Here is a 72,089-nt window from a genome sequence, read left to right as displayed (position 1 = left end):
ATCTTTGCTTCTTCCAAGATATTATTTTCAAATCTACATCAGGGTTCTATTTAACTATCACCAAGGAAATATTACACAGTCCACTAGATCATCCTGTACTAGAGCTGAATGATGAATGGAAAAGAAAACAGAACTAGTCCATGAAATGATGACTTCATTACAGTGATTATTTTTAACCACTTTAAGTTTATTTTTATTCATGTGTTAGGTATTGTGCTATGCTTTCACAGCCATTTTCACATTTAATCTTCTTAATAACCCTCTGAGGAAGATATTATTATCTTTTATCAAATGAGAGAGTCAAGAACTTATGCCAGGTCATGTTATGAATAACTGGTAAAGTTAGAAATCAAGTCAAAATTTTAGGATTCCAAGGACTATCAGTGTTTTAATAAAATAACTGCAATTGAAAAAAAAAGAGTTTCTCTTTTGGCAGTAACTGTGGGAAATGGCATGTCCGTATATCTGTGTCATGTTTTTATTGAGATCACTATTTGTGTGCCTACAATTTCATTTAAGTGTCTATCCCTTAGTGACCATTTCTTCAGAAACAATGGTCTCCTCAAAGGTTTGTCCACTGCTAGTTCAAAGACATTATTTCAGCTCAGCTGAGTCTTTCAATAGAAAGAGTTTTTATACTTTGACTAATACATACCTTTTATTCCCTCAAATTAAAAAAAATTATTTATCTTTTCTAACTAAAAAAATGTCTATTTAAGTTAACTCATATAACTGCTCTAAACTGACTGTAATCTGAACTGTGGAGAACTCTCAAAATCAGACGAGTGTACTCTGGTTGAACTTTGGTTTTTCAGTTAATTTTGCTTAGCATGCAGCTCAGGCTGATAATCTTGTTTGTGTTGACACTAAAGTATCTACTTAGTGATACTATGCTGCCAATTATAACTGTTTTTGTAAGTAATAAACCAAACTTAGCTCCTGATAGTTTAAAAATATTTAACTCTTATCACGAACACTTCTCAAAAAATGATATTATTAACATCTTTTTGTTTTTCATTTCCTAGCATTTTTAGAATGGGAAAACTTTTGTTCAAGTTTAACAGTTAAAGGTGTTATTAGCTATTCACAAATTAAATAAAAACCTGCAAGATCAGTTTACATTAAAAAAATATATATAAAGTATGACCTCTTATACCCTACACTCATACTGAGTCAGGCTAGATTAATGATAATAATCATAAATACCATTTCTGGCTACCCGGTTGTTCCTTAAATTAATATAGTAGGTGGTATCATAATTGGGACAACCAATACATTTAAAATTGATTACTTTCCACAAGTCAGATTGTAGATGTTGTATACCTCAAACCAGAGTTAAAGGCATTACTCTTTTATTTTCGAAGAATTCTGATGAGATAAAAAAGACAATGTAAAAAAAGCATAATTCATCTTGAGAGTTTACAAGGTACAGAGATCAATAATTCATGAGATTTCTAATTTTTATTCCTGCGTATGGATATTGTTGATCTCTTTTATTGAGAAGCTGGACTTCAGGTATGAAATTTACTTGTGAAATTGTTTTATAATAGAAAATAACATGCTTTTACTTTCAGTATTCTATTCAGTGTTACTTTTGTAAGAAAAAATGTACTAAAACCAGAATTTTAAGTCCTCTTTTCTTTTTTTCCCTCAGGTCAGCAAGGAAATTACGATACAAAGCAAAATAAAAATAAGAAGAAAGCAGATTTGTGAAAGCATAAGTCAGATTCAGAAATCTCTCCTTGCCTGAAGCATTAGAACATACACAGCATGAAGGCGGAATCTTTAAGGGAGTCTCCTGTGTCATCAAGGGTCTAGATTACATCATCACTGATTTCATCTTTTCCATCCCCTAATTTTAATGTCTCTGTTTTCCCAAAGGCTGCTGTAATTTATCACATGGGTTCTCAAAATAAGTGACATTTAAAATAGAAACATGGCTTCTGTGTTTGCGTTATTGTCTTTGCCATTTGTTGATACCACACCTATTTGCAGAGATAAGTACCTTCTGTTCCAGTCCTAATGAAAATGCTTTTTACATATCCATGGTTTTGTCAAGAATTTTTGTGACTTATAAAACAAAACACTAACAATACATTTGTGTTGCTTTCGTGTAAAACTTAATTGAAATGAATTTTGTTGAATTTATGAGACAAGAGCTATAGTCAACATAAATTTGCCAGAAATGCAATACTTCAACTATAATTTTATTTTTCTTCTTAGATCAGACTGGAGCAATATTTCCCCAAACACATTTTAAAGACAAACAAAATTACAGTAGTTCTTACATTCTAATATGTTCACTCATTCAGGGCTTTACTGGGAAATAGTAAAAAATTTTGAAGGGGATGGTTAAGTCCCAGCTGTGAATCACGTGCCAAGATATTCAGTGACTTTTTTTTTTTCCTTTAAAGACACAGATAATAAGAATAAGAAACCAAGTGTTAGCTACTTGGGAGTATTTCTTTAAAATAAAAATCTAAGATTTCCCATTTTGAAAATAGGTGCATTATCATTTCAAATTATCTGAGAGAAGGAAGGGATTTAAGAAGTTTTTAGCAGTTCTCAAATATGTCTGCCATGTGGTGCCAATTCAGGTAGAAGCTGTTACTGGTCTCTGGAAAAGAAGTTAAATTTACTTCTTTTTAGGGACTGTTCTTATTGAATCCCATAACTCCTTGGTGTTAACATAGCAATTTTAGGATGAAATTATATGAAGCTAAATGGTAGTTATTACTTTTAATGTCCTCACTTAGCAAAATAAAAAGTTGGCAACTTATATTGGCTCCTTTACCTTTTTCCTTTTTCCTGGAAGTTTTACTGGGTCATAAAGCCCCAATTCAGTGAGCACTGATCTAATGGAGCTTCTGCCTTTCCACAAATAATTATTGAGTCTCTGGGGACTGATCATGAACATGACACACAGATGTTGGAGTCCAGTGATAGACACAAATGATGATATGTAATGATTATAAAACAGTGGGAAAAGTGCTTTTAGAGAGAAGGAATACTGGAGCATATGAGCAGGGCACCTAACACTGATTGCGGGAAGTCAGGCAAAGATCTCACTAGCAAAGAAATATAAAATATGAAGTATACGATGTTGGCTTTGTGAGGAAAGTACCTTTTTCAAGGTATCTAGGTTCTTGGTAAAGCAAACCAAAGAGTTACTTTATGATCATAGAATCAGAGCAAAGAGCTATTAACTACAGCCTGTTGATCTTTGATGAAATAATCACATCCCAGCCAATATAATGGCTCTTAGCAGGCAGACACTTATTTCTCTAGAGATGGGGCAATGGGATACATTTTTAGGTTAAGAAGTGATAATCTCTTTCTATGCCTGTCTAGAGTGAAACTTCCCTCCCCCTCCTCCAGACCCTGAATTACTGTCTCAGGGAGAGAGTGTGAGGGGAGAAAACTGTGAAGTCAGGAACCTCATCCCTCTGGCTTTGGTTTTCAAAACTCATCAGAGAGGATATATGTAGCTGCCTCTGAAAAAATCCCAAGACAATGCTTGGAGAATCAAGTACTGAAGTGCATGGGTACTTCTCTTGAGACTGAAATATTGCTTTCATGGGGTTGGGGAACGGAGGTGGGAGTGGTAAGGAAGATGAGCCTCAAGAGGAGCTATAAAATTCAAGTTTAGAGGCTCCCAGGGAGAGAAGCCTTATTGTCTAGTCAGGGTGTCACGGAGGTGAGAGCAGTCAGAACAAATAAAAGATTGGAAGGTATGCCGAAGGAGGGAACCTCAAATTCCCATGTGATCCAAAAGTAGTTAGGAGAGCCACAGGACCTGGAGGCGTTTGTGGAAAGAAGGGCCGTAGTGCTAACTAGAGGACCAGGTGGGCTTCCCAGCGCCTTGAGACTATGTAAGTATGAGTGATACAAACCTGGTATGGCTGTACTGGGTGATAAGTTATCAAAGTACTTTGCATTCACTGATAAATAGCCACTTATCCAGAATCACCTACCCTCCCCAAACTAAAGAATAATGTCTGGGATAGCAGAGAAGGGTTAGCCAGTGTCCGCATCCTTTCTGATTGGTGTATTAGTTATCTATTATTGTATAACACTTCATTCCAAAAACTGGCAGCTTAAAGCAATAATAAACATTTATTATCTCACATGGCTTCCGTGGGGCAGGAATTTAGCAACAGCTTAGCTGAGCTGTTCTGGCTAAACATATATCACGGGTCTGAAGTCACAATGTCAGCTGGGTCTCAAGTCTTGACTGGGGATGGAGGACCAATCTAAGATGTGCCACTCACGTGGCTTGCAAGTTGCAGGGGACCTCAGTTCCTCACTATGTGGATCTCTGCAAAACTGCATGATTGTCTTCCTGACATGGGAGCTTTCTTCCTCAGAATTTGTGATCTAAGAGAGAGCAAGGCAGAAGACACATTATCTCTCATGACAGCCTCAAAAGTTGCACTTCATCATTTCTGAAATATCTTGTTGATAACACAGGTCACCCCTATTCAACGTGGGAGAGATGATAGAGGGCGTGCTATCTAGAAGGTTCTAAATATCACTTTCACACAAGTCAGAGTAGCCTTGAAAAAGGAGAAGGCAGCAAGGCAAGGGCAAATTCCAACCTGAGATTAAGATGTCTTCCTCCAAGATAACTCAATTAGAAATTGAGTTTTCTAAAAATGCAAATTTTGTTCTTGCACTCCTGAATTTAGGCATTGAGATTCACAGCTTCTGTGTCCTATGGAACTAGTTGTTCCCTGAAAATTACTGCCAAAGTTTTGTTCACCAATACTCTTCTGTTGCTTTAATTCTTTCTTTAAAAGAATCCTTCAATAACTTTGCTATTCATTGGAGTCTGGGAAGCACTCTGTCATCTCCCATTAGGTACTGCTTTCATTACATCATTCATTCTGGCAGCCCAGGATATGGAGCACCTGTAATATCCTTTCTAGAAGGGCATCTATGTAGCACAGCAAATGCTAATTAGGACTGCCTTGGTAGTAGGGAGAAGTACAGGTTGACAATGAAGGCCTTTGGATTTATGCACCATTCATACTTCAGACTTGTAATCATTTTGCTGTTTTTTGAGGAAAGTATTAACAAAATTTGGCCTTGAATAAGTTTATTAACAAGCAGTCATCAATGATAGTATGGCAGCTATCCAGTGAATTGTCAAGGGGCATTTTGAGCACAGTATCTTTGGAATTTTCTAGTACTTCATGGAAATCTTGAGTTACAGAATTTTAGAAATGCTGCTGTTTTTCAGAGTTAACTGTTATTCTTGGAAAGATGTTTAAAAATTCTAAATTACTTCTATATACTTGGAATCTGACTGCAAAAAGAAAGAAATATGAAATCCTAGGTAATTTATCAATGGCAGTAGCATTAATTCCCTTCCCAAGAAAAGAATAATTCCTGATTAGTGTCTCATAAAAAAAATAAGCAAATTTTCAAGTCTCTATGGGTTATCTATAATCTACCATGTCTTTTCTTCAGTGTAAAGCAACCACTGCTGAGCTATTAATCATATACTAGAAGAAGACATTCTGGGAAGCTGAAATAAAATTTCCATATGCCTAATAGCTATGTTAAATAGCTTCGCAGTCTAGCTAGTATTTCAGGAGACCTACTTCTCAACAAAAATGGAAGATCACACCCAGAATGGAATAATAATAACAATGCTGCTGTGGCAGCTAGGGAGGTGCATCGTTAGAATCTCCTTTCAAGAACAAACTTGCTATTCAACAGCAAGGAGTAAAAGGTGGCTGTCAGCTTCCAGCTCTTAAAGGCTTCAAAATTCATCTCAGCTTCTGAGCTGGGGCCATACTCTTCCAGGAAGCCCCCACAGAATGACTGAACATGTGGGGATCCTAGCGCCTGGCCATTTCTACCGAGTGTAGGACTCCTCTAAAAGGAGGAGAAGGGAGTTGAGGGAAATTGGAAGGGGAGGTGAACCATGAGAGACTATGGACTCTGAAAAACAACCTGAGGGTTTTGAAGGGGTGGGGGGTGGGAGGTTGGGGGAACCAGGTGGTGGGTATTAGGGAGGGCACAGATTGCATGGATCACTGGGTGTGGTGAAAAAACAATGAATACTGTTATGCTGAAAATAAATAAAAAATTAAAAAAAAAAAGGTAATCTTTGCTCAGTAGCTTTTCTCATTAAATTGGCTAATACTTTCTCAGATCTAAATCATAGCATGAGGCGCTTTCTGTCCAATCCAGCTTTATACTCTTTTCTTTCAAAGGCATCAAATATGCATCATGGTCTGAAAGCTTTCCCCATTCAAGCTTTCCCTTCCCAGGGTACCAAAATAACAAAGCTATTTTTTTTTTCACTAATAGCCTACTCTGTGAAGGAGTATATCATAGTGTGTTTGGGGAAGTTATTCAACCTCTCTGAACTGTTCTTTCATCTGTAAAGTGGGGTTGTTGTTTGAAGTAATCTACAAAGTGCAATTTGTAAAGTGCCAGGTACACAGTAAGTACTCAATAACTGTATTTAATATTGAATATTATTATACCACATGCCAGACTCTATGTGAGAAATTCTGTGTTTCTTACTTGTAATCCCTGTTATAATCAGCAAGTATTAATATGCTCATTTGACATATAAGGAAACTAGGATTCAATGAAGTTAAAATAACTTGCTCACATTGGTTAATTACATAGCTAGATTGAGCAACCTCAGGTTAAAACACAGCAAGTTCCTCAGAAGGGAGCAATGTACATGTATGTTGGCAAATACTCCATTGTTGTTATCTTGGAATGCAATGAAACTCCATACCTACATACGTGGTATGTACAGTTTGTAATTAATACAAATGACTTTAGGGACTATTTCATAATCGTTAAGTCTGTACACTTAATTCCACTACATATATGACACTACAATCTGTCCATGGGCATCTAAGACTAAGCATTTGTCTAAAAACCTAGAAGAGCAATATACAACGTCACCATCACTCTCTGATAAGTACCGGTCAGTTATTCTCATAGAATGGCTCTCAGTCTGGGTTTGTCTGACTTTTCTCAAGATTAGATTGAGGTTATTTTTAATATTCCATAATTTTGCTATTGCTAGAAAAACTGCATCAATTGAAATCATTCCCCCTGACTGTTTTGGTTCCCATCCCACCCACAGAAATGCTCAAGCTCATTACTAAAAGATGCAAAAGAGGTAAGAGCCTCCATTTTTTATTGCACCTCATTAATAGCTTTTTTGATTTCAACTTGGTTAGATTTTAGTTCTTTTATTTCTCCAGAAAGGGCTTTTAGCTCTCCAGAGAGGGTTTCTCTAATATCTTCCATGGCTTTTTTGAGTCCGGCTAGAACCTTGAGAATCGTCATTCTGAACTCTAGATCTGACATATTACCAATGTCTGTATTGATTAGGTCCCTAGCCTTCGGTACTGCCTCTTGTTCTTTTTTTTGTGGTGAGTTTTTCCGCCTTGTCATTTTGTCCAGATAAGAGTATATGAAGGAGCAAATAAAATACTGAAAGGGTGGCAAAGACCCCAGGAAAATGCACTTTAACCAAATCAGAAGAGACCCCAAATCGTGGGGGGGGGGGGGAGAAAAGGGGATAAAAAGAAGTTCAGAAAAAGAAAAAAAGTAAAAAAGAAAACAAATAAAGAAAAAATATAAAAAAGAAAAAATATACATATATTAGATAAACTAGTTAAAAAACGTTAAAAAAGAAAAGGGTAAAAGTTAAAAAAAATTAGCAGAAGAAAAAAATAATAAAATTTAAAAAAATTTAAATTAACCACAAGACTAAAGAATCATGTGGAGAAAGCCATGAGTTCCGTGCTTTGCTTTCTCTTACTCTGGAATTCTGCTGCTGTCCTTGGTAGGTGAACTTGGTCTTGGCTGGATTTCTTGTTGATCTTCTGGGGGAGGGGACTGCTGATTCTGAGTGATTCTCAGGTGTCTTTGCCTGAGGCAGAATTGCACTGCCCTTACCAGGGGCTGGGCTAAGTAATCTGCTCGGGTTTGCTTTTGGGAGCTTTTGTACCCTGAACGCTTTCCGTAGAGTTCTGGAGGACAGGAATGAAAATGGCGACCTCCCAGTCTCCGGCCCGGAGGAGCCGGGAACTCGGGGCCCCACTCCTCAGTGTGCCCTCAGAGAAAAGAGCCCAATCACTCTCATCATCCTGGCCTCTGGCCGCGCTCCAAGCCCACCCAGGCTGCGAGCCGTTCAAGGTAACCCCGAGCTGAGAGCTCACTCCTCGGCTCTGTCTCTGTAGCCAGCTTCCCCTGTCTAATACCTGCGAGCTCTGTGACATTCAGACACCCCCGATCCTTCAGTGACCCTGCGGGACCTAGGGCCACGCTGGCCCCACGTGGGCTTCACCCCAGTTTAGCCTCTGGAGCGATGTCCCTCCGTGGAGCAGACTTTTAAAAGTCCTGATTTAGTGCTCCGTTGCTCCGCCGCTTGCTGGGAGCCGGCCGCTCCCCCCATGGACTATTTTCCCGTCGCTTTGGATTCACTTCTCCACCAGTCCTACCTTTCAGAAAGTGGTAGATTTTCTGTTTCTAGAATTGCTGTTCTTCTTCGCTTTGATCTCCTTTCACCCGACTCGGCCTCCTCAACTGCCTGTTGGACAGAGGAGCTCGTTGTCCTGCTGGAAAAAGACGGCCCTACCCGGGTCGGCACCATCCCGCCCAGGGCCCCCTCACATCGCCATCACAGCAACCGCAACCACTGCAGCGAAGGAGCCGGTTCGTCATCGCCACTCTGCGACTGGGCTAGAATTAGTGATATAGAAGACCAAATGACAGAGAATAAAGAAGCCGAGCAAAAGAGGGACAAACAGCTACTGGACCATGAGGGGAGAATTCGAGAGATAAGTGACACCTAAGAAGAAACAACATTAGAATAATTGGGATTCCAGAAGAAGAAGAAAGAGAGAAGGGAGCAGAAGGTATATTGGAGAGAATTATTGGAGAGAATTTCCCTAATATGGCAAAGGGAACAAGCATCGAAATCCAGGAGGTGCAGAGAACCCCCCTCAAAATCAACAAGAATATGTCCACACCCCATCACCTAATAGTAAAATTTACAAGTCTTAGCAACAAAGAGAAAATCCTGAAAGCAGCCTGGGAAAAGAAGTCTGTAACAAACAATGGTAAAAATATTAGATTGGCAGCGGGCCTATCCACAGAGACCTGGCAGGCCAGAAAGAACTGGCACGATATATTCAGAGTTCTAAACAAGAAAAACATGCAGCCAAGAATACTATATCCAGCTAGGCTATCATTGAAAATAGAAGGAGCAATAAAAAGCTTCCAGGACAAACAAAAACTGAAAGAATTTGCAAACACCAAACCAGCTCTACAGGAAATATTGAAAGGGGTCCTCTAAGCAAAGAGAGACCCTAAAAGTTGTAGATCAGAAAGGAACAGAGACAATATGCAGTAACAGTCACCTTACAGGCAATACAATGGCACTAAATTCATATCTCTCAATAGTTACCCTGAATGTTAATGGGCTAAATGCCCCAATCAAAAGACACAGGGTATCAGAATGGATAAAAAAACAAAACCCATCAATATGTTGCCTATAAGAAACTCATTTTAGACCTGAAGACACCTCCAGATTTAAAGTGAGGGGGTGGAAAACAATTTACCATGCTAATGGATATCAGAAGAAAGCTGGGGTGGCAATCCTTAGATAAGATCAATTAGATTTTAAGCCAGAGACTATAATAAGAGATGACGAAGGACACTATATCATACTCAAAGGGTCTGTCCAACAAGAAGATCTAACAATTTTAAATATACAAACCAATTAATAACAAAATCAAAGAAACACATCAACAATAATTCAATAATAGTAGGGGACTTTAACACTCCCCTCACTGAAATGGACAGATCATCTAAGCAAAAGATCATCAAGGAAATAAAGGCCTTAAATGACATACTAGACCAGATGGACATCACAGATATATTCAGAACATTTCATTGCAAAGCAACAGAATACACATTCTTCTCTAGTGCACATGGAACATTCTCCAGAATAGATCACATCCTGGGTCATAAATCAGGTCTCAACCGGTATCAAAAGATTGGGATCATTCCCTGCATATTTTCAGACCACAATGCTCTGAAGCTAGAACTCAATCACAAGAGGAAATTTGGAAAGAACGCAAATACATGAAGACTAAACAGCATCCTTCTAAAGAATGAATGGGCAACCAGGAAATTAAAGAAGAATTGAAAAAATTCATGGGAACAAATAATGAAAACACAACGGTTCAAAATCTGTGGGACACAGCAAAGGCAGTCCTGAGAAGAAAATATATAGTGGTACAAGCCTTTCTCAAGAAACAAGAAAAGTCTCAAATACACAACCTAACCCTACATCTAAAGGAGCTGGAGAAAGAACAACAAAGAAAGCCTAAACCCAGCAGGAGAAGAGAAATCATAAAGATCAGAGCAGAAATCAATGAAATAGAAACCAAAAAAACAATAGAACAAATCAACGAAACTAGGAGCTGGTTCTTTGAAAGAATTAATAAGATTGGGCGCCTGGGTGGCTCAGTGGGTTAAAGCCTCTGCCTTCGGCTCAGGTCGTGATCCCAGGGTCCTGGGATCGAGCCCTGCATCAGGCTGTCTGCTCAGCAGAGAGCCTACTTCCTCCTCTCTCTCTCTCTCTCTGCCTGCCTCTCTGCCTACTTATAATCTCTGTCTGTCAAATAAATAAATAAAATCTTTAAAAAAAAAAAAGAATTAATAAGATTGATGAACCCCTGGCCCGACTTATCAAAAAGAAAAGAGAAAGGACCCAAATAAATAAAATCATGAATGAAAGAGGAGAGATCACAACTAACACCAAAGAAATACAAACAATTATAAGAACATACTATGAGCAACTCTACGCCAACAAATTTGACAATCTGGAAGAAACGGAGGCATTCCTGGAGACATATAAACTACCACAACTGAACCAGGAAGAAATAGGAAACCTGAACAGACCCATAACCAGTAAGGAGATTGAAACAGTCATCAAAAATCTCCAAACAAACAAAAGCCCAGGGCCAGACAGCTTCCCAGGGGAATTCTACCAAACATTTAAAGAAGAATTAATTCCTATTCTCCTGAAACGGTTCCAAAAAATAGAAATGGAAGGAAAACTTCCAAACTCATTTTATGAGGCCAGCATCACCTTGATCCCAAAACCAGACAAGGATCCCATCAAAAAAGAAAATTACAGACCAATATCCTTGATGAACACAGATGCGAAAATTCTCACCAAAATACTGGCCAATAGGATCCAACAGTACATTAAAAGGATTATTCACCACGACCAAGTGGGATTTATTCCAGGGCTGCATGGTTGGTTCAACATCTGCAAATCAATCAATGTGATACAACACATTAATAAAAGAAAGAACAAGAACCGTATGATACTCTCAATAGATGCTGAAAAAGCATTTGACAAAGTACAGCATCCCTTCCTGATCAAAACTCTTCAAAGTGTAGGAATAGACGGCACATACCTCAATATTATCAAAGCCATCTATGAAAAACCCACCGCAAATATCATTCTCAATGGAGAAAAACTGAAAGCTTTTCCGCTAAGGTCAGGAACACGGCAGGGATGTCCATTATCACCACTGCTATTCAACATAGTACTAGAAGTCCTAGCCTCAGCAATGAGACAACAAAAAGAAATTAACCGCATCCAAATCTGCAAAGAAGAAGTCAAACTATCACTCTTTGCAGATGATAAGATGTTATATGTGGAAAACCCAAAAGGCTCCACTCCAAAACTGCTAGAACTTGTACAGGAATTTAGTAAAGTGTCAGGATATAAAATCAATGCACAGAAATCAGTTGCATTTCTCTACACTAACAACAAGACAGAAGAAAGAGAAATTAAGGAGTCAATCCCATTACAATTGCACCAAAAACTATAAGATACCTAGGAATAAACCTAACCAAAGAGGCTAAGAATCTATACTCAGAAAACTATAAAGTACTCATGAAAGAAATTGAGAAAGACATAAAGAAATGGAAAAATGTTCCATGCTCCTGGATTGCAAGAATAAATATTGTCAAAATGTCTATGCTACCTAAAGCAATCTACACATTTAATGCAATCCCTATCAAAATCCCACCTATTTTTTCCAAAGAAATGGAACAAATAATCCTAAAATTTATATGGAACCAGAAAATACCTCAAATAGCCAAAGGAATATTGAAGAAGAAAGCCAAAGTTGGTGGCATCACAATTCCAGACTTCAAGCTCTATTACAAAGCTGTCATCATCAAGACAGCATGGTACTGGCACAAAATCAGACATATAGATCAATGGAACAGAACAGAGAGCCCAGAAATATACCCTCAACTCTATGGTCAACTAATCTTCGACAAAGCAGGAAAGAATGTCCAATGGAAAAAAGACAGCCTCTTCAATAAATGGTGTTGGGAAAATTGGTTGGCCACATGCAGAAAAATGAAATTGGACCATTTCCTTACACCACACACGAAAATAGACTCAAAATGGTTGAAGGACCTCAATGTGAGAAAGGAATCCATCAAAATCCTTGAGGAGAATGCAGGCAGCAACCTCTTCTACCTCAGCCGCAGCAACGTCTTCCTAGGAACATCGCCAAAGGCAACAGAAGCAAGGGCAAAAATGAACTATTGGGATTTCATCAAGATCAAAAGCTTTTGCACAGCAAAGGAAACAGTTACCAAAACCAAAAGATAACTGACGGAATGGGAGAAGATATTTGCAAACGACATATCAGATAAAGGGCTAGTGTACAAAATCTATAAAGAAGTTAGCAAACTCAACACCCAATGAACAAATAATCCAATCAAGAAATGGGCAGAAGACATGAACAGACATTTCTGCAAAGAAGACATACAGATGGCCAACAGACACATGAAAATGTGCTCCACATTACTCGGCATCAGAGAAATACAAATCAAAACCACAATGAGATATGACTTCACACCAGTCAGAATGGCTAAAATTAACAAGTCAGGAAATGACAGATGCTGGCGAGGATGCGGAGAGAGGGGGAACCCTCCTACCCTGTTGGTGGGAATGCAAGCTGGTGCAAAACAGCATGGGGGTTCCTCAAAAAGTTGAAAATAGAACTACCCTATGACCCAGCAATTGCACTACTGGGTATTTACCCTAAGGATACAAACGTAGTGATCCAAAGGGTCACGTGCACCTGAATGTTTATAGCAGCAATGTCTACAATAGCCAAAGTATGGAAAGAACCTAGATGTCCATCAACAGATGAATGGATAAAGAAGATGTGGTATATATACACAATGGAATACCATACAGCCATCAAAGAAATGAAATCTTGCCATTTGCGATGACATGGATGGAACTAGAGGGTATCATGCTTAGTGAAATAAGTCAGTCGGAGAAAGACAACTATCATATGATCTCCCTGGTATGAGGAAGTGGAGATGCAACATGGGGGGTTAGGGGGGTAGGAGAAGAATAAATGAAACAATATGGGATCGGGAGGGAGACAAACCATAAGTGACTCTGAATCTCACAAAACAAACTGAGGGTTGTTGGGGGGAGGGGGGTTGGGAGAGGGGGCTGGAGTTATGGACATTGGGGAGGGTATGTGCTATGGTGAGTGCTGTGAAGTGTGTAAACCTGGCAATTCACAGACCTGTACCCCTGGGGATAAAAATATATTATATGTTTATAAAAAAATAAAAAAAATTAAAAATTCGAAAAAAAAAGATGCAAAAGAGTCTGCAATGGCAGAAGGAAGCTAAAATACTATATCGCTCAGAAAACTTCTAGTGAGGTGGCAGTAATCTGAACTGAGTGGCAGCTTTGGTAGCACACTACTATTGTTCCTTAACTCACAGTTTTAAGATAAAGAACCATGATGAGACCTTACACCTGTCAGCATGGTTAAACCCAAAATGACAAGAAATAACAAAAGTTGGAAAAGATGTGAAGAAAAAGGAACTCTTGTACACTGCTGGTGGTAACGTAATTGGTGTAGCCACTGCAGAAAACAGTATGGAGATTCCTCAAAAATATTATATAATTACCATATAATGCAGTAATTCCACTACTGGGTATTTACCCCCAAGACAGAGAAGACACTAATTCAAAAATATAGATGCAGCCCTATGTTTGCTGCAGCATTATTTTACAATAGCTGAAGTATAGAAGAAACCCAAGTGTCCACCCATAGACAAATGGATAAAGAAGACGTGGTGTATATGGACAATGGAATATTACTAAGCCATAAAAATGAGATATTGACATTCACAACAACATAGATGGACCTATAGGATATAATGCTAAGTGAAGTAAGACAGAGAAAAACAAAGGCCATGTGACTCACTTATATGTGTAATCTAAGAAACAAAGGAAAAAGGAAACAAACAAAAAGACAGACTCTTAAATACAGGGAATAAACAAATCGGTGACTACCAAAGAGGAAGTGGGTAGGGGGATGGGTGAAATAGAGAAAGGGGATTAAGAATACACTGCTTATGAGGAGCACTGAATAATGTACAGAATTGGTGAAATTGTATTGTGCACCTGAATCTAATATAACAATATATTAATTATACTTTATTTTAAAAAATAATGTTAGAGCTGCCTGGGTGACTCAGTTGTTTAAGTGTCTGACTTTGGCTCAGGTCATGATCTCAGGGTCCAGGGATTGAACCCTGCATTGGGATCCCTGCTCAGTGGGGAGTCTGCTTCTCTCTCTGCCCCTTATCCTGCTTATGTCTTCTCTCTCAAATAAATTACATCTTAAAGTAAAAGAATTTTAACTACAATTTAAAAAAATTGTTACATACGCTAAAAAAAAAATTGAGATTGTGGTGTTTCTGCAGATCCATCCTAGAGATGGATGAGGTTGGTAAACTGGATTTAGGGGGTAGGCAGTTTTCTTAGTGGAATTCTGCTGGGAAACCAGTCTTTTTCCCAAACAAATCCATAAGGTTGACTAAGTAAGCCTTCCTATGTTCAAAAAAGCATGATTTATGACCTGAAAGATATGACCTGAAAAGACTTTGTGTCCAGTGTTGCTATCGGCATTTAAGTGAATTCTAGCCAAGAGTGGTCAGCAAGACCGTAGAAAGAAAAAGATGGCCAGTAAAGGAAATGAATTTGTGGCCTGATGGGAAGGGTAAGATACATCAGAACTGCAGGTCTGAGTGAACAACTTAAGCCACCTATGGCTAGAGTGATGCTAACAAACCATAGAAGAGAGACTAGGAAAATGAAAATTATTATTTGTAACAGAATAACATGTACTTAGAAAAAATGTGTAAGTTAATATTCAGTATATATATATATATATATATATATATATATGTATATGTATATATATATATATATAAAGATTCTATTCATTTTTTGAGAGAGTGAGAGAGAGAGTGCATGAGTGGGGTTGGGGGTTGGACAGAGGGAGAGGGAGAAACAAACTCCCTGCCAGGAAATTTTATGGAGCAGGGAGTCCTACTCAGGGCTCGTTGTAGGGCTCTATCCTAGGCCCCAGAGATCACAGTCTGAGGTGAAGGCAGATGCTTAACTGACTGAGCCACCCAAGTGCCCCAATATTCAGTGTATTTTTGTGTGAGCTTACCCATAATACAATTTATTTATTGTGAATACTTTTTTGAACATTTTTCAAGTAAAGAATTCAGTTATAGTTCCACTGCAGAAAATGGAGTCTATCTAGATAGGCTCCAGAAACCATCAGGTCACTATAATAGCTCACAGAGACTCCTGGGTGTTTGATACACAAAAAGGATTATTTACAAAAATACATTTTTGCACAAGGACTGCTACATATGCAAAGAGGTATGTGTGTATGAGAACGGAATATGCACTTTGGGGAAATTAAATATCATTTGAAAAAGTAGACTTTTAAGTATGGTTATACATCTTAAAAAGAAACAGCTCTAATTTATTGCTCATGTGGGAGAAATTCTGGGTGTACTCCTTCTGGATGTACTTTCCTTTTCACTGTTACAACTATGGCACAGAGGGGTAAGTATCAGTTTGTGAATTCTACTGTGAAAGGACCAAAGTGATCTCACTGGATATGTTTCCCAGAGACTCTCCTTTGCTTTCTAAAATAATATAATTGGATGTGAAATGAACTGCTGGCACGTTTTACAACATATATTGAAAATGATGGTAAAGCTGGAAAAACTAGAAGTGCCTAAATGCTACAGTTGTGCCAGCAAAGGGGGTATAGACTCTTGTGTTTGGAGGGTGGGGCATATTAAATTACAGAATCTTTTAGAAATGTAATAAAAAATGTTCAGGAAGGTTCCTAAAACAACTCCATGTTAATCTGGCTTTTGGTAAATAAAACTCTAAGGAAAACTTCCTTCCAAATGTGAATGTGTCACAGTGAAAATCTGTTGACATGGAATGAAGATGAAATAAGTAATATTTTCCCTTAAATACAAAGGCTATGATTCACTAATTAGAAACAATAACATGACTTAAAAGCTATAGTAAATTTTATATGAGACTTGTAGTGAGACCAGTTTACTCTCATGGATAATTGTCACAGTAAATAAGAGGTTATAAACTGTGCTACATAATGTGGAATATTTTAATTCAGTATGATTAAGACAGAACAAAGCAAACAGCAGGTTCTAAATAATGATGATGATGCTGGATATTGCAAAATCAATTCAAATGATATTATGCTGTCTTGTTAAATGATGTGTATTTTATAAATGTCATAAGGTTTATTACATCTAAAAAGTTGCTTTAGTCTTTCATAATGTCTGAAGATATTAACTGAAGTAAGTAAACTTTGACCATAAAAGAGAAGCACTTCAGAGGCCAATATGGCTTGATAAATAAAGCTTATCCCACCTCAAAGATAATGTAGGCTCATTCAAAGTTATTCCTTTCTGATGCCTGTTCATTCTGATGTATTATCATTCAAACTATTCAAACACAAGCAAAAAAATGAAAATCATAAGATAGTGTCACATTTTAAAAAAAGTATGTCATAGACCACATTCATATGCTTTTTTCATTGTTTTACTGAGTTCATTAAATGAGATAGTTATTTCCCATGACATCTAACATGGCATAATCTAATATTTGGCTACTTAGATATTTTCTTGATATTTGTCACCAATACTGGGCAGTGTTCAATCAGAGAAACTGGATTAATGTTTTTTATTAACATATAACGTATTATTTGCCCCAGGGGTACAAGTCTGTGAATCATCAGGCTTACACATTTCACAGCACTCCCCATGTCCCATACCCTCCCCAATGTGGATTAAATATTTTTAACACACATTAATGAAAACTTCTTTTTCAAAGTAGTAAGAGGGTGAGAGATAAAATTTTGAAAATATTCTATAAAAGAAGATTTATAGAAAGTATGATTGATGTTTATGTTCTCAAGTTATGGTTTTATCTATAGAAGACATTTCTTGCTTTATTTACATTTATAATTACATTATAAAATGTTAAATAAGAATAAGGAAGTTTTGCAAGTGACATACCAGTTTTTTCCTGGCCTGAGGAGGGCAAGTTTTATTAGACAACTGCAGTGTTACAATATGTAAATACACAGTCACTTTCCCCACTTCAGAGATTACTATTGGCAAAAAAAATTTTCCCTTAAATATATTTTTCTGTAAATATTTCATCTTTTATCTATGACTTAAACAGCTTATCTCCTGTGTATGTATTTCCCATCTTTGTTACCTACTAGTGGCAAGAACTTGAACAAACCATTTTACTTAAGGTCCTCAGATTGGGAAACATATACAAAGTCCATTAGTTTTTCAGAGTACGGGCATTACCCTATTAATGGATTGCAATTAGTGTTTTTATAAAAAAATGAAATTGAATCAATTTGAATAGAGAATATAGATGATAAACACATGATAAGGCTAGTTTTTCTTTTTCCAGTTTTTTACATATGTGCGCATACTGTGTGATGTAAAATCTATTCCTTCATATGGGTTGCAGACAAAATAAAAAGTTTGAAAAATATAGTTTTAATGACTCATAAATACCTTCTAAGTCAAAAATGAAATCATTCTAGTTTCCAGCTCAGAAATTCTGAAAATGACCTCCTTTAACATACTGTCTTATGGTTTACTGCCTGGGAGACACTAGCAGCTAGTTACAAGGATATTTAGTTTAAATGACTAGAGAATATTTACTCCCTTAATTAGTTATAACTGATAATATCCATTTTAAGTATTGAAAAGGCACTTTGTTGGGCTTCACCCCCTCAAAAAATTCAACAAAATGTTAGGCATAAACAGTTTAGTATAATTATTAATTTCTACATGTATGTCACAGATCATATGCCACATACTTTGTTAAGGGGCTGGGAAAGGTAAAATGAATTGGTATGGTCCCAAACTCATTATGTTTACAATTTTTAGGAAAATATTACCTATAAAAAGAGAATATCCTACCCACAACCAAGGAGTAGAGTTCAAATGTGCACTACTATGAAATATTATCCTAATAATCACTAACACAAGTTGTTATTTTTTGAATATCTAATTCTAATTCACTCATTTTTTGAATATCTAATTCTAATTCACACATTCAACATCTACTGTATGCCAGGTGTTTTTCTAGGTTGGATGTTCCAAGGTTAAGAGGACAAAGTCCATACTCTCAAGGAGTTTATATAACAATGAAAAATACAGAAAATAAGTAAACAAAAAAAATCAAACTGATAAGTGTAATAATGATGTAAAAGGCATTAACTAGGAGCCACTTGTTACTGGATAGTCAAGAAAGGCCTCCCTATAAGTAGATAATAGTTTTAAATAAAATTGAGATATAAAAGACAAAAAGAAGACAGCCACTTAAAGATATGGAAAGGAACATTTCAGGAAAGGGAGTAATGGGCAAATGCCACCCAAGGCAGATAGGAGTTTGGAATGTTTGAGGAATAGGAAGTAGGCCAGAATGGCTGGGGTCTAGTGAAGAAAGAATGGTCGATGAAGTGAGATGTAGGAGAGAGTCACACTGAGTAGAGCCCTGTTAACTGTGGTAAAGTGTTTAGAATATATATTTATTGCCTGGGGGAGTCATTTGAAAGCCACAGGCAAAGGACTTCTGTAGTCTGATTTTTTTTTTTTTAAGACAGTAGGCCTGCTGTACAGAAAATAGATTTTACACAGCAAGAATGAAACTAACACGGTTAAGAGGCTATTACAGTCAGGTGAGAGATGGTTGTGGCTTAGACTGAAGTAGTAGCAGTGGAGATACAAATAGATTTGGGGAATGTTTTGGAAGTGCAATACAGAATTTGCTGACAGACCACATACAGGAGGTGCACAATCAACAATACTTTCTAGAATTTTAGTTTGTGCAACTAGGTGGATAGTTTCATCAATTGCAGTGGGGAAGGTCAGGTTCGGGGGGAGAATCCAGAGTTCTGTTTGGGATATGTTAACTTAGAGATGCATATTAACTATCTAAGTGAATACGTCAAGAAACCAGAACTGGGCCTCAGGGGAGAATTTGGGAGTCATCGACATATAATTAGTATTTACAGCCAAAGGACTGGTACCTCCATGGGAGCATCATGCACTCTCTCTCTTAATCTTGATAACAACTCGGAGGAATTTTTCTTCTTACGAAAATATAACTAGTTTCTTTTTATATATGAGCAACTCTGATGCTCAGAGACAGACATTCTGAAAAGTCAACCAGCTACTAAATACTGGCGTCTGGATTCAAATTCGTCTGATAGAGTTCTTGTTCATTCCACTGTTTCACTGAAGCACTGGGATATGTGAATTTCTGAGTGAAGAGTTTTTAATTTTTTGAACGAAGAGATTCTACAAGGTCTGTTAAGTTTGGAAAGAAATGGAGCTCATTCAGAATCTACTCCAAGTTTGTAAGTTCAATAGTCTTTCCTATCCTTATGTAACTTCTCCTGGCAGATGCTATTGATAGTTCCTTTTTTTTTTCTTTCTTTTCTTTTTTTTTTAGTTCTACTCCCTTGGTTTGTGGGATACGACTCTCTTTTTTCCCTTCTCCTATTCTGGTGGCCTCTTCTTCACTGTCCTTTAACTATACAGGGTGTGATGTATAAGGATTTTTAGCCTTCTTTCCTCACTTTACATATTTTCCTTTTACAATTTTATGTTTCCCTGGTTTTAAATACCAAATATATAAGTATGAACTTAAATTTCTTTTCTTCTACTCCAGACATTCCTCCCTAAATCTAGTAGATTAAGTCTAATGGTTCCTGAAAGCAATTAGCTTGGTGGGAAAGGAGGCTCCCCCGTGAGGTTCCAGAGGAGGAGAGAAGTGCAGGGGCTGGAACGGTCTCATTCATACATTTATTCGTATTTCATTCATTCATTTATTTATAAGGAGTTACATACTGGCTGGTCTTAGGAGTTTTCAAATCCACAGTGGCAGACTCTAGATCTAGTGATCCAGGTGGCAAGAAGACATTCATGTGAACATTAAGACGACCTCGGCCACACAAACATAATGTGCAAAGGCAGAATCCCGCTTAGTCCCTCAAAGAGATTTTATACAAGTTTTTGGAGTGTTTCAGTTTAGTCGAACATCAAAAGAAAATGGAGAGCAAACCCCGTTAAGGAAGGAGGAAAGTTGGGGACAAATAAAGGACTGGAGCAGAACGTTACGTTGGGGCAGTGCACGAAGAAAACAAGGTGCTAATAAGAAAGTGGGAAGAGAACGAATACGCCTGTATACGAAAAGAAGAAAAACCGAGAGTGGCGCATATTAAAAAAAAAAAAAAGAAAAGAAAAGAAAAGAAAAAAGGAAACAGCATTTGCTAAAAAACCCCTGGTAAAACAGTTACCTCAAACCACGCCGGCTCCACCTCCCAGCGCTTAGCCACGGCGTCCTTAGAGTCCGAGAACGCCGCTCGTCACCCAGCTCGCCCCGCCCCTTTCTCCAACAGCCCCTTTCTCCAACAGCCCCACCGCAGAGCCCTGTGCACGTGCGCAGCGATTCCCACCCCCTCCGCTTTCTCGACCAATGAGAGATGGTGTCGTAATTCGCCACCACCCGGTCGTCAGTCACGTGACGGTGTCTCCACGCCCTCTCATTCCTTGCCTCCAGGTCCTGAGAAGATGGCGAAGGTCTCAGAGCTTTACGATGTCACTTGGGAAGGTAACTGCGGGCTGGGCGGGCGTGGAAAGACTAAAAGCCCTGGGAAGCGGTTCGGCAGTACCTGCGGCCGGTGGAGACGTGGATTCTCCGGTCTGTCTTAGGCGCTGGAGCTCTCTCTGGACGGGCCGCGCCGAGGTGGTGGCTAAGGTGGAGGTTTAGGTTGACCCCTTCCCTGGCCCGACCTCCGACTGGAGTCTGCGGTGTTCCCCACCGCCTGTGCTCATCGATAGACTGACTGACTTATGTACCTCTGCGCCCGTACGGTGGCCCAGGGCAGCTTCCATTGTAAGGCGGGGGGCTGTCGCACATTTCATGTGGCTGCTGGGCCACGAGGAGGAGGCGGGATAGTTGCCTTCTGAAGCTTCCCTGCAGCCAGGAAATACAGGGCCTGTAAGGCCTTTTATTAAGTGTTCTGTAAAGATTGCAACTCTGTGCAGTAAAGGTCTGTGAAAGATCCATGAACTGATCCGATTTTTCTACGTGCCGCTTTATATTTCGTTCTCTCTGCAAAACTGGGTCTCTGAATTCTCGTCTTCATTCGCTGCCCCACTCCCCCTCAAAGCACACTTGGACTCCTAACACAACTTTCTTCTCATTTCCTGACAGTAATTCCTTTTCCGAAAGGGAAAACAACTGGTTATCTCGGGCATATGCTTAAGTGTGATGGACTTCTTTTTCCATCCTACTTTAATCTAAGGTGGAGTGTGTTCTTTAAATCTGGAAGCAGCCAAACTTTGATCCAATTCTATAAGAGACTTTTCTCTTCTTAAAAACTTCAGTGGGAAGCATGGTTAAGAGACGAGCCTTGAGTTTCTCGAAGGCATGAAAGTTGTATAATTGAAATTTCTATTCCTATCATTTAACATTAGACTTTAATAGCTTATTTGTTTAGTGAATGCCTTCTTCAGATAAACAATGACATAATAACATGTGGACTGAAAGTTATATTGACCATTTAATGGTGAATGTATCTATCCAATATTACAAAATTGCAAACATATGGGAAAAGGTAAAATTCCTTTATACTTGAACGGAATTCAATAATTTATTATTGGTTTTGTGGCCTCTAGCTCACTGTGAACAATATTTCTACCTGTATTTGGTGAATTCATTATATTAAAAGTATTAAGTGCTTAGAGCTAGATGTTGGGTATATTAAATAAAGTAACACACAGTCCTTACTTTTAGGAGTTCACAGTCTAATGAAGAGGACAGACCTGTAAAAATACATAGTTTTAAAAGGCTTGTGTCAGGATATACGTTTAAGCCAGATGGTAGACATGTGGCTGTTACTTGTAATGCTTTTTAAAAAATGATTTAAATATTTCTTACTTTTTAAAAGTGTTACTTTGCAGGTATGTTCAGTATAGGTTTCTTGGATGATAGGAACAACTAGGAAATACTAACTACTTCACAGGTATTACTGAACAAAAGAGAAAGCATGTTAAAGGGCTTTTAAACTATTAAGTGCTTTATGAAAAAGATGATCCAGCTCCTGCCCAGGCCCCAGTTTTATCTTAACTATTTCCTCCCTTACTCTTAACTGGCTATGCTGGCTTTTGTTGAATTCCCTAAATGTGTTCTACCCTTCTTTGTTTTAGGGCTGGACAGATGCTATTTCTTCCACTAGAAGTGTTTTTCCTTTCTTGCCCTACTCTTGTGACCATTATATATTTATCAGAATTTCCTTCCAAGGTCCCATACTTGAGAGAGCCTTCCTTGAACACCCTACCCTATCCCTCAGCTAAAATTTTGTAAAAAGAAAAAAAAAAAAAAAAAAAGGCAACAAAATGTACCCTGGCCCTTTAATTCTGTGTCCTCATACTATTGAAGTACTTACCCAGTTTGTCAAGTTTTAAAATTTTCTCTCCTAGAATGAAGGGAGGGACCAGTTGTATCTTGTTCTTGCGCTGGACATTTTGGAGTTGCTCATTCATTTTTTGTTGACTAAGTGAATTGTTAATGGCATTAATAATAAACATTAACAAATTGTCACAAAAAGATTATAAGCCATTTTTCTCATATTGGAAAAATTTCTGTAGCATCTTAGGTAGATTTAGGCAGCTCACTTTATTAATTGGATATAGTTTGATTATTTGTAAAATGAAGATTTCAGACCTTTCCAGGATCAGAGATCTATTTTAGGGGACTTTTAAAAAGTGTTCTAGATTTTTCTTTCAGAGACTTAGAGTAAAAAATTTTTAGTATTTTAGAGGGTGGTAGAGGACTTTTAGAGATAGTTTTTTGTTTAGACTTTTTTGGGAGGGTATGTCAGTTGGACCTGTGTCCTTCAGAATTCCATTGAATAGCTTCATGAATTAAGGTTGTGGAAATGACCTGTTCAATAAGTACTATAATTCTTGTGATAGGAAAGTTTATCACGTTTTAAAAGACCCGTATGGAAAATCTAACATGCTTTTAATCTTTTGGGCTCTATCAAAAAAGAATATATGGTTTACTTATTCAACCAGTTGAAAATTAATGATGTTTGTTAAAGAAGTTACTACTTAGGAGTTGGAGGTGGGAAGGTGAGTTGTAAGAAAGGTATATAGCCAATTTCTCAGAAATAGGAAATTTGGCCAGGTTATGAATACGATGTCTAGCACAATGCCTGGCCTGTAATAGGTACTAAATGAATATTTATTGGAAAAATAATTATAAAAATACTTACTGTCTCTACTTTCTCTTTATTCAGTCCTTCAAACATAATTTGTTTTCCATGCCCTCTCATTCCAGTAAGGTTTCTAGGGAGACCTTATGTCAGGTATAATGGATGTGGGTTTTGTTTTGTTTTTATAAACCTACAGTATATTTGTTTTTGCAGATCACTCCATGAAACCTTCTTTCCTTGGTTTCATAATAACATTACGGGTCTTCTCTTATTTTTTAGACCTTTCCTTTGTGAGTTTTCTATATCCATTTGCTCCTTGATTTTTAGTGTCCCTAATGGTTCTTTTCTTAGCACTCTACTTAATGTGTTATTGGTGGTTATTAAACCTGAGATCAATAGAATTCTGACTGATGGAGGGACAAGTTTTGTGTGGTCTTTGAATTCCCTGAAAATGTATGTAAAATTGAGTATACATAAACATGTACATATTTCTGGGAAAAGAGGGTTCAAAGGTTTCATCAAATTCAAAGAGTCGTAAATTCAAAGGTTAAATGCCTTCTGTGGGTGATCTTATTCACACTTAGCTTTACCTATTGGGCTATATACTGAATAACATGTTAATTAAATACATATCTGAAGTACTTTGCAGCAGGCACTGTTCCAGTTCTTGAGGATACAGTGCTAAACAAAACAGTGCAGGATCTCAAATCTCATGGAACATACCCTGAGATTTCACTTCTAAGCTAAAGATTCATACTTAATGGATATGTATATGTTTTGTGAAGGTAATTTTTTTAAGGTAAGAGATAAGTTGGCACCTTGAATGCTAGCCTAATTTGGGTTCAGCATATGGGCAAAGGATGCAATGTAATGGATAAGATCTGTAAAACACTAAATAATTTATATTCCCAAGGCACTAATTCCTCTTTTAAAATAATCTGTGAGGTTAGGGCACCTGGGTGGCCCAGTTGATTAAGCGTCTCACTCCTGGTTTTGGCTCAGGTTGTGATCTCAGGGCTCTGCGGTCAAGCCTTGGGTCACCCTCTGTGCTCAGTGCAGAGTCCCTTTGGGTTTCTCTTTCCATCTCCCTCTTCCCCTCCCCTCTAAGATGCACTCTCTCTCTCTCTGTCAAATAAATAAATAAATCTTTAAAAGAAAATAATCTGCCAGGTTGAAAGTGAATGTGGATTTAAGACTGTAAGTGAACCATGGTTATAGGGGCTAGAGTTTGAGTTTTGAGAACCCATGCCGTGGATCTAAAGATAACATATGTTGTGATATGATAAGGGATGTGTATTTGGTTTGGTTTTTTTCCCCGATTTCCTGTCACAGAGCTCCAAAACACTTGAGATTTCCTGAATGATAGAGTTGATAGTAACAGCTTTTTTTTTTTTTTTAAAGATTTTTACTTATTTATTTGACAGAGAGAGAGAGATCACAAGTAGGCAGAGAAACAGGCAGAGAGAGGAGGAAGCAGGCTCCCTGCTGAGCAGAGAGCCCAATGCAGGGCTTGATCCCAGGACCCTGAGATCATGACCTGAGCCGAAGGCAGAGGCTTTAACCCACTGAGCCACCCAGGCGCCCCAGGAACAGCTTTTTTTACATGGAGTCTTTTTTCTCGGTTTCCGACACAAGAGCCTCTAAGACCTTTGGAGTTTCTAGAACAAGGGTATATTTTTGTCTCCTACTGAGACTATTGGTAGCTGGTTGCTTCAGGTTGGGGGCATCATCCAAAAGACCAAGGCAGGATTGAAACTTTAGTCTTATCCCTTGACTTCCTGGGAGGGGAGATCATCTGGAAATCAGTCATGCCAGTGGAATGAAACCCACATAAAGCCCCTTAAGCTATGGTGTTTGGAGAGCTTCCAGGTTGGTAAGCACATCAAGGTACTGGGATGGAGGACTTGCTTAGAGAGCATGAAAGTTCCTCTGCTTCCTTCCCTCCTGCCCCCTTCACTTTGCCCTATGTACCTCCTCCGTTTGGCTGTTCCTGAGTTGTATTTTTTATAATAAACCTATGATAATAAGTGAAGCACTTATCTGAGTTCCTTGAGGCATTCTTGGAAACCTAAGGAGGAGGGGTTGTGAGAACCCCAGACTTTTTTTTTTTTTTAAAGATTTTATGTATTTATTTGAGGGAGAGAGAGATCACAGAGGGAGAGGGGAAAGCAGACTTGCAGCTGAGCAGAGAGCCTGATGCAGGGCTTGATCAAGGACCCTGAGATCATGACCTGAGCCAAAGGCAGATGCTTAACCAACTCAGCCACCCAGGCGCCCTGAACCCCAGACTTTATAGCCAGTTGGTCAGAAATGTTGGTGGCCCTGACTTTTGATTGCTATCTAAAGTAGGGGCAGTTTTGTGGGACTGAGCCCTTAACCTGTGGGGTATGAATGACATACTTTTATTTATTTATTTATTTATTTTTATCTGTTCACTTTCTCTTCAGCCTGGTAAGAATCAGTTCAAGGTTATTTTCCTGTGCGGAGTGAAAGTCAAGCTGATTTCTAGTTGTCAGTAGAAGGAATTAACTGTTAATTTGATTTTGTAAGACCATTTAGGATCTATTTTTGGTGGTTTTTTATTTTTTGTTTGTTTGTTTTTTAGACTTTGAGTTATAGGGGCTCAGATAATGTCTATGAAAGTAACGAAAATCCTTTGTGGTGCTTTTATACTTAGTCTCTAGAGGCTTAGCATATTGTTTACTTAACTCCTGTTCAACAACAATTTAACTGTTTAAATCTGTTCTATATCTGTGTCTGTAGAAGGAAGAACTTGGTACTTCAGACAAGTAAATATGTTAGATTTTCAGAGGTAGGAGTAAGAAAGCATATATATGATTGGCGAATTGGACAGTTCATTCTATTGTAACTATATGAAAAAGATCTTTTGTTTACTGGATTAGGTACTCTTTCTTTTTCCTGCTGTTGTCAATATGCTGTGCATTAAAACTCCTCAATTTCCTCTTGCTTTATAATATTCAGAATTGTTCTTGTGACTCTTCTGTTTGCTAGTGCTTTTTAGCTTTACATTTTGCTTTTCATTTATTATTATATATAGAATTGAAAGATTTCCTTTGTTCTGAATCTTTTGCTGTTTATTTTCTTGCATGGTTGTATATCTTTATACATGACTTCTACTTCTGTAATGTTATTAAGGAAGTTTTGGAATGACTTTCCTTTCAGTGCCGATAGCTTAATATGATCCCCTGATTATGAAATTTTACATTCTGGAGTGAGTAGGAATTTCAGGAGTACTTCAGATTTTTGAGATTTCTGGGTATAATTGTGTGTGTGTGTGTGTGTGTGTGTGTGTGTGTGTGTGTCCGTCCCCTGGGAAAATTATCCCTAGCTTTTATCAAGTTCTAAGAGTTGTCTGTAACTTCCAAAAAGTTAAGATCCATAGCTGCTGAAAGGGTTAGAGGATCTTTGTAGGAGGCCATTCATCACTTTTATGTTTGTAGCATTAGTTTTAATGTCTTTTTAATCTTCTAAAGGATCTGTTGCTCCCATTAAATTGATTTTCTGCTCTATGAATTTTGACATACCATAGACCTATATTAGTGTGACTTTGTTTTCTTTACCTGATAAGTTGATTTCAACTTCATTATCAGTTTTTTGAGTTATCAAATATATATAATAACAGACTTTATTTTTTCAGAAATGCGAGATAAAATGAGAAAATGGAGAGAAGAAAACTCACGAAACAGTGAGCAAATTGTGGAAGTTGGAGAGGAATTAATTAATGAATATGCTTCTAAGCTTGGAGATGATAGTAAGTTCTTTTATTCATGCTTTGCTCATGTTCTGTTTTGGTCTTTAGTGTCTTTTTTTTTTTCAGATATTTTCTTATTATGTTTTTCCTGCTGTTTATATCAATCTATGATTTGTCCCTTCTTTTAAAAAAACTTCTCAGGATATCCAATGGTGCATTATTTTGAGAAGGACTTCTAATTGCTGGTTGTAGTGAAGCAGTCAAATAAGCATTTTTCTTTTAAAATTCACAGCAATAGTTCTGGTCTGGTCAAAATGTATTTCATAAAGAATTTTTTAGAAGAGCAATGGTGTTAAATAATAGTAATTTTTTTAACCTTATATTAAAATATTTTATATTACTGAAAGCATATAAAGATGCTTTCTTAATCCTAGATATGCAATAAATCAATTTTCAGTTGCAAGTAATGTTCTCTGAGATATCAGAAACAAGAAGAATATCTAATTTCTGTTGGGAGGTTTTACGTTAAATTCAGTTGTTTTTCTCTTTGTCTAGTTTGGATCATATATGAGCAAGTGATGATTGCAGCTCTAGACTATGGCCGAGATGACTTGGCATTGGTAGGTATTTAAATTAATCTTATTTTATTTTATTTTAAATTTGCTACATGAATTATAAGTAGCTAAGACTTAGTACATGGCTTGTATTTGAATGTTCTTATAGATCGTTTTCATTGCTACTCTTAAGAGTAGGGGAGACTAACCAGGTACTTTGAGAGAGGGAATGTTCTTAAATCTTTTCAATAATCTTGGGAAGTGAAGAATTTGAATTAGTTGGTGAAGGTTATTTAGTTAAGAGGTGAATTATGCTATTATAGTGTTTAAAATAAGAACCAGATAGTTTAAAACAAGTTTATCTTTTGGGTTGTTGACATAACAAAGAAAGTCACTGACTTATGATGATTTGACTTATTTTTCAACTTTATGATGGTGTGAAAGTAATACACATTCAAGTAGAAACTATACTTTGAATTTTGGTCTTTTCCCAGGCTAATGATATAGGTGGTATGATACTTTCTCATGATGCTGGGCAGTGACAGTGGGCTATACTTCCCAGTCAGCCATGCAATCACAAGGGTAAACAACTGATAAACTTACTACCATTCTATACCTGTACAGCCATTCTGTTTTTCACTTTCACTACAGTATTTAGTAAATTTATTATAAAATAGGCTTTGTGTTAGATGATTTTACCCAACTATAGGCTATAATAAGTGTTCTGATCATGTGTAAGGCAAGCAAGGCTAAGCTATGCTGTTTGGTAGATTAGGTGTATTAAATGCATTTTTGACTTTCAGTATTTTGAACTTACCATGGGTTTATTGGGATGTAACCGTGTCATAAGTGGAGGATCTATATATAATGTTAAATACTCTTTTGCAATGTTGTAAATATATCTCTTAAATTATTAGAAAATCCTAACATGTGCAGAACATGACTTAAAATACTAATACTACTTTTAAAATAAAAGAATGATAATAGCTATATTTTTGAACACTTGTGAAAGACACTGTACTAAAAGCTTTATATCATACTTTATTTAATCTTCACAGTTATTCCTTGATTTATGCTTGATGTTATCATACTCATTTCATAAACCAAGAACTGGAGGTGTTGGTTTTTTTGTTCTATTGTTTTATAATCCTGAATTCTTAAGTACTATTTCATGCTACTTCCTCATTTAAACCAAAAAGAAAGTACATGCAAACAGAAAGTAGAAATAGCAGGAGAACATATGCATATCCGAATTAGCATTGTTTTTTCCCAAGGTAATTATGTTATGTTGGCTATACATCTAATTTCGGTGGAGTTGCTAGTAATAAAAAAAAAATTCTGTAAAACCTTTTAGATTACTTTCAGAACCTATGAGACTGTTTGTTTGTTTATCTATTTATTTATTTATATAAGCTGGGAAGGTTAGAAGGAGAGGGAGAGAGAAAATCTCAAGCATGCTCTATATTCAGTGTAGAGCCCAGCCTGGGGCTCGATCCCATGACCCTGAGATCATGACCTGAGCTGAAATCAAGAGTCGGACGCTTAACCAACTTTGCCCTGGAATAGTCTTTTCCATATTCACAGAGGTGGCAGCTAACATCTTAAGGGAAATATTGAGTTATTTTTTAAGTAAGCAAATGCCATTTGATAAAGTAGGAGAATCAAATTATATAATACTGATAACCCAAGCAGGAGATCAAATTAAATGGTAACTTTTTTTGTAACACAGATTTTTTTTTTTTTAAATGTTCAGAATTTCTACACGGCTTGATTGACCAAACAGTATGAGTTTTGTGTGATGTCAAAGAAATAAGCAAACATCGTCTTCAATTTTGACTAACTTGAATATTTTTCTTACTGTGGCAGATTTTTTTTTTTAAAGATTTTATTTATTTATTTATTTGACAGACAGAGATCACAAGTGGGCAGAGAGGCAGGCAGAGAGAGAGAGGAGGAAGCAGGCTCCCCGCCGAGCAGAGAGCCCGATGCGGGGCTCGATCCCGGGACCCTGGGATCATGACCTGAGACTGTGGGAGATTTTTAGCAACATACTTGGAAGCTATACTTCCAAGATCATGTTATAACTTTATTACTAATTAATAGTATCTTCACTAGTGAAAGGTATTTTTTTGGTCACTTATGCTTTTGGGCACTAGAATGGGCCATTTTTATAATTCTTAACATTTCTAGTGCTTCCAAGACTCTTAAAATTCTCATATGTTGCTAAGAACATGGTTCGTGCTCAAAATATTTATTTATTGAAGTTGATGGGTGAATTATGGATATCTCCCAAAGGAGATTGGTACTCTATAGATTTGATGTCTGTTTTTTATGACCCCAAATCATGGTATGTGTACTGACAAAATGACTGATTAATACATGATTTCAACAGGGCATACAGTGTTATAGTATTTGTGGGACTTGAGAGTACTGTCAAAGAGCTTAATTTTTATCAAGAGAATGCTTAGATAATAGAAACTAAAAGCCAGGAAGTTATAAACGTTTAAGTTCGGCCTAATAACATTATGGAAGCAATTGTGAAGGAGGAATAATATGGCAGTATCTGAAGAGTTATTAGTGTATCCCATGATCTGCTTATTTTCCCAGTTAATATCATAATCAGTCTTAAGAACTAATTGTTGTTCCCACTGTAATTTCAGAGTTCTTCTACCCCATTATTCATTACCAATTAATTTCACTTCATGTTAGAGTATGCTAATGAAATGATTTAAGACGATACATTGAAGCCTATATAGACCATTCCTTGTAACCCACTTAGTGTATGTAATGTAATCACTACTCCTTAAGTCTTTTTTACCAATTATTTTTACAGTTTTGTCTTCAGGAGTTGAGAAGACAGTTCCCTGGCAGTCACAGAGTCAAGAGACTAACTGGCATGAGATTTGAAGCCATGGAAAGGTAACTGAATCTTAGGAACAGTATAATCCCATTTTAAAAGGCAAACATGGGGTCTAGATATAGGTCTTCCTACCCCCATGACAACATCATTAATTGTGCAAGACCTTTTGCTATAGAGCTTCAGAATAGTGCCAGAGTGCTTCTCAGCATAAATCTTGCCAATTACTCCCAATAAATAGGATTTGACATTGGAGTGCAATTCATTTACTATCTTTGGCCTGTGAAATGGGATCATGTTTTGGAGTAAGGGTTGGTTTATATCCTCTTTCTAGGATTTATTGGTTGTTTATCTGGCACATTATTTAACTTATTTAAGCCTTTTAGCCTTATTCCTCTGCAAAATGAGAATATTACCAACTTATCAGGGTTGTTTTGGGAATTAGTAATGACATATGTGTGCTTCCCTTTCAGGTATTCAAGGTATAGAAGTTACTTTTTTAAATGAGATATAATTGACATTGTATTAGTTTCAGGTATATGGCATGATTTGATATCTCTCTATATTGTGAAATGATTATTACCACAGTAAGTTTAGTTGACATCCATCACCGTACATTGTTAAAATTTTTTTTCTTATGAAAACTTTTAAGATTTATTCTTTTAGCAACTTTCAGGTACACAACACAGTATTTTTAACTATGGTAACTATGCTGTACCCAGGACTGACTTTGTAACTGGAAATTGGTACCTTTTGAGCACTGTTACCTATTTTGCCCACCTCCGTTGCCCACCTCTGGCAGCCACTCATCTGTTCTCTGTATCTATGAGTTTATGTTCTTCTCCACATATGAGTGAGATCTTGTAGTATTTGTCTTTCTCTATTATATTTAGCATATGCCCTCAAGGTCCATCCGAGTTGTCATAAATGACAGAATTTTTTTCTCTTTTATGGCTGAATAATATTCCATATCAGACTTCTTTATCCACTTGTCTGTCAGTGGGCACTTTGGTTGTTTCCATGTATTGGTTACTGCAAATAATGCTGCAGTGAACGTGAGCTTGGAAATACCTTTTCAAGATAGTGATTTTATTTCCTTTGGTTAAATACCTAGAAGTGGAAATGTTGGATCGAATGGTCATTCTATTTTCAGTTTTTTAAGGGACCTCCATAGTGTCTATGCCAATTTATACTCCCATCATCAATGCACAAGGGTTTTCTTTTCTCTGCATCCTTGCCAGCACTTATTATGTCTTGTCTTTTTGATAATAGCCATTCTGTTGTGTGTGAGGTAATAGCTCTTTGTGGTTTTTATTTTCATTTCCCTGTTGATTACTGATGTTCACACCTTTTCATGTACCTGTTTGCCATCTGTATGTCTTCTATGGAAGTGTCTGTTCAGTTCCTCTGCCTCTTTTTACTTAGATTTTTATTTATTTATTGCCATTGATTGTATGATATTTTTTATGTGTATTGGATATTTACCCTTTAGCAAATATTTGCAAGTATCAGATAATTGCAAATATTTTTTCCAATTCCATAGGTTGTCTTTTCATTTTGTTGAATGTTTTCTTTGTTGTACAGAATCTTTTTAGTTTGATATAGTCCCACTTCTTTATTTTTGCTCTTGTTAGCTTTTGCTCTTGGTGTCAAATCTAAAAAATCATCACTGAGATTAACATCAGAGAGCTTACCGCCTATGTTTTCTTCTAGGAGTTTTACTATTTCAGGTCTTAATGTTGATGTCTTTAATCCATTTTGAGTTGATTTTTGTGTGTGGTATAAAGATGGTGGCCCAGTTTTATTTTTTGCATGTCCAGTTTTCCCAACACCATTTATTGAAGAAACTATCCTCCCATTGTATATTTTTAGCTTCTGTTTTGTAAATTAATTGGCCATGTATGTTTGGGTTTGTTTCTGGATTTCCTGTTGTTACATTAATTTATATGTTACATTAATTTATGTTGTTACGCCAATACCGTAATGTTTTGATTAATATACCATTGTGATAAATAATTTGAAATCAAGAAGTATGATGTTTCCAGCTTTCTTCTTATTGCTCAGATGGCTTTGGATATTTAGGGTTTTTTTGTGGTCCCATGCAAATTTTGGGATTGTTCTAGTTCTGTGGGAAATGCCATTGGAATTTTGATAGGGATTGTACAGAATCTTTACATTACTTTAGGTAGTATGAAAGTGTTACCAGTATTCTTCCAATCTATGAATGAATATCTTTTGATTTTTCTCAGTTTCTTTCATCAGTGTTTTAGTTTGATGTTTTAGGTAAGACAGAGTTAACTTTCACCTCAGTTAATAGTAGCTTTTAATAAGTAGAATGTATTGATATAATTTTTCTTAATCCCTTTATTCCTTATCTTTTGGTTTATTGTGTTTGTGTATATGTACAGTTTAATCTCAATGGATCATCTTTGTAAGCAAGTAAAAAGCATAAAGAAGAAGAAATAAAATACTATTTTAGGTTAGCCGGAAGTAATTTGAATCAAAGAACAGAAGGAAAGGAAAAGGAAAGGAAAGAAGGAAAAAAAATAAATTTCTAGACCATTCTTAAAATGTGTGAATAGCCAAACACATTCCAGAGTCCAAAATGAATTATTTTTTTCTTGTTTTTCTGTTTTTTATTTATTTAAATTCAGTTAGCCAACATGTAGTACATCATTAGTTTTTGATGTAGTGTTCAATGATTTATTAGTTGCGTATAACACCCAGTGCTAAGATGAATGATTTTTAAAATTAAATTGTAAAGGTTTGAGAGGTACTGGTTTTCAAAGCACACATTTTAATAGTTACTATCGCTCTACCCACCTTCCAACCATACAAAAAAATTGATATGGTAACAATAATTTATTCTTAAATCAAGTTTCCTAAGACACCTACTGAACTCTAATTCTTTAAGCCTTACTCTTTCATTGAAACTCATGTAGTCATTTTACGCAGTAAGGTTTTGCTGGGTTCTTTTCCTGACAGAGTGACAACTATGTATCTTCACGACACAGGACCATTAATGATTGATTCTCATACATAGTTGTGTGAATTAGAGTGATCTGTGGCATTTTAAAAAAATATGTAGTTGCCTACTTGCCACTTTATACTGAGATCACTTTGTCAGGGCTATAATCCAGATCCTTGCTGACGAGAGGTAAATTCTTGAGGACCTTCAGTGTATTAGGATTCTCTGAAGAAACAGAACTAAGAGGATATTGCTGTATATATATAGGGGTGAGAGGAGGGAGGGAGGATATGTAGGGAAAGATTTATTATGAAGCAGTTATGGAGGCTGAGCAGTCCTAGAATTTGCTGTCTGCAACTTGGAGACCCAGGTAAGTTAGTGCTATAGGTCAGTCTGAGTCCAAGTCCAAAGGCCTGAGAACCAAGGGAGTCGATGGTATAAATTCCAGACGGAGGGCAGGAGAAGATGAAATGAGATGTCCCAGCTCAAGTAGTGAGGCAGTAGAAAGGGTAAACAACTCTGTGCCCTGCAGTTGTTTTATTCAAGCTCTCAGAGTTGGGTAATGTCCACCCACATCGGGGAAGGCTGTTTTACTGTGTCCACAGATTCAAATGCTAATCTCACCTGGAAACATCCTTAGATATACCCAGGAATAATATTTAATCTTGACACCACATACGGTGGCTAGTCAAGTTGATATATCACACACAGAAAAATTAACCATATAGTCAGTTTTTATAGAACTTACTATTTTTTAGTTACAGTAAAACGAATATATTTAAGATGAGGTATTAATGCTTTATGTGTATAGTTTTTTTTAAAGATTTTATCTATTTATTTGAGGGAGAGGGAGCTCATAAGCTGGAGGGAGGGGCAGAGGGAGAAGGAGAAGCAAATTCTGCTGAGCAGGGATTCTGACACAAGGCTTGATCCCAGGACCCAGAGATCATGACCTGAGGTGAAGGCAGATGCTTAAGTGACTGAGCCACCCAGGTACCCCTATATGTATATTTTCTGAATGACTATAAAAAGAACGTAGGTTTTCTGATAAAATATCCCCAAACCTAGAAAACTATTAAAACTCAGGTTATCATTATATTAATGAAATGAATGGTTTCCTATCATCTGTTATTCCCAGTGTGTTTGCCAGAGGTTATGTAGTTGGAAAAGATTCCCAGGGGATTCTCACGTACTGTGTCGTGTGAGAACCCTTGCTATATAACATTTATTTTGACCTTATTTATATACTTCATTGTTTTGTTTTATTAATATTAAGTGATTTTATTTTAGGTTTCCCCACTTAGTTGCAGGTTTCTTCAAGGCTAACTAACATACTTTCTACATTACCATGTATTTGAGGTCCAAACTAATTTTTTTGAGCTACCCAACTCTGATTGACTTAGTGTGTAGTGATGCTGTTTTGCCTTCGTGTGGTATGAACACATTTACAAATTAAGTCTGCTTTTATTTTTCTCAGTTGTCTGCTACAGTTAAAATATTCTTACCTACTAGCATGATCATAATCACAAAGAGGCTTGGGCACTATAATTGTGGGGCAGTATTCAGTTAAAAGGTCATTATGATATAGAATATTCATATATTGAATATCATTAAGAGAAAAATATAAAATTAAAAAATTCTCTTAGTAAACTTATGACTAGATCTCAAGAATATAGCTGTTGCTTCTAGCTTTAGAAACATTGCTGTGAAAATTTTTAAACATTGTTTTTTGTTTTCTTTAAAGATCTGTATCTAGAAATGGAGAAATTGATTGGAGTAGAGTTGGGGTTATGGATACTATAAGGAAGGAATTTCAAAATCAGTTATTTCCTTATACCCTAAACAAGATTCCCAAATATAAAAGAGTATATGATGTTCTTTATGTGATTTCTGATATATCTTCCCCCTATCGCGTAATGTTTATTTTGCCTTGTTAGACATATGTTGAAATACTTGGATTTTTTTCTCATTGATAAATTGTTAACTATTTCCTTTATAAGATTGTAACCTAGCGGAGTGTATTGCAGGTGTATATTTAACAGGCGCTTAATGAATTGAACTGAACCAGCTCAACTAAGAAAAGCTATCATAAGTATTCAATAAAGGAGAATTAAATCACAGGTCATTTCCTTGTGAATTTGTTTGTTAAAATTAAACTTGTTCTTATGCTTTATTGACTGTAATTCTAGGTGTCCTTAGGACCACAAAGGTATCTGTGTTGCTAGTTTTAACCTTTGTATTTAGGCCAAATAGAATCAGTGCATTTTTGTTTATCTCTTTTTTTGTTGTTATTCATGAATCAATATATTTTTGAAGTAAGTTTTTCTACAAATACCTTATATGTGAATTTTTCTGTAAAAAATGATATCGTAGCAAATATCTACTGTTACATGAACATGAGAAGCGACTTGGATTGTAATTGTAAATGCATTTAAAATCCTGCCAGTTTGATCTTTTTCTGTATTTACTATTTGTCACTAAAATTTGAAGTAATGATTCTTGAATTTTTTTTCTTTTTAAATAGATACGATGATGCTATACAACTATATGATAGAATTTTACAAGAAGATCCAACTAACACTGTAAGTAAGCTGAATTGTCCTGAAGATTATTTAAATTTTGGTTTAAAAAGTGAAATTAATTCAGTTTTTAAAATAATGGAAAAATTCATATGAAACTGGTTTGAGCCACATTTTTAAAATAGATCTAAAACTCTTCAGTGAAATTTGACTCATAGGATATCTTATTAGAAACTAGTGGAAATTTAGAAAGAAATAATTCTACGTGTTTGTAATAAACCCCAGCAGAGCTTAGTAGTTTTGTAATATTTTGAGGTTTATGATAAAATAACTTGTTTGGGTAGTTATATTTTAGTTCTCAATGAAAAATGAAAGAAATCATGATAGTAGTTTGTATATGGAATTAATAAAGGTGTTTTGATTTGATTTTGCTTTTTTCTGCCTTCTACTGGGATAGGAACATGTATATGTATCTATAATATACATGTATATGTGTATATATATGTATAAATGTATAAAGAAGAAATACATATATTGTGTTTCCCATAAGATGCATCGTTACTTTATCCTGATTTGAACAAATACATCAGTATATTGGGCAGATTATTTGTTCCAAATATACTTATGTAGCAATATTTGTTTTAAAAATACTCTGAAGATTTTTTTTAAATTTTGAGAATATTTTAGATTATTATTTTTGCATAATGGCCTTCCTCAGACTTACGTTTTACTCAGTGAAAAGTTAGATTTTAGATAACATATCAGGCATTTTAATGTTTTTTTATTATGTCCATGCACACATATGCCTGCTAAAAGAAAATCGTATTTTTAAAATTTTTAAACAAAAATCAGTTTGAGTTTGTTCTTTTATAGAAGGACATATTGTTTTATATATATATATTTTTTTTCATATTGTTATATTAACATAACACAAACACATGAAAGTTTTTTCTTACTTGGCAAGTGTTTCATTAAAAATACACATTTGGGGGCACCTGGGTGGCTCAGTGGGTTAAGCCTCTGCCTTCGGCTCAGATCATGATCTCAGGGTCCTGGGATCAAGCCCCACATCGGGCTCCCTGCTCAACGGGGAGCCTGCTTCTCCCTCTCTCTCTGTCCAAAAATAAAAAAAATAAAAATAAAAATACACATTTGTAAAAAGTCATTTAATGTATAATTGTGGATTATAAGATGCTGATCTCTACTTATCCCTTCTGATACTCTGGTACTACTTAACATCTGTTGCTTAAATGGTAGTCTTTTTTCAACTTTATTAAGATATAATTGATAAGTAATATTGTGTAAATTACATAGTGTGGTGGGGTGTGTGTGTGTGTGTGTGTGTATGTATGTGTATACACACACACACACACACACATATATATATATATACACACACATATATATATATAGTGAAATGGTTTAGATTTTTGCTTTTAATGTTATCTCATCCCAGGGAAATGTCCTCTGGGAACTTCCTAGGTCTTTGGTGCGGGGGAAGTGTGTTGGGTGGGTGAGGTAGAGGTAGATATTTGAATAGCAAGGGAAAAGTTTTGACAGAGCTGCAGGCCTACTCATTATAAAAAAACAAAATAAAACAAAAAATCAAAAATAGAGCTTCTGTTTAGCTACGTATTTCCAATAAAAGAGTTAAAATTGGAAAGTTCTGAGTAATTTTTTTAATCTTAATTGTCCTAATCATTTTTCTTTTCCTGAAGCTTTTTTCATGTACTTATTTGTTAAGACTTCACTACAATTTCAAAGGTATTCATTTTTCACGTAGCCAAATATTGAAAATATGAAATCAAGTTTCTGAAAAAGGTTTCTGTTTCTTTTTTTTTTTTTAAGTACCAGGTTAAGAATCAATAGCTTTTGATGATTTATTGGCTTGGAATTAGGAGTCAAACATTTTACTTCTGTGTCAGTTTAAGTTGAAGATATTTTTAATAAGTTATTTCACTTTTTCAGGATCTAAGATAATATGTAATTATTTTTCTGTTTATAATGCTTTCCATATTCTGTGGCTCTAAGATTGACTAAAAGAAAAACCCAAATTGTTTCATTTATTAACCGTGTATGAAGTGGCAGTAACTAAGTCCCTTAGTTGCTAGGTAAACATTTAAAACAAGGTGACTAAATTCAGCTTTGCAAAATGTGTTATTCTTTCATTAAATATTATCTTTATCTGATGTCCTCTTAGTGTCTTCTGTCCTTCTGTAAATGTTTATTGAGTATCTGTCATGAGCCACCAGAATATTGGTGTTGCTAAGAATAAAGATATTATACATCACAGTTTCTTTTTTCAAAGCAACTATAAAGTATTACCTCAAAGGTGGGAAAGTCTAGTTTCACCCTCATCAATAGTTATAATTCAGACTTTTACACTGTAGTTCTTCTTTGCATTGTATAAAAGTGATCATATGACTCTGTTGTTGGTCTTGTGCCTCTGTGTTTCTAGATATCTGTATAGAAGTGAGGTTGTTCATTCAGGCTTTAAGGAGCTCTCCTTCCCTCTCCCATGCATTTATTAATCTTCCAAAAAAACATTTGTTGAGTGCTTACAGTGTGTTTGGTGCTAGAAATAGAAGAACAAATCAGACACCAGCTTGACTGTGTTAGGGATGCAGAGTGATGTAGTGAACAGGTTATGGACTTTGAAAATAGACTGTTAAATTTTTAGTCACTTACTGTGTAATTTTTGAGGCTTGCAGGCTTTGAAAGATGAGTGTGGTTGAAATGAAGCAAAGATGATGGACCGGGGAAAGTCCTCATATCTCATGAATGAACCCTTGGCGCTAGTTAAGTACAAAATCTACCTAGGGAAGAAAGAATGAAGTGATTAGAAAGGAAGTTTTTTAATTTTCTTTAAGGAGGGTGCCAAAATGGACTTTTCCCCATCTGTTTTTGAAAGATTGTGAAACATTTGGAAACGTAATATATACCCGTGTCAAAAATTACAAACAATACAAAAGAATATATGGTGAAAAATAAGTCTTTCTTCTCACTCCTGATCTCAGATCCTGCTTCACTTAGGCAAACATCATTAGCAATTTCTTACGTGTTCCAGAGATTTTTCCCTTGTGCACACACAAATATGCATGTGTGTCCCTTTTGACAGAAAACATTGTTGGAAATGCAGATGGTGGCATATTCTACCTCGCAGTCGTTGTAAAGATCATGGTATATGTTAGCACATCCTTAGATCATCCTCTGAATAGCTATATAGTGTTGTGTTGTGTGATGTATGAAAAATCGTTTGTTGAAAAACAATTTCTTAAAGTAAGTCCCCCTTGATGAAATCTTAGGTTGATTTTGGTATCTTCCTCCCAGGAACAGTGTTGCAGTGAATGTCATTTGTACGGTGGATTCCTACTCTGGAATCTAATTCTGGAGGTCTATGCATTTTAAATTTTGATAGATGTCACCAAATTCCCTTCCACAAAGGCTTTTTATTTCATTTCTGTGATGTACAAGAGTGCTGCTTCTCTTGTATCCTCCCGCAAGGTAGATTATCAACTTCTTTGTTTTTAACCTTTGCCAGTGTAATTGGTAAAAAACATCATCTTGTTATAATTTGCATTATAAGTGATGTTGAATATCTTTTAATATGCTTAAAAAGCCATTTGTATTTCTCTTTGTGAACTGCCTCCTTTAATATGTTTTTCAAATGAAATTTTATTTCTGTTCTTATTGGAGAAAGGGCATGGTTCTGGTACTCCACATAGTTAACCTCTCCCTTCTTCCCTACTTATTGACCTCTGAGAAAAATTGGGGTTCTGAGGAACAATATTTTATACCTCTGAATTGGTTCATTGTACAATGTGAATGGAGATACAACAAAATGGCCTATATTTGTGCACAACCTGGTATGTGACACTTCAGAATTTAATTCTTATTCTTAGAAAATGGACAATGAATGGGGCGCCTGGGTGGTTCTCAGTCCATTGGGCATCCAACTCTTGATTTTGGCTCATGTCATGATCTGAGGGTTGTGCGGTCAAGCCCTGTATCAGGCTCTGAGCATGCAGCCTGCTTAAGATTCTCTCTCTCTCTGCCCCAACCCCCTTTCTCACATACTTGCTTGTGTTCTCTAAAAAGAAAAAAAATGGATAATAGTCAAATTTTGATTGGGGAAATACCACCAGATGTTTTTAGAAATAACTTTGTTAATAATATGGGAGATAGTTTGAAGGAGGTGCAGAGTTGAAATAATTTGTAATTTGGAGGCTGTCCTGTCCTAGGCCAGAGATTATGGGAGTCTAAACCTAGGACAAGTGGAATTGGAAGGGATGGGGAATGGATGAAAGAATATTTTGCAGTGAAAGTACACAAGCAATTAAAATTACTTAGCCGTGAGTGGTTTTAGAAGGTTAACTCTCAAATGTGAAAATTTTAGTCATTAACCTGTGAAAGTCAAATATTGAATTAGGCTCACTGAGCTTTCATCCCTTAGCTTGCCTAAGCACCAGTCAGTTTTTGTTTGCTTGCTTTTAAAATAAAAGTAGGCTTTTCTTCCTTTGAAAGCTCCTTGAGGGAAAATATTATGTCTGTTGCATGAACTAATGTCTAGCATATGGTAGGCCTTCAGTGAATACTTGTTGAATGATTACTTTTCAGAAGCAGGTATGATAATTATTGTCTTTTTAGGTGAATTTCATATTTCAGAAAGGTCAGATTTTACCTTGAATTGTTAGCTGCCTATTGTGCTAATATTTGAAGTTTTGTTTTAGAATTAGATGTATCAAATATTTGAAGTTTTGTTTTAGAATTAGATGTAATTGCCTCTGTGGCAAGGGAGAAGATGCTTTTAGAATGCCCAGAACACTGCTTTCCTTCTGTTGGCCAAGGGTCTGTTTCTTTCTGGGTCCCAGAATCTGCAGTAGGGAGAGATGTAGTTTGTATTTTGCTGGTAGACCTTAATCCTTTAATCCTTTCCTAAGTAGTATCCCTTCCCCCAACCAACCACGTAGTTTATTTTTTAAGATATGACCAGAGTTTCAGGAAGAATTGGTGGCTAGCCCCATTGTATATAAGGTTACAGAAGGCATGTAGCAAGTTTGATGATTTGTTTGTGGCATTAATATTTTATATTTTATAATAGGAATTCTAACTCTGTTACTAAAATCACTTATAAAATGTGAAACAGTTTTCATTTTTAAGACTTAAACTGACATTTGCAAAGTTTGATCCAAACAAGACATTTAGAAAAATTCAGAACATTGGCATATTTTATAGGAAAAACACTATAAGAAAGAAATAAATAGAAATTGATAAATATTCAAGACTCTCTTTAACATTTAGTCCAATTAATACTATTTTAAAACTATTATGATAAATAATTGATATAGAATAGACTGCATATATTTAAGTAGGGTGTGCAGTTTGCTAAGTTTTATGTTTGGATGCACCTGTGACACCATCATCAGAGTCAAGATAGTGAACAAAACTATCATCTTCAAAAATTTACTTTGCTCCTTTCCATTTTTATATTCCCAAAAGATGTTCTTGAGCTTTCTTATGGGGTGTTAATTTAGTTACTTGAGGGGTGCCTGGGTGGCTCAGTGGGTTAAGGCCTCTGTCTTCGGCTCAGGTCATGATCCCAGGGTCCTGGGATCTAGCCCGCATCTGGCTCTCTGCTCAGTGGAGAGCCTGCTTCCCTCTCTCTCTGCCTGCCTCTCTGCCTACTTGTGATTATCTGTCAAATAAATAAATAAAATCTTTAAAAAAAAAACACAAAACAATTTGATCCTTTTAGGTCTCTGTTAAAGAGTTCCAGAAAGTGCTTATAGGGCTAGCTAGTTATTCCCCATTACATCCTTCTGGATACTTGAGCCAGTGCCACAGGAATCATGGCATTTTCCAGTCTGGTTGGTAGGAAGAGGCACTATTCCGAGCCCTGTGTGAGCTCCACACACTTCCGCTTAAGCCTTTCTGGTGGTTCTTTCCTTGGCTTTGGGTAGTTTTTTCACATACATGCACTGATCAATACAAAGCTGAGTAATCAAGGGAAGCCCTTGAGATTCAGGGGGAATCTAGAGTTTTTATTCTGTATTCTTTCTTCTCTCATGCTGTGTCTACAAACTCTAGCCTTTGATCTTCTGGCTCTCAGCTCCTTTTCCTCAACTCACAGAGTTCACTGAACTGATTTTCTCTTCTTGCACAAGACCCCTGAAACTCTCTCAAAGCAGTGAGCCAGGGCAATAAAAATAGGGCTCATCTCTTTGCTTCCAGCCTCTCAGGGATCACTGTTCTGTGCTGCCTGTTGTCCTGTGCCTTAAATATTATTTCAGATATTTAATCTAATTCTTTCATTGGTTTAGGCAACGGGGTAGATTTGATCCATCTTGGCCAGAAATGTAATCCCTGCTTAATGCTTATTTAAAATTATCATGATAAATAAAAATTGGTTCTTATGTCAGATGCGGTAGTGTTTTCGCCTTTGGTTAGAAAGTTAAGTGCCAAGAGTTGGAATTTGTTTCTTGTCTTTTTTATTTTATTTTATTTTATTTTGTATTTTTTTAAAAGATTTTTTTATTTATTTGGCAGACAGAGATCACAAGCAGGCAGGCAGGCAGAGAGAGAGGAGGAAGCAGGCTTCCGGCCAAGCAGAGAGCCCGATGCGGGGCTCGATCCCAGGAACTGGGATCATGACCTCAGCCGAAGGCAGAGGCTTTAACCCACTGAGCCACCCAGGCGCCCCATCTTGTCTTTTTTATTTTAAAATGTGGACTCTGTTCTACCATATTGTCTATAGAAGAAGTATTAGTAGTATCATAAATGAAAGGAATAAAGAGTTAAATACATTTCAGATGATACTGGATTGGTGAAATTAGATATGATATATCCCAAAGAAATTAGTTTCTTAATTTATGTTATGTCATGTATTTAATTTATATTATATTTATTATATTTAATTAAAATTATATGTTAATTTATCCACCTATTTTCAGAAGGACTTGGGAGAAGGCTCTCATTTGAAATCCAATATTCTTTTTAAAGTCTTTAGGATTGAATTACTTTTAGAACTTTTCTTCTACTTCCTGAATTCTTGAGGCTTTTTAGTAGTACATTTATTATGGTACTTTCATTGTTATACATAGTGAAAATAATCCAAAAATGTTTGAGTACCTACCATTTGGCAGACATTGTGTTAGGCCTTTGGCATGAGCTGAATAATCAAGGATATACATTTTTAACACATTTCATTTTTTATTGCCAAAATGATGTTATCCTTGTTATAAATACCACTCTTGGTCTTGTTTATTGGGAGTCTCTTGATTCTCTTTAATTTTTTGACTTTCACTTCTTCAGAGCAAAACCCCCACCCTTTTCACCCATGACAGTAGTTCCATTTGTTTAAAGAGGCCCCATTCATTTTACTTCCCTTGTTTGCATTTCATGAAGTATGTATTATATAAAACAATAACAACCATGTTCATAATTAATAAACTTAACTTGGGTATAGCTTTTGTTTGTTTTATTGTTTAGCTATCTGCACTGAATTAAACAGAGATGAAAGAGATATAAATTTAATAATTGATATGGCGCCCTCCAGTCCATTAACTCCAGCCTAAAGTGGATAGTCTTGATTACACACTGTTGCTGTTTTCTTTGCCTTTGTTCTGTGTTCCTCCATTTATGCCCTTTCCTTCACACAACTCCCTCTTTTGTTTTTCTAATGTCTCCTTGTTCTTTCTGTTTCAGTACAGGTATCACATCTGGGGCCCTCTTTGTTTCCAGCCCTTACACCTCCTCCATTCTGCCACAGCCTGTATTAGGCTCTCCTCTGTGTTGCTTTGACACCCTAGATATCTCTATCATTGTCTTTTTATTTGATGTGTCTTTTTCTCACGAGCTTCTCATGAGAAATTATCTATTCTTTTTTTATCCTCATATTTTCATTGTTTTGCACAGTACCTGTCAAACAGATGTTCAGTACATATTTGATGAATGCATAAATTAATGACACTGATATTTGTATTTATCATTTTAAAAACTTTAAAATATAAGTTTAAGTGTTTTGTCTATTTATAAAATATTTTTTTTCAGGTCCAGTGTTATTCTTGAAAAGCTTACAGGTAGATTTTTCTCTTAAAACTGAAAAAAGTTATCAGGAGCTAGATTTTATAATGACATTCAAGTGGCCATGGTGAGATTTTTTTTTTCCCCCCTAATCTCCACTATCCCTCTATCTCTTAACATACAAATCTTATGAATGAGACAGAGTAAAGGACTTTAGGCTGGGTAAAGATTAGGATTCCCTGCTGGCTTGTAATTATCAGAATCTGGATGGTTATTTATTTGAATGAAATGATGCATACATTGTGTACATCAAAAGTAAAGCATATGTGATTGTTAAAGGAATGTTTGAATTCCCCAGTGGGATGTCATGGGGTATGTTTATAAACTCCCACTAAGCAGTAGTTCTACAATGGAATTTCACTGGCATTGAGATAATAATTTGCACAGTCAAATTACCTTCTTTACAAAAACCCAGGGAATCGTGAGGGCCTAATCCTTTATTAATGTCAACCCATAGGCTGCAAGAAAGCGTAAGATTGCCATTCGAAAAGCCCAGGGGAAAAATGTGGAGGCCATTCGGGAACTGAATGAGTATCTGGAACAGTGAGTGTCTTACAAGAGGATTGTGTTTTGTTATTCTGATAAATCTTTTTTAATTAAAATGGAATTTGCATTTGATTTTCCTTTTTGCCTCCATGCTGTTCATTTACAGAATATCTACACACTTTTTTTTTTCCCCTTTCCTCTCACCAGATTTGTTGGGGACCAAGAAGCCTGGCATGAACTTGCAGAACTTTATATCAATGAACATGAGTAAGTTGTAAATTTTATTAGGAGTGCAGTTTTTATCACTATTATATAAGTTCAGAAGACATAATTTCTGAAAGTTTGGAGAGAGGCTATGAATTGTGTCATTTTAAATGAACAAAATAAATGAATGAAAATAAATCATCAGTTTATTGGTTGGTTATAATATGTGAATTGCTTTAATTAGGTCATTTGTGTTTTGCTAAATTATTTTTGTTTGAGAAATAAATTTTTCTTTCCAAATGCAGATGGATTCTTTGGGATTAGAAAGGCTTGCATTAGAAAAATAGATACGGCTATTTTTAGTGATTCAAAATTGTGAATTTTTAGAGTCTAAATTGTTCTAATATACAAAGAGTATTATACTCCCTGCCGTTTTAAAAATTCTGTCAATTGTATGCATTTATTAGCCTTAGTATTAAGAGAATCAACTCTTCCAAAGTAGAAGCATTCTGTTGCCTGGGCAAAAGACCAAGAATAATCAAGAATGTTGAATGCTGTAGGAACTTGCTTATTGGATATTTAATGTTTTTGTTAGCTTTTTTATTGATGCAGTGACAGGAGGAAATCCCAGTGTGAGAGGATTAGCCTTGTCTTAGTGCAAGTTTTCTAATAGTGCAGCATTAATGCTAACCTCCATCTACAGGCAGGATTTTTTTCTTTTTTCCCTTAGTTCTTCTGAATCTGAAGTATATCACATTGTTTCGTTTCTTCTTTCTGAGGGAATAGAATCAGATTCTTATGTGCATATTCTTACTGTGTATGAATAGTTGACGTCTTTCTCATACTACAAATAGCTGACACAGGAAATAAAATAGAATAAAGACACTATGTCTTACCTTTGCCCAGGGCTTTATGTGTAATGTGAAATGGAGAATTAAGGTAGTTATCTGCATATTTCTAATAAAACCTGAAGTAATAAAAGTAATAGCTGTGATTTAATGAATGTGTACTGTATTCTGGGAACCATTCTTCAGTTCCCTTCTGTGCTCTGGCTGTCAAAATCTTTTTTTTTTTTTTTTTTCCATTACAAAATTATTTCCTGAATCATGTTCATATAGATGTCTGTATGCTTATATGATCACATATGTAAACGTACTCAGGATTCTCTTAGGTATGTGAGAGGGTAGTGCATATGGCTTAAATGGTAATGTTTCCATTTTTCATAGCTTTTTTGCAAAATTTATTTTCATTTTTATTCTGGTGTAGTTAACATACAGTGCTATGTTAATTTCAGGTATTCTATTTTTCATAACTTTAAAGTCAACATTTGTAAAGTATACAGTATATAATTTAAATAACATGAAACTGAATTTTTGGAATGCATAAAACAATTAACATTAGTGTTATTTTGTTCCTAAAACAGATGACAGTTACTTAAAGTGTTTTTGTACCTTTTGAAGATGTTGTGATTAAAAGCTTTAAAAGCATTTCAGATTAATCAAGGAATTTTTTAAATTAAAGAAATACCTAATGATAATTTGGAAAACACAGTAAAGAGTAAAGACCAAATCTAGTATAGTTGCATCATCTTAACTTATCTACAATTTATATTTTTTTTCTTCAGTACTTCTTGAAACAGAAACCTAAGATAGAATTATTTTTTATAGCTTATGGTTTTCACTAAGTTATGTTTTGACACACACTCCCTATCACAATAAATATTTCATAGTGTGATTTTAATGGCTTTATATTATCCCATCTTATTAATGCACTCTGGTAATTCTTAATCAGTTTCCTAGGAGAATAGAAAGCTTGTTTTTTTTTCTTTTTTCATTTTTACTATAATTCTGTATTAATTATTTTATTTCCTTGGACTAGATTCTTAGAAGTAGAATTATTTGATTAAATGATATGCACATTTTTAGTGATTTTGATAAATCATTCCTAGTTCTTCACTGGAAAGGTAGTATCGGTTTCCTCTCACATCTGCAATTATTAGCATACCCTTAACACTGGGTGCTATCGTTCTTTTTTTTAGTCTTTGTAAGTTTTGATAGGTGAAAATTGGTTACAACTTTGTAAAAATTTTTAATAGCTTTTTATATAAGTGATATGAAACTTTGTCAAGAATATATCCTTGTTATATATCTTTTTAATATTGAGTTTTTAACTTATAGAAACTTCATATTTTTATATAGTCAGATATATCAGTTTTTATTGCTTTATGTTCTCTAAGAACTACATAAATATATCACCTCTGTTTTCTTGTTTCTTTCTTAGTTTTATTTTTTTGCATATGTTTTTAATAGTTCTATATTTAATTCTAAAATAGACTGTACTTTATTTTTAGGCTATAATTAAATTTATTATTTGCTTCACCTTGTAATGGCCACATTCAGTTTTGCTTTATTTTGAGTCGCTAAACAGTTCACTGAGATAGAGTTGAATGTATACTTAAGAGGAATGAACTGAAAAATCCCAAGAAACCAAGAAATACAAAGACAGAAAAGCACCTGAAAAGTAATTTCCTTTTAAGGGAAATGATAATTGTGTTCATCCTCCCCTTTTATCTTGTATCGCAGAACTCTTTTTGGTTTTGAAGCTAGTTATTTACAAAATGACCATTTATTTTTTTGAACACAGAGGGAATATCCAGGTTTAGGGTGAGTGGAAATAAAGATCTCCAGATTTTTTGAAACTATATGAAAATCAGAATCAGTTCATTTAATTCATTTAACCTATTTGGGCAAATCATTGTAGTAGGTAGGGTTTTTTTCATTTTACTGTTTCTTTTTGGTGGAGGAGGTAAGTTACTGTGGGATGTCAGTTTTGTGGGCACAGTGGCAAATTGTAGCAATTTCGGAGTTGCAAGATATATTTATCATTTTGGCATTCTTTTTGCATAGGAACAAATAGAAGTAAGCTCTTTTAAATATAATAGATCATAGGCAGCATTGCTACTATAGATCTAGAATTTTAACTGCAAATAAATTTCCAAAGTAGAATGTTCATATAAGCCTGTTCATTGTCCTTACAGAGATTAAAGAAGATAAAGAATTCTGCCATGTGCTTTCTTTTAAATATCTTTAAGTTTCCTTTATTTAAATTTGCTTCTGATTTATAAATTCTAGTTTCTATTTAGTGACTGCAGTGATATGTATCATAGTAGTTGACCATATTAAGACATTTTACTTGTTCTAAATATAAAAAATTAGTAAAAATGCATACATTAGTACTACCAATATGTATTATAAACAAAAATATGTATTTTGAACAAAAACACTTAATTTTTTTTTACTTTACTTACAGTTAAAACTAGATGTTATATCAGGAAGGGCATTATTAATATAAATTTTTTTTATTAATATAAATTAATAATGACTGTGACTGTGGTTCCTTTTTGTAGGTCCAGCCTTATTATGAAATTCAATACAAAATAGAATTATCAAAATCCTATAAGGAAAAATCATACTGTTGCTAAAAGCAATGTGTAACCTATACAAATGTTTTGTGAGGAACAGAACTTTGAAACTCTCTTTAGTTATTGACTCTAACATACTAGTAGTAGTAGTTATTTTAAGTAGATTCAAATCATTTTAATTCTCTAATCATTGAGTCACTGTATGTGATGAATTAACTTTTTTGTGCATTTGGAATGCGATGGGCTATATATCATTTTGGGGAGAATTGAGAAAATGGTCACTCAGATCACTTTCCATGTGATTTAAATGCTCTTGCATGAACCTCTCGAGAAAATTGTATTGGATTGTCTTCTGCTCCTTTTAGCTCTAAGTGTATTTGATTCTATACTTTATCCACAAAATTAGTTTGATTTTAGACTTTGTAAAATTGGGGGAAGGGATCCTCTTCTGTATGTGATACTAAATAATTTCTGAGAAAAATACTTTTGACATTTATTTTTCAGTAGAAACTCATACCTGCCTATTTTATCCTACTTTATGTTGTATAAAAACCAGTCACAGTTGTGCTCAGCCCTTTTAAATCTGTGAGAACGTTTATTATTTGCATTAATACGAATTTTTGTGTCATCCTAGTAAAACGAAATTATTTAGAAGGAACTGTCTTTAAAATTGAGTGTTTAAGGTAGAGACCGCTTTCTTAGAGAATGATTGATATATATCAGATAGGTAGTTATAATACTTTTGCTCTAGACATTTATTCAGTCATTTGTTTAGTCATTTATTATATACCTATCACATGTCAGGAACCACTGCTAGGTTTGGGGTATAAAAATGAAAAAGGCTAAATAGCTGTATGATCCTTGATAACAGTATATATATATATAGATATATAGATATAGATCTAAAATGCTGTGACTTTTGGTAATCTAGAGGGTGTTTTTGGTTTCTCTGGCCCTTGGGGTTTGATTGTCATACCTGGTTTTATGTTACCATTGACCTCTTCATCACTACATCATCACCACGGTTTTCACTGTGTATAGTGCATGGAGGCAGTATGCATAGTGGTTAAGAGTAAGCTGTTTGGAGTGGCACAACCTAGGTTTCAGTTTGCATCTCTTTGCCTTACCAACCTAAAATGGTAATAATTTCCTACTTCTCAGGGTTTTGGTAGAATTAAATGAATTAATACATATAATACACCTAGAGAAGTTTATGATACATAATGAGCACATAATACAAGTTAGCTGTTATTTTGTATACGTATGTGAAACTGCAGCATATGTATATTTTGGAAAGTATATCAGACTTAGTGTAAAGATAGGTAGCTTTGTATGTTGGTGACAAATGCCAAAAATAACTGTAGGTAGCCTTTTTCTGTTGGGTACTGTCATCACCTTTCACTGGGAATAAATTTTACAACACCTGTGTTCTTTAGGATATCCTAAAAACAGTGACGATATTCACATTGCTTTAAACTTATACATTGAGAGAAATTACAGTCATGTGGTGTAAAACCATTTTTCCAGAGCCCTTTGTAGCAGTCCTCTCCTCAGATTTTTAGCAGAATGTTTGTTTCTTTAATATGATGAAATATTAGTAGAGTGCATATCAAAACCACTAACTTGATCTATTTTTCATGGGTTTAAAAATTTATAACTTCATTAGAATTTCATATTGACAAGTAATGAAAGGTCTTTATAATAGAATCTATTGGTAGATGGGTGTCAATAAAGGATTTTTGTGAATAGATGGTACTTAAAATATTTATTTCCTCTTTACACTTTAGTTATTTGAATATTTTATTCAGCAGTCAGTGGACTTGAAGTTATTTTATATGTAACCTGATCCAAGCTTGTGAACCCTGTGTTGTGAATAATGTTTGGATGTCATAATAGTGACCCAGTTTTAAGAACGTAGTATCTACTGATTGTTCACAGGCTGCTTTAGAATTTAAGCCTTTGTTATTTGTATTTAAGAATTCAGCATAGCAAGTATTTTATTAATGAAGCTGTTTAAATTAAATTTTGGGAATAAAATGTGTAACATCACTAAAATTGTTTTAAAATTATTTTCAGGCATTGTTTTAAATTATTTTTAATCATTTTTGTTTTAGCTAAGATGATATATATGACTTTTAAAATTGATTTCTCCTCTTCATATTTTTCAGCTATGCTAAAGCAGCCTTTTGTTTAGAGGAGCTAATGATGACTAATCCACACAACCACTTATACTGTCAGCAGTATGCTGAAGTAAGTGCTTTCAAAAACAACAGGTGTACATGATTTTATTTTTGTTGGTGTTAGGTATTATTTTGGAACTAAGAATACGTCTTTAAGTGAGACACGTATTTAAATATGTAAGACATCTGATGAAAAGTGTAGGTGTAAAAGTTTTACATTTTTAATATTATAATGGGAATATGGCTTTAAAAATAAAAGCACTTACATAAAAACAGTGAAATTCTTTGTATTTTTAATTGTGTTTTCTTTCCTAGTTAAGAACTAGTGATGCCACAGTTGTTACCATTTAATGACTTTTGAGACATTACAGTGATTGCGATTTTTAAATCTATATTCTAGGACATTCATACTAAGATCAATATTTTTGGAAGTGGGAAGTATTTATCTTACTATTAAGAATTGTAATACAATTGAATGCTCTAAGGTTAGAAGCATTTCATTAATAATAAATGTCAAGGTGACTAGTAAAGGGCAACTCAATGTATGTAAGTATAGATTTAGAATGCTACTAATAGAAAATACTAAGTTGTGAGGCATTACCAAGGCAGTTGAAAAGAAATTATATTGGTTTTTTTATTAATAGTATTTTGTTTTAAAAAGTACTCTGTGATCTTAATGTTCATAGAATAGGTTTTTCAGGGAGGTTATGCTTTAAAATTTAGCTTTAACAACTTTAAGATAAATTCTTTTAACATCTTGCATTTGTTTACAGAGTATCTGTTTCAATTACTAATGCCTGTGGTATGATGAAACGTGCTGTATTTCAAAGTAGTAAAATAAACAGGTTACAGCACTCTGCAATTTTTAACAGGTTAAATATACCCAAGGTGGACTTGAAAACCTCGAACTTTCAAGAAAGTATTTTGCACAGGCACTGAAACTGAACAACAGAAATATGAGAGCTTTGTTTGGGCTTTACATGGTGAGTAGAGGTGCATGTTTAATGTTATTTTATGGATTCTGTCATTTAAAGTCCATTAAATATCCCATCCAATTACTTCCCTCTTGCTTGTATTTTGTTGGTAAGCGTATTTTTTTCCTCTAGTTAAAAATGAGCAAGAGATTGTAAGGCAGTTTTATCTTTAAATGTTAATACGTCCTATTTGACATTTTATTATTTTATTATTAATTATTTTATTATTTATTATTTAAAATATCTTCTATGCTATCAGAATTTAAGTCTGCTTTTTTATGAAATACTAACAGATACAAAACCATATTATGTATCTTAATTGTTTTGATATTCTTGGGTTTATGCCCAATATGTTTCTTACCTTAAATTATAATTGTATGACATAATTTTAAACTATGCAATAAAAGACATTAGCAAAAAAAATCTCTACTTTCAAATTAAAATTTTTCTATGGTACAAAAAAGAGCTTGGAAATTGTGGAAAGCGTGTAATTAAATATTTCTGTGGTTTATGTGTGCCAAATGATGAACTTTGAAAAGTCAGTTAACAAGAACTATGGGAAATAGAGGAAGAATTTGCTGAGCTTTAAAATATACATAGAATGAGCCCCTTCCTAGAGTCAGAAAACTTTTTTTTAATAGGCCCGTTCTTCGAAATTTTAATTTATTCTGGTCTTTTCAAGGACTTTGCGATAAATGTCTTGTTGAGGCTCAGTGAAAAAGAATTGATTGTAGAAATAGAGGCAGGAAGAAATATAAATGAAATAATTTTTAGGAAAGGAATGGCATAATGTGATTAGAAAATAGTTCAGAGGAATTTCAAAAATTTTCCTGGATCTACCAGTGCCAATTGTTGTAGGTTGGAGGTGTGGTATAGTAGTGATGTTGTCTCTTTTTACCAAATAAATGAAAGACTAATAAAAAAATGAATAACAATAGATTAGTAATGATAGTTTATACATAACACTATGTGCTGGACATTGTTTTGAACTCTATTTTTATTTTAAATCATTAAATCTTGATATCAGCTATTTGAGAAGATACTGTTACTACTACCATTTCACAGAAAGTGAACCTAAGACACAGAGTGGTCCAGTTAATTTGTCGAAAGATGAACACAGACTTACTAAGTTATTGAGCTGGGATATCAGCTCAGTCGGTTGATCTTTATTACTTCATTTGCTAAAATTCATACCAAAAAGGTGACATTAAAAACATAGACTTGTAAAAATAAGATTTTGGCCAGTAAGTTCCTAAATTCCTCATTGCCAGAGGAGGAAGAAGTGGGAAAGAACCTGTAACACAGGCTAGGTATAAAAGAAAGACTTGATTTTTTTTTTTTTTTAATGACACAGATGAATCCTCTTAAGAATAAGATATATTTAAACACAAGATAAAAGATCTTCCTCTCCCCAGAAATACAATATATGCTTAAAAATTAATATATAATTTTGGTGGTTTACAGATTCTTTCATGGATCCTAGATTAACAATCCCTTGTTTAAGTACATTTTTTAAAAGGAGAGGATGGATCTATCAAATTGCCGTGATTCTAACTGGTGCTGTGGAACATAATATGGAAACTCTTGGTAAAGTGAAAAGAGAGCTAGATTGGAAGTGAGGAGCTCTTTCTTTTTTTGAAGCTCTAAATAACTTGATTTGGTCAAGTCAAATCACTCCTAATGGACTTAAATTTTTTTTCACCTGTTAATGTCGGAAAATGCACTAAATTATTTTTGAGATTCCTTCTTACATTAATATTCAGTAATTCTATAATTCTGACATTGGAAAGCTGAAGCAATACAGTAATAAAGAACTAGAAATAATAATAATAAAAAATAATAATGACCTTCAATACCCTATACTATTTAAGTGATATTTTACAGTATTTAATTTTACCTTTAAGAGTTGTGGTAGATAACTAATAAAATTAATTTAGGTATTTAAGATGCTCTTTCTCTTTTTGTCACTTTATGTTTTAAACTGTTTTCATTTTTAAACACTAATTTCATTCCACTTTGTTTTTAAAGTTGTTTTGGTATTCTTTGTTATCCCATTGCAGATATGACCCTTACATGTTTTTTATTTTTATTTATTTATTTTTTTATTATCTTGGCTAGAAAAAAGGAATTTTGTTTTTGATGTTTCTTTTTTGTTTTTAGTCGGCGAGTCATATTGCTTCTAATCCAAAAGCAAGTGCAAAAACAAAAAAGGACAACATGAAATATGCTAGTTGGGCAGCTAGTCAAATAAACAGAGCTTATCAGGTCAGTATTGATAGTTTTATATTATATAGGTTAGTTAATATATTTCTTAATTGTTTTTGTTTCAGCAAATTAACAAAGCCAAATGTCTGTCATTGAACTTTTATTCCTTTGGGTCTTAATCTAATGTATTTCAACTGTGTAGAACTAACCTGTAGGTTCACTTATTTTTTTCTTTTTTCAAAAGCAGTCCATTACTATTAGATCCCTTAAGTAGCCTTACTATCTGGAAATTTCAGTAGTCAGCATTTGGCAAATAAAAAGTGATTCTAAAAATCCAGAAAAGGTAAACAAATTGTGCAGTGTATTTTAGAAACAAATTGTGCATGTATTTTAGGTGTGTTATATATTAATTAGAGTATCTCAAGTAATTAAAAGGGAGGAAGAAAAGCCTAAAGTAAACTAGCTAGACTATATAAAAAAGTTTTTGTACTCTGCTTACGTGTCAGATCTTACCTGAAACTTCTCCATTCATTTCTCAGTTTTTTGAAGCTTGTTGCTGGGAGATTCTTCAGAGAGAACTCATAGCAAAACAATATCTTCTTACATACTGCATGTTTATAGAATTGTCTCTCTGTAGTCTTTATATTTGAGGGATAATTTTGGCTTTTTATACAACCTTTGGCTTATCTTTACTTAAGTATCTTAAACGTACTGTTCCATTGTGTTTTAGGATAAGATACTGCTGTTAAGAAGTCTTATTCTGTCCTGATTTTCTTTCCCTAAGTGACTTAGACTTTTTGTCTGGATGTCCAAAGGAAATTTTTCTTTATCATTAAAATCCATTAGTTTTACTACAGTATGTTTTATTGATTGTTATTGGGTCAGTTTTCCCAAATATGCAGTAAACCCATTTAATATGTAAATTTAATCCCCTTTTAATCTGAGAAGAGTTGCTTTTGTGTTAAATATTTTTTTGTTTGATACCCTAAGTTTTTTTCCCACGTCTCTAATTATAAGTTTATTGGATTTCCTTTTCCACCTCTTTACACTGTCATTCATTTTCTTTCAAATCTTTTTTGTTGTTTTCTTTTTTTTTACTCTGTATTAATTTTTTTATGGAGTTAATCTGTATTCTCTTTTTGTTGTTGCTGTTCTCCTTGTTTAAATCAGATAGTTTTTATTAGGAGGTTTTTTTTTGGAGTGAGGGCATCAGAGATAGGATAACTTCCCAGCTTGTCTTTTTATGGCATCCGTTTTGTTACAGAGAAGCTAAATATGACCTTTCTGTATGCACAGTCTTTCTCAGAACTAGTCTGGTTCAGAAAGATTTTGTCTTCAGCCTTCTGTTTTACTCTTGGATCTCTGTAGATCTTGAATTTTGAGGTGTTGCTGTCAGCTTGAAATGTTGCATTTTGTTGTTAGTTTTATTTATTTTATTCTGGGATTTGCAGCCTGTGAACATCCCTACCTTCCTCTCATCTACTCCTTTCCCTTATCTGAACCATCTTGCTTTTTTACCCCTAGTGTTTCTGCCCTGTTCAATTTGGTTTCGGTTTCTGGTAATTATCCTTCACCGTGAGGTGTCTTTCCTCCTGGAAGAGGGTGTTAGCTGGACATTTTAGAGATTTTGAGGTTGTAGACTTGTTTAACCTCGTATTTGATTTAGAGCTTTGAGACTGTCTTGGTTTTGCAGGCCATTTGCAGAGTCATCAGTTCATACTTTTTTCATTTCTGTGGCTTGTTGACTAGGTTGTGCATCCTACCATACATACTCCTATCATACAGCCGTTGATCTTTTGTAGGTCTTGTCACTGTTGGTGATAAAAACCACATTACAGGGTTTGGGAGGATTACCTCTAGTGTAGTTTTTTTGAAGATGTTCTCTTTAGGCTTGTTTTCTGTTATTTTGTTTTTGGTACTGTTTCTTTTGTTTTTGTGCTCCTGATTGGAGAAGATTGGGGAGATTAAAAAAATTTAATGTCCACATGATCACATTGTTTAAAGTCACTTTAATGTATTTTTATTATATATAATAGAGGATATTAGTTCTGTTGGCATATTGTAAGTCAGAATATAAACAGCTAGGCTGTGCTTCTTCAAATGCAGTTAATTGAGATAACATAGATTATAGTAGGGTTCCACAGTTGTAGGTCTAGAGTGTGTCTTTATGTGTGTGTGTGTGTGTGTGATTTAAAGATAAGACTTGGATAATAAATAAATATTATAATAAATAAATAATAAAACTAATGTAATGGTTTATAGACTACATCCTTGTTTTTTAAGCTATTTTTGAGAAACAATTAGCTGGTCAGAGAATGCTTTTTTTTGACATGACATGAATGTATTTTTAAAATCAGTTTTTATTACAACATGCATAGAAAAAAGAACCCAAGTCATAAATGTACATTTTAATGAATTATACAAGGTAATTATATCCAGGTTAAGAAATAGAAACATTACAGTACCCCAGAGCCCTCATAGTTAATCCTCTTAATTTCTATTCCTGTTAACCTCAAGAGTGTTTATTGATAATCCCATAGTCTTGGCTTATTTTTGATTATGGTATCATAGTATGTATTCATTTTTGTCTACTCTATTTCACTGTTATGTTTATTTATCCCTCTTTGTGTCTGTAGTTCATTCATTTTTGTTGTACTATAGTCTATTATATGAACATACTACAGTTTAGTCAGTTGTTGATAGGCATTTGGGATATTTCTGTTTGGGACTATTTTGAACAATACTACATTGAATGTTGCTGTAGTCTTTTGGTATACATGTACTTCTAATGGGTGTATACCTTTGAGTGGAAATACTGGGTCATAATTTGTTTTCCATATTAGTTGTTTATAGTCTCACCAGCCATGTTTGGTAGTTCTTGTAGTTCTACATCTTTATCAATATTTGGTCCTATCAGTTTTTATAATTACAGCCATTCTGGAGTACGTATAGTATCTTGTAGTTTCATTTTGCATCTCCCTGATGACCAGTGAGATTGAACACTTTTGCATATGTTTATTAGCTATTTGGATATCTCTTTCATGAAGTCTCTTTTTAATGGGTTTATGACTTTTTATTTTGTTTTTTAGTTTTCTGATTATGAGCTTTTTGTTATATGTGCAGTAAATTTCTTCACCTTATTTGCTATTTCTCTCAAATGATATTGATGAATGAAAGTTCTGAAGTGAAATATCATTTATATTCTTTAATGGTATGTGGTTTTGTATTGTTTAAGAGGTCAGTTGCTACTCATAGTCATACAGATAATTTTGTGTGTCTTTAGAGGCTTTTTCCATCTACCTTTTGTATTTAGATCTACAGCCCATTTGGAATTGATTCCTATGTAGGAAGAGAAATAAGGGTCAATTTTCCCCCAAATAGCTATCTAGAGAATTTCTGTCCATTTCTATATTCTGTCATGGGTCCCATGTGTGGAATTTAGTATTACCGTGTAGGAGTTAAGAGAAAAATACAAATGCTGGATCCATATTGTCTGTGTTCAGAGTTTGGCTCTGACATTTATTATTACTACTATAATAATTATTATTATTATTTAGTTTCTTTTTTTTTAAATTTATATATTTTTATTAATATATAGTGTATATTTGCTTCAGGGGTACGGGTCTGTGAATCATCAGGCTTACACAATTCCCAGCACTCACCATAGCACATACCCTCCCCAGTGTCCATAACCCAGCCATCCTATCCCTTCCCCCTCCACCCCCCAGCAACCCTCACTTTGTTTCCTGAGATTAAGAGGCTCTTACGGTTTGTCTCCCTCTGCGGTTTGTCTCCCTCTGCAGTTCCATCTTTGTTTCATTTTTCCCTCCCTAGCCCCCATGACCACCCGCCCTGCCTCTCAAATTCCTCATATCAGAGAGATCATATTCTGATATTTACTATTTATGTGATTTTGGATAAATTATATACTGTCTCTGGGCCTATCCTTTCATCTGCAAGATGGACACAATAGAAGTTTCTGAGGATTAAGGGATAATTTTCACTAAAGAAATGTCAGGTATAAATGTATCTGCAGCTACAAATGCAGTTTTTCACTCTCTTCTCAGTTATTTCCTCATGTGAACGATTGATAGTCTACCCTCACTTGTTTTCTCTTTTCATTTCAGATTTAAAGCTCTATTCAGTATCTAAATTCAGAGTTTAGTTTTGTTTTCCTTTCTCCTGGTCTCTTCAGTAATACAAGGCCAGACAAGTATGCCCTTCCCTGCCTTTTGAGATGCATCATATCACCGGACATGAACCTATCATTTTAGTATTTTAAGCCATTGTTCATAGATCTAAACCCTGTTCTTTAGTACCCTCCCTGCCATTTATCTCCCTGCTATTCCTTTTTTTTTTTTTAATCTTGCCTTACTAGACCCATTCTATTTACACTTATTTTATAAAGTCTCAGTGTTCTTTGGAAGGAGCTCTAAGAGTGTCACTGGTACTCTTCAATATTTGAGTTTTGTATCAGAAACTCCTTAGTCCACAGCGATGTTTTGCACGTCTTTACTGAAGATATGATTTGTCTTCTCTTGACTCTATAGGAAAGGATAGAAGAAAGAACTTTTGCCAGTTTCTATCATTTTAGATATCCTGCAGGAAGACAGCACATCTCTCAGTTGGTCTTGTTAGGTTTCTGCATAGCAACTCCAATACTCCTCAACTAAACCCATCATGCCCAATTTACTTACCCTTAGCCACCAGTAACAGGTTTTAAATAAAGTTTCTTTGTGCTTTTAAAGCTTGTATATTCTGTGCTTTTTTTGTAGAGGTTCTGGGTTCTTTCTGTGAATCAGATTCCATAAATATTTCTATCCGTTACCTTTTGCTAACTTAGTGAGTTAAAATAACAACTTATTTATGTTTGATTCTATAGGTATGCTGTTTGGCTTGGGCTCAGTTGAGTAATTCTGTTCGTCTCAACTAGGCTTATTTATGTTTCTGCACCATGCTAGTGGTTGATGGCCTTACTTAAATATCTGACTTTGACTGTCTGTCAGCTTGGAGTGCTGGGCTTTGTGTTTCTCATTTGGCAGCCTAGCTTGGACTTACTCATGTGGTGGTCTCAGAGTTCCAAGAGTAGTAAACAGGCAAGCTCCTTTTTGAGTCTCTGTGGCACATAGGGCTAATTTTTCACTGAGCAAAAGCAAGTCACATGGTCAGCTCAGATTCAGGGGATGTAATACTTCACCTCTTAATGGGAAGAGAAATATGTGGTCATTTGGCAATTTATTACACTATTGTAAAGCTCTATAGTTCCACCTTCTGTTTTCATTTATTTTTGCCTTTTTCTCATTATCTGCTTTATTGAGGGATGATTTATAGACAATAACGTGCACAGGTTTTAAATGCACAGTTGAGTTCTGACAAATATATACTTCTTTCTCACAATCACCCCATTCCAGATATGCAGCATTTCTGTCACTCCAGGAAGTCCCTTCTGCCACTCTGTAGTCAGCCCCTCCTGACATTGCAGATAAGCACTGATATGATTTTTATCACTATAAATAAGTTTTGCCTGTACTGGAATTTTATATAAGTGAGATCATAGGTTATGTACTCTTTCGTGCCTGGCTTCTTTCACTCAGTATAATGTTTCTGAAATTCATCCATTCCCTGTTCCAATTTATTTATCCTAGTACTTCGTCCACCCATATTATTTTCCACAAATTATGCAAAGGTAAATTGTAGCCCAATTTATCCCAGTTATCACAGTGGATAAATTATTGATCTTTGAATTTGATAAATAAGTTTTTATTATTTGAGTGTGCTTTCTGGTGAGTTTTCTTTCAGATCCATAGGGAATTATGAAAGAAGAGTTTATTTAAGTAAAATCTAAATGTATGAAAACAAAAATGCAGGATTTGTGATTAATGTGGAAAGGAAAACTTTCAGAGATTGACATTTTAGTAATTAGATAAATCTCTGGGATCTAATTGATAGTTTTATGACTCATGTCTAGGCATATAAACAAGTATAAAGTATATTATAAATACTCCTTATTGTAATGTTTTTCTAAGCATTTGTAAATTAGAGAAAATGAGATTTTAAGAACTGGTTTTCCTTCTTTCTTTCTACTTAATAATGAAACAGAATATGGCTACTACTTGCTCTTCAATTAGGTAATTGGTTTAGCATGTTCAGTATAGGAAGGCAAGTTTGATTAATGCTCATGAAAAACTTTAATGTGAACCTACTCACAATAATTTTCCAGATAAATGCTTCTTTAGTACACTGTTAAATTTGTCTGTGCTAGCAATCCATATGTTATTTATGATTGCAGAGGTGATTCTGTTACTATCCTTTTGGGAAATGGAAAATTAAATCATGATTTGAGGGAAAAATAGGATTCCGGCTTAATCAGTTAAATTGCCGTATAATTCTGGAATAGACAAAATAATTGCATGTCAGACAAAATTTGAAGTGATAGATTTATATTTCAAACTTTCCTTTTATTTGTTCTGACACAAATAAGTTTGGTTTGTTCTAAACTGCACTGGTTGTCAGTAGTGTTGACAATCTTAGGTGATATTTTTTAAATTCGCTAATTAAAAAAAACCACAGATTTTATTTACTACTATTATGTTTAAGAACAAATCAAGAAAAGTACTGTATTTTAAAATTCTGGTTATGACTTCAGCTCTACAGAAAATTTTCATTATTCTGTTTTGGTAATTAAAATATTGGAGTAAATATCACTATGTGGTATCCTATTTTGCTCAGAACCATCAAAGCTTTTTCTTAGAATTAGACCTTTAAGTATCTGATTAGGACCATTCCTGTTTACTTTGGATAGGCAGTAGTAAAAGAAAGGGCTTTCTGTTCTTGGTAAGTCCTTGTGAAAGTGAATTTACCAACTGGATAGTAGTAATAACATACCCCACATCCTTCGGTCATCTTGGAAAATTATGAAAAGGCAGAGTTTTAAATATTATGTTGTTATTTACCATATTTTATAATTATGAATAATATATTTAGCATCTGAATTCCTTGAACTAGTAATGTTTTGTGAAAGGTATAGTGATCTTGATTCTTATGAAAAGCTTTTCTCTTCCCCTGGCATTTCTTCTAGAAATCCCCTTTATTTACTCTATCAAATCAAGATTCAACCATAGAAGCTAATGGTGTAGGAAGTAGGAGAATCATAATGTTAACCTGTAGCCAGAAAGGTCGGAGAGGCAGGTTACCAATTCCTGAAGTCTGTTGCTTCTGTGATTTTACCTGTGCTTGATCACTTAATCTTTCTCAACAGGTCACGAGAAGTTTGCCAAATTAAGTTAATTACAAAAGAGAAGGAACACATCATAAATCAATTGCTAAGTGCTTAAGACAGCATTGGTATTTGCAGGGAAGATAAGTCACTAGAAAATGTATTGAGTGCTTAGATGTTATTTTGAAAATACTATATTTGCTAATAGCAAAAGTTAATCAATACTTTAACCAGGGGCTCAGTGAATATAGATATCTTCATAATAAACTTTCTCTTACCCCTGTAAGGAACAGTTATTTGATAAATCTGTAATATTCAGTCAAACTGATAAATGATGAGAATAGTCAGTCTAATTAGAAAACCCATTTTAAAATCATCATGGGATGTTCAGCAGTGTTTTTCTTACTGATTATGTGCGCTATATTTAGTATGCCATGAATTTGCTTTTAAATACGCAAAGATCCCATTTTTAATCCATTGTATTTTGTTTTCAGTATAAAATCCAATCCCAGCTTGGTTTTATGAAATAAATTACAATTTCATAAATTAGAAATGCATATTTTAAAACATGTTTACATCATTTTAATATGTAGCGTAGAGTTTTATTTGACAGTTCTTTACTGCAGAAACCTATCTTGTCAACTCATAATTACAGAAAAATTTTAAAGACTGTGACTTACTTTAAATAATTTTAGAGATGTGCAGCTTTAAAATATTTAATAGAAATTACATTTACATTTTACTTTTGTTGAAATTGTAAACATTTGTTTAGAAGAAATAGAAATGGTTCACATTTCTACAGAAATATAAATTTCACTTATAAATTATGCTTTTTATTTCATAAAAGTTTGCTCATCAAAAGAGAATAGTTTTAAAATCAAATTTATGTTTTTGTAAGTTATCACACTACTTAATGAAAATGTAAACCCCAAATATAGAGCATTGGTGAAAGAAATTCAAGACAATACAAGCAAAATAGAAGGATATTCCATACTCATGGGTTGGGAGAACAATAATTGTTAAAAGGTGCATAATGCCCCAAAGCAGTCTGCAGATTTACGCAGTCCCTATCAAAATACCAACAGTATTGTTCACAGAACTAGAACAAATAATCCTAAATTTGTATGGAACCTTGAAAGACCCCGAATAGCCAAAGCAATCTTGAAAAAGAAAAAAAGGCTGGCGGTATCACAATTCCGGATTTCAAGTTATATTACAAAGCTTTAGTAATTAAAACAGTATGATACTGGTACAAAAATAGACACATAGATCAGTGGAACAGGATAGAAAGCCCAGAAACAAATCCATGTTTATATGGTTAATTAATCTTTACCAGAAGAGGCAAGAATATGCAATGGGAAAAAGACAAACCTTTCAACAAAAGGATGTTGGGAAAACTGGTCAGCCACATGCAAAAGAATGAAATGGGCCCATTTTCTTACACCATACAATTCAAAATGCATTAAAGACCTGAACGTGAGACCTGAAACCATAAAAATCCTAGAAGAGAGCATAGGCAAAAGTTTCTCTGACATTGGCTGTAACAGCATTTTTCTAGATAGGTCTCTGGAGGTAAGGGAAATAAAAGCAAAGAATAAAACCCAAGTTCTGTTTTATTGAAGAAAAGATACTTGGTTTCATGCTAGTGATAAAATAGATAAAGTTAACTCTCGTTAGCAAAGTGAAGGTAAGATTGTGATTTTGAACCTGCCATGAAATTGAACCTAATTGCATTTTTTTTTTAAACAGTTTGCAGGTCGAAGTAAGAAGGAAACCAAATACTCTCTTAAGGCAGTCGAAGACATGTTGGAAACACTGCAGATCACCCAGTCTTAAGGTTTCAAACTCTTTCACATTACATTTCACAACTGCACAATTGAACTTATTGGCCTCTGACTTATTTACTAAATGCCTAGTGCTATTTATATACTAATTTTTTGTTAAGAGGGCAATTGTAAAGAATGTTTATATAAACCTAAAAATGCCTTTTATTGCTAAGCAGGAAGATGGAGAAAGTCCACGGAAGAGAGATTTAATAAGATTCATATTGATTGTACATCATTCTCTTCATATCACACATATATAACTTCTTTTAAACCACAACCTGATGTAGAAATCCCATAAATAAATCATGTGATTTATTAAACTTGCATCTGAAGATTCTAGATTCTTTTTGTTACACTCAAATAGTGAATATATTTTTTAGAATTCAGTTTCTAGTCAGCTCTTTTTTATTTGTGATAAGAAATACATAGCATGCGTTGCTGACAAGGAAAATGTTGGCAGATTATCTCTTCATAGTGTCAAGTTTTTTGCTGTGCATTCCAGTAGGCTGTTGTCTTATGTACTGTAATGTTACTCTGATAAATCTTTCTTAATAATGTTCAGTAATATCTCTGTAAAATTTTTGTTTTGCCGTAGGACATAATTGAGATTTTTACTTATAAAAAGCTTTAAGGTTATGCTATAATGCTATAATCTTTATGAAAGTATTTATTGAACTTTTAAGTATTTCACATAAAAGAATATTAAGAGAAAATAGACAATAGGGACTTTAGAGGTTTCAGTGGATAAGTTATTTTTACTTAGGGAAAATAAGAAAACCTAAACTATCCTTAGGACCAAAATTTTTACAATTCTCAATTCATTACTCCTTAGTAGTAATTAGAAATTCTTTTTCCTTTTTCTCTTCATGATAAACAACCACTATACTACCTTCAAGAGTATTTTTCATGTTTCAGTGGAATAGAAAGAACTTTGAGACACTTTGAGAATTTTATTCAGACACAAGTCAGTTTTTAAAATAGGCATTTGGTCATTCAGGGCGTGTATTGTTAGTAGTTTGTAATTTACATATACAAATTACGTGTTCTATGTATTACTTACGTGTATAATTACTTATATAAATATAAATGTTTAGTTAGTTTACAATAGTATACAGGAACTCCTGCATACTTACCATTGCTGGATTTAGACAAATGGCATTCATGGAGGACTTGACAACCTGGAAGTCTCTAGGAAGAAAACTGTTGTCAATATCAGTTTTTTAATCTTTTGAATAATTCTGTTAGTGTATTATTCTCCATATCTGGCCTCATTGTTTTATTTTGCAGTCTTTCTCATTTTATTCTGCCATGAGAAATGAGCAGATGTGAAATAACTTTTCCCATATAAAGGTAATTCTTATTAACAAATCTTTCTTATCACAAGATGCACTGTTTTTTGCCAGTGAATTTAGTAACTGCATTTTTAACATAATCAGCTATCTCAGATTTGTTTGTTATACAGTGCTCATATATTATTCCACTACTTTCTTACCTCAACCTTCTATCAGTCACTAGGGTAGTGTTTACTTTAGCAATTATATTTGTGTCAAGTAGTGCCTTGTATAATGGTTAGCCCAAGTTTTACTTTATTTTTCTAATTTTAATACCTGCTTGCCAGGAATTTTTTATGAAGTACATTGTTAATGTGTAATTTATAAACCTCAGTGTAAATGCACTGATCATCCTATTGTGGCAGACATTTGTCAACTGCTTTTACTGCCAGTTTTCCCTTGTTAATGTTATCTTACATTGTTCAGGTAGGAGCAGAAATCCCTGCTGTTCATGGAGATAAGGACCTTACCTTACCTCAGCCCTAGGTTATATATCACGATTGATCTAAAACAGAGGTGGTTTCATTTCTTATGGTCTTTGAGATGCCAAGGCAGAAAATTTTTCAGTGAAGGAAGTACTCTGTATTTGTGCTGTCTGATATGGTAGCCACTAACTGTAGCTTTTGAGCACTTGAAATGTGGCCAGCAGAACTGAGAAATTGAATTTTTAATTTAATTTAATTTTAATAGCTACATGTGACTCATGGCCACCATAGTGGGTAGTGCAAATATCTTAAGTGTGGGCTTTGGCCTATTTAAGGCTAAGAAAATGAGCAGAAGCCTACTGGGAAAGGTCTTCCTTTCAAATTAAAAAGTCAAAGCTTTGTGAAGTGAGACTTTTTGCCTCTTTCTCCTCCTTCAGCCCATGAGTGTCAGCAACATGCCTAGAGATACAACAGCCATCTTACAACTATGAACACAATAAATAGGAGAACGAAAGCTACTTTTCAGAGATGGCTTTGTAGAAAGATTAGAGAGAGCCTGTGTGCCTGATGGCATCTTGAATACCTGAACCAACATGAGCACTTGCCAACTTCTACACTTACTACATGAGAAAAATAAACTCCTGATTAAGACATTGTTTGGATTTTCTGTTACTTTTGCCATGTATGTTTCTGACTAATATATCCATCGGGGTTTTTGTTTTGTTTTGTTTTGTTTTTTGTTTTCGTATACAAAACTTGTACTTTGGATATACTGGGAATGATGTTTCAGAATATAATGATTTAAAGTTAAGTAGATGAGTACATACAACAATAAAAAAGTACTATCTTGTTGCAGCTCAGCATACACTATTTAAGTCCACCTTAACCATAGGATAATATTGACTTGGGAGCAGAGGAGGATATAGAAAAGATAGAAATGGAAGACCTGTGCTTCAGTATGCTGGGAATATATAATTTTTATTGGTAAATATTTCAAATAATCTTTTTTTTTCTGTTGCCACAATCCATTTATTCTCAAAGTAACTTTATTTTATTTTATTTTATAGAACTGTAGGACTTTAGAAGAGACTTCAAAGATGAATTAGTTATATTCCATTTTAGGATAAGGAATCAAGGTTTTGAGAAATTAAGCTCTTCTGTGACAGAGAGGACCAGGATGTCAGGGGTTCCCAAGTCAGTGTTCTTTCTAGTATATGCTGAGGCATATGTCTGTTCTGTGATATGTTCTTCCTATTTTAAAATGAGAAAAAGAAGAGAGATATATGCAAGGGGCATTGTCTGTTAGCAGAGCAAGGGGTAGAATTCAGATTTTCTGATTTGCGAAATAATTTTTTAGTGGAATAATAAGGTCATTTCTTTTTAAAGTCATAATTTCATTTTGAATTAAACTGAACTTAAACTAAATTTCCCTTTTAAGCTATTACTTCATGTAGTCATTGTGAGAACTATTTCAGACTATTTAGAACTACTTTGAACCTCTTTCACTTTAAACCTCTGATGTATCCTATCTCCCTTCTCATTCTTGACAAGTAACTTCTTATTATAGACTGAATTGTGTCCCCCCAATATTCATATGTTGAAGTCCTAACCCCACTACCTCTGAATGTGATTTTGTTTGGAGTTAGAGGCTTTAAAGTGATAATTAAGGTAATATTAGGTCATATGAGTGGGCCACAATCCAGTATGATTAGTATCCTTATAAGAAAAGATTAGGACACAGACAACAGAGGAAAAACCATGGGAAGACAAAGAGAAGATGCCCATCTACAAGCCAAGGAGTGATTCCACAGAAGAAACCAACCCTCCTGACACCTTGATCTTGGACTTCTGGCCTTTAGAACTGTGATGAAATAAATTTGTTTTTTAAGACACCCAGTTCTCTGTGTACTTTGTTAAGGCAGCCTTAGCAAGCTAATAGAGCTCTCTTACTATTTCACAGAGAAAAATATACCCAGTATCAGACATTTTTGTACCTGATTTCTCTTTTTCTCTTATTGTAGAAGTAGCCCTGCCCTTTTCTGAACGATTTCCCACCATTGTCCCCCTCATTTTTATACTTAAGCCTTACTCTAGTTTCATGAATTTGCCATACTGCTTTCTACTGTAGAACATCCTTCCTTCTGCAAAATGTCATCTCTTTTCTTCACATTTGTCCTTAAATTATTTCTTTTCTTATCTCTTTGATTTCAACTAAAATCTTCCTATTAACGCTCAAATGTGCTCATTTCATTACCTTTTTAAAAATACCTCCCTTCATTTTCAGAATCCACCTCCAACTACTGCCCCATTTCTGTTTTTGGGGGGTTGGAGGCGGGTTGTCTTTGTTCTTTTTGTTTGTTTGGTTTTTGGTTTTTGGTTTTCTTTACATCCTAATTCCTTTAGTTTTCTAAACTTATATCTATTTTTCTTCTCCCATTCTCTAAATTCCTCCACTGTGGCACCCCCCCCCCCACCATATTCCTTTGAAATAGTTTAGTTCTGTGTCACCAGTCTGATGGATGTTTTCTGTTTGTAGAAACAGTGTTCTGTTTATTTTATGCTGCATTACACATTTCGGATCTGTCAATTCTACTTTTTTTTTTTTTTTTATTGCCATCACCACCCTAAAACAAGCTATCATCTCCTGACTCCTGAATTACAAGAGCCAGAAAGTTATATCTCCTACATCTGCACTTCTCAGTCTATTCTCATTGTAGTTAGAATGTGACTGAACATCACCAATAATCTTTATACCACCCCCCCATTAAAACTCTTCAGTTGTTTCCCTTTGTTGCTCTGTAATGACCTTTAAGGTACTATGTAGTATCAGAATCAGAAAGGACAATTCAGATTCCCTGTTATAAACTGTCTTCCTCTACTCTCCCCTCTATTTCTGAATTTAGCCACATTTAAATTCCATAGAGTTGTTAATACCTTCTTTTTCTACAAACTTGGCACTCATTCCCTCCATATACAACAAAGCCTTCTTTGACTCATCATCTTTCAGAGGTCAGGCCCCTCTTTTTTTTTTTTCCCCACCTGTATTTTTTTTTTATTTTTATGTATTTATTTTTATTATTATTTTTATTAACATATAATGTATTATTTACCCCAGGGGTACAGGTTTGTGAATTGTCAAGCTTACACACATCACAGCACTCACCATATCACATAACCTCCCCAATGCCCATAACCGAACCACCCTCTCCCCCCCACCCAAGCAACCCTCAGTTTTTTCATGAGATTAAGTCTCTTATAGTTTGTCTCCCTCCCGATCCCATCTTGTTTCATTTTTTCCTTCCCTAACCCCCAAGCCCCCCATGTTGCCTCTCAAATTCCTCATATCAGGGAGAACATATTGATAATTGTCTTTCTCCGATTGACTAATTTCACTCAGCATAATATCCTCTAGTTCCATCCATGTCGTTGCAAATGGCAAGATTTCATTTCTTCTGATGGCTGCATTGGGTATATATACCACATCTTTACCCATTCATCTGTTGAAGGACATCTAGGTTCTTTCCATAGTTTGGCTATTGGGGACATAGCTTCTATAAACATTTGGGTGCACGCACCCCTTCAGATCACTACATTTGTATCTTTAGGGTAGATACCCAGTAGTGTGATTGCTGGGCCATAGGGGAGCTCTATTTTCAAATTTTTGAGGCACCTCCATACTATTTTCTGAAGTGGCTGTACCAGCTTGCATTCCCACCAACAGTGTAGGAGGGCTCCCCTTTCTCCACATCCTTGCCAGCATCTGTCGTTTCCTGACTTGTTAATTTTAGCCATTTGACTGGTGTGAGGCGGTATCTCATTGTGGTTTTGATTTGTATTTCCCTGATGCCAAGTGATGTGGAACACATTTTTATGTGTCTGTTGGATCTGGATCTGGATCTTCTTTGCAGAAATGTCTGCTCATGTCCTCTGCCCATTTCTTGGTTGAATTATTTATTCTTTGGGTGTTGAGATTAATAAGTTCTATCTAGTTTTTGGATACTAGCCCTTTTTGTAATATGTCATTTGTGAATATCTTCTCCCATTCTGTCAGTTGTCTTTTGGTTTTGTTGACTATTTCCTAGCTGTGCAAAAGGACTTGCTGAAGTCCCAATAGTTCATTTTTTCCCTTGGTTCTCTTGCCTTGGCCATGTTTCTAGGAAGAAGTTGCTGCAGCTGAGGTTGAAGAGGTTGCTGCCTGCATTCTCCTCAAGGGTTTTGATGGATTCCTATCTCGCATTGAGGCCTTTCATCCATTTTGAGTCTATTTTTGTGTTTAGTGTAGAGAAATGGTCTAGTTTCATTTTTCTGCATGTGGCTGTCCAATTTTCCCAACACCATTTGTTAAAGAGACTGTATTTTTTCCATTGGACATTCTTTCCTGCTTAGTTGAAGATTAGTTGACCATAGAGTTGAGGGTCTGTTTCTGGGCTCTCTATTCTGTTCCATTGATCTATGTGTCTGTTTTTGTGCCAATACCATACTGTCTTGATGATGACAGCTTTGTAATAGAGCTTGAAGTCTGGAATTGTGATACCACCAATTTTGACTCACTTTTTCAACATTCTTCTGGCTATTTGGGGTCTTTTCTGGTTCCACATAAGTTTTAGGATTATTTGTTCCATTTTGAAAAAAAAAAATTGATGGTATTTTTATAGGGATTGCAGATTGCCTTAGGTAGCATAGACATATTCACAGTATTCCTCCAATCCATGAGCATGGAATGCTTTTCCATTTCTTTGTGTCTTCCTCAATTTCTTTCATGAGTACTTTATAGTTTTCTGAGTATAAATTTTTTGCCTCTTTGGTTAGATTTATTCCTAGGTATCTTACTGTTTTGGGTGCAGTTGTAAATGGGATCAACTCCTTAATTTCTCTTTCTTCTGTCTTCTTGTTGGTGTATTGAAATGCAACTAATTTCTGTGCATTGATTTTATATCCTGACACTTTACTGAATACCTGTACAAGTTGTAGCAGTTTTGGAGTGGAGTCTTTTGGGTTTTCCACATAAAGTCTCGTATCATCTGCAAAGAGTGAGAGTTTGACTTATTCTTTGCCGATTTGGATGCCTTTTATTTCTTTTTGTTGTCTGATTGCTGAGGCTAGGACTTCTAGTAGTAGGTTGAATAGCAGTGGTGACAGTGGGCATCCCTGCCGTGTTCCTAATCTTAGCGGAAAAGCTCTCAGTTTTCCCCCACAGAGAATGATATTCGCTGTGGGTTTTCCATAGATGGCTTTCATGATACTGAGGAATAAACCCTCTGTCCCTCCACTGTGAAGAGTTTTGATCAATAAAGGATGCTGTAGCTTGTCAAATGCTTTTTCAGCATCTATTGAGAGTATCATATGGTTCTTGCTCTTTCTTTTATTTATATACTGTATCGCATTGATTTGCAGATGTTGAACGAACCGTGCAGCCCAGGAATAAATCCCACTTGGTCGTGGTGAATAATCCTTTTAATGTACTGTTGGATCCTATTGACTAGTATTTTGGTGAGAATTTTCGCATCTGTGTTCCTCAAGGATATTGGTCTATAATTCTCCATTTTGATGGGGTCTTTGTCTGGTTTTGGGATCAAGGTAATTCTGGCCTCATGAAATGAGTCTGGAGTTTTCCTTCCTTTTTTTTTTTTTTTTTTTTTTTTTTTTAACAGTTTCAAGAGAATAGGTATAAATTCTTTAAATGTTTGGTAGAATTCCCCTGGGAAGCCCTCTGGCCCTGGGCTCTTGTTTTTTGGGAGATTTTTGGTGACTGCTTCAATCTCCTTACTGGTTATGGATCTGTTCAGGTTTTCTATTTCTTCCTGGTTCAGTTGGTAGTTTATGTGTCTCTAGGAATGCATCCATTTCTTCCAGATAATCAATTTTGCTGGTGTATGGTTGCTCATAATATGATCTTATAATTGTTTGTATTTCTTTGGTGTTGGTTGTGATTTCTCCCCTTTAATTCATGATTTTATTAATTTGGGTCCTTTCTCTTTTCTCTTTGGTAAGTCTGGCCAGGGATTTACCAATTTTGTAAATTCTTTCAAAGAACCAGCTCCTAGTTTTGTTGATTTGTTCTATTGTTTTTTTTTAGTTTCTATTTCATTGATTTCTGCTCTGATCTTTATGATTTCTCTTCTCCTGCTGGGTTTAGGCTTTCTTTGCTGTTCCTTCTCCAGCTCCTTTTGGTGTAGGGTTAGGTTGTGTACTTGAGACCTTTCTTGTTTCTTGAGAAATGCTTGTATCGCTATATACTTTCTTCTCAGGACCGCCTTTGCTGTGTCCCACAGATTTTGAACAGTTGTGTTTTCATTTTCATTTGTTTCCATGAATTTTTTCAATTCTTTAATTTCCTGGTTGACCCATTCATTCTTTAGTAGGATGCTATTTAGCCTCCATTATTTGGGTTCTTTCCAACTTTCCTCTTGTGATTGAGTTCTATCTTCAGAGCATTGTGGTCTGAAAATATGCAGGGAATGATCCCAGTCTTTTGGTACCGGTTGAGACTTGATTTGTGACCCAGGATGTGATCTATTCTGGAGAATGTTCCATGTGCCCTGGAGAAGAATGTGTATTCTGCTGCTTTGGGAGGGAATGTTCTGAATATATCTATGATGTCCATCTGGTGTAGTGTGTCATTTAAGGCCTTATTTCTTTGCTGTTCTTTTGCTTAGATGATCTGTCCATTTCAGTGAGGGGAGTGTGAAAGTCCTCTACTATTACTGTATTATTGTCGATGTGTTTCTTTGATTTTTGTTATTAATTGGTTTATATAATTGGCTGCTCCCATGTTAGGGTCATAGCTATTTAAAATTGTTAGATCTTGTTGGACAGAGCCTCTAAGTATGATATAGTGTCCTTCCTCATCTCTTATTATATAGTCTTTGGCTTAAAATCTAATTTATCTGATATAAGGATTGCCACCCCAGCTTTCTTTTGATATCCATTAGCATGGTAAATTGTTTCCCACCCCCTCACATTAAATCTGGAGATGTTTTTGGGTTTAAAATGAGTTTCTTGTAGACAGCATATTGATGGGTTTTGTTTTTTTATCCATTCTGATACCCTGTGCCTTTTGATTGGGGTATTTAGCCCATTTACATTTCAGGGTAACTATTTAAAGGTAGGACTTTAGTGCCATTGTATTGCCTATAATGTTACTGTTGCCATATATTGTCTCTCTTCCTTTCTGGTCTGTTACTTTTAGGCTCTTCTTACTTAGAGGACCCCTTTCAGTATTTCGTGTAGGGCTGGTTTGGTGTTTGCAAATTCTTTTAATTTTTGTTTGTCCTGGAAGCTTTTCATCTCTTCTTCTATTTTCAGTGACAGCCTAGCTGGATATAGTATTCTTGGCTGCATATTTTTCTCATTTAGTGCTCTGACTATATCATGCCAGTCATTTCTGGCCTGCCAGGTCTCTGTGG

At 35.0% G+C, this 72,089-nt stretch overlaps 1 protein-coding gene across 2 annotated transcripts; it reads left to right on the top strand.

The window, feature by feature from the left end:
• Nucleotides 1-21,022: 21,022 nt before the first annotated feature.
• On the top strand, nt 21,023-64,277 carry EMC2 (ER membrane protein complex subunit 2). Of its 2 annotated transcripts, XM_080802205.1 has the most exons (12): nt 21,057-21,112; nt 27,382-27,495; nt 27,991-28,055; nt 30,823-30,908; nt 36,339-36,396; nt 44,873-44,958; nt 45,109-45,168; nt 50,695-50,776; nt 51,579-51,689; nt 53,841-53,945; nt 62,851-62,938; nt 64,215-64,277. In XM_080802205.1, exons 1-11 carry the CDS (start codon nt 21,073-21,075, stop codon nt 62,935-62,937), a joined length of 894 nt encoding a protein of 297 aa, XP_080658331.1. In that variant the 5' UTR covers nt 21,057-21,072; the 3' UTR covers nt 62,938; nt 64,215-64,277. The 2 variants fall into 2 exon arrangements, with proteins under 2 accessions (XP_080658330.1, XP_080658331.1); XM_080802204.1 differs by lacking the exon at nt 64,215-64,277 and having other exon boundaries at nt 21,023-21,112; nt 62,851-63,251.
• The last annotated feature ends 7,812 nt before the right edge of the window (nt 64,278-72,089 follow it).

This window comes from Martes martes (assembly GCF_963455335.1).
Source record: "Martes martes genome assembly, chromosome: 4".
In the NCBI taxonomy this organism is placed as follows: Eukaryota; Metazoa; Chordata; class Mammalia; order Carnivora; family Mustelidae; genus Martes; species Martes martes.
The sequence above is the reverse complement of the archived record's forward strand: the minus strand, read 5'-3'. Positions and strand labels throughout refer to the sequence as shown.

What these genes read in the sequence shown, in the direction of transcription:
- EMC2 (XM_080802205.1), top strand. Translation starts at nt 21,073, where the DNA reads ATGGCGAAGGTCTCAGAGCTTTACGATGTCACTTGGGAAG. An exon ending in AGATTTGAAGCCATGGAAAG is followed by an intron (nt 30,909 to 36,338) that starts GTAACTGAATCT and finishes CTTTTTAAATAG; the next exon opens with ATACGATGATGCTATACAAC. An exon ending in AAGAAGATCCAACTAACACT is followed by an intron (nt 36,397 to 44,872) that starts GTAAGTAAGCTG and finishes GTCAACCCATAG; the next exon opens with GCTGCAAGAAAGCGTAAGAT.